Here is a 56,621-nt window from a genome sequence, read left to right on the forward strand (position 1 = left end):
TTAATATATATCCAATGACAGACCTATATTCATATGAGTGTGAGTAAATACATCCTTCAATTTAATAAAATCACTAGTATGTGTCTTAGAATTTTATATTTTGCACTACCTAATTTTATGTGTTTGAACCCTTAATTTATTCTCAAGTGAAAGTAAGCAACTACATCCTTTTATTTTAATAAAATGACAAATATTTTATATTTTGTACATCTAATTTTTACATGTTTAAACTCATTATCTCATTTTCATTCTTCTTATATCTTTATTTATGTATTTATTATTGTATGCATGATAATTTTTACTACCTTTGTTCCAATATATAAGAAACAAATGAAAATGTTTTTTTCTTAAATATAAGTAACATATTATCACCTTTACATGCATTAATTGTCATTTTTCTTCTATACTCTTATTTATTATAAAGATTACTAATAAGATAAATCATTGGTGAAAAAATTATCCCTTAAAAAATGAACAATGTCATTAAATGCAACCACCACCACTTAAACCATTTGATTCCATAAATATTTTTGGAATAACATTCAAATCTATGATATTATTAATTAAAGTTAACTAGATTAACTACTTATTGATCTCGATGAATTGTGTATTTGTTTCTTATATATAAGAATAGAGATAATAATTAAATTTATTTTTAAAATAAAATATTCTAGTGATGCATGATCCTAGATCTACCAATAAAGTTGATATAATTTGAATTGATTTAAATTTGAAAAATGTGAATCTGACATCCGAATCAATCAACATTATATTTCAATTGATTTGATTTAAGTCTAACTCAAATGACAAATTTTTTTTTGAACCAAACTAATTGATTTAATTTGAATTATAGGATTGATCCTAATCCACCCTAGTGAGTTATCAACTTGTTCTTCATTTGTGTTTTTATTATGTTGTTTCTTTATTGCTTCAAAATTTATCTTATAAGATTTTTGTTCTTTTTGCATGAAGAAATTCCTAAGAAGTCAAGAGAAAAATGAGAGTATGGATAAAGAAAAAAAAGCCATAGGGTTTGGTCGGAGTGTTGGTCCATGTTGTTAATTTCCAATTTTGCAGCTCTGCGCTCGTGTTTTTTCGTCCAAGAATTTTCAGCCTAGATATGTTTTGCTACTCTTCTCCCATTTTTGTTGTGGGGTTTCCGGAGTCATGGGAACTCGAGCCTCCGCCGTAGATGTGTTGACGGTGCGACTTTTCTATTTGAAAATTACGAATCTGATTTCCAAATCAACCAATATTAAATTTCAATTAATTTAATTTACGTCTAACTCAAATAATTTTTTTAAAACCAAAAATGATTTAATTTGAAGTATCGAAATTTGTTGGATTGATCCAAATCTTAATTAAGCAAGTGACTTTCAGTCACTCCAACTTTAGCAAGGTAGTTTTTACCTTGGTTTCTTCCTCATAATCAATAGTGACAATTCCTAACACCAATGCAAATGGTCCACCCCATATAATATCACCAGTAAATCATGCCTCGAAGATATCATAGGTCATTCCCTGATAGGTTATGCTATCTCAAGAGCTGGTTTTCGAGGACCAGAGCCACCAGACAAGAGAAGAAAAAGAGAAAGCTCAGGTAAAGGAATATTTTCATTGATCTTGCTTGCTTATTTACATAACTATTTGTAGTGTTCCTAGTAACAAAATTATTATCTTTTTGTACTCAAGGAATATTACAAAAACATAATTTGTTAGACTTGTCCCTGCTAGCAGACAAGCATCAACCAAGCAAGATTCCAGCTGCTAATTTCTCACCTGAGGTAAGATGGTTTCGAAATTGCCCTCTTGGGCTTTCCTTCTCTTTGCACCCCTGTTTTTGGCTTTGTGACTGCTGCTCCTATTTCTGTGTTGCCTGCTTCTAGTTCCTTATCATTCCCAACATCATTTTCCAAGTGAAGTATGCCACGCATTTGAATATATGGATTATTCAACAAAATTTCATTGTTACTCTACATTGCAAATACAATAAGTAATACTAACAAGCTAATATTAAATCACAGACAATATCTTCGAGGCATGCATCTACAGATTTCAAACAACGAAAATAAATTTTATTTAAAGAGAACATGAAAATGAAGTGCATAAAGTCATTGGAGATATATATTCTTGTTTGCCCAAATTACCATACAAGATGCTGAGAATAGTAAAAGATAAAATTTAAATAGTTTATGACATTTAATTTTAAGGTCGAACGGTAATGGGAATCAAGCATAGGTCTTTTGCTCTTCTTGCTGTAGCCCCATATGACTCAGTCATGTCAAGTTCTTCATTCTTCATATTGTTGGGAAGCTTCCAATCAAAATGGTAAAGCAAATGAGCAAGTGGCAGCTCAATGTTAGGTGTAGCAAATGAAATGCCTGGGCAGATTCTCCTTCCAGCACCAAATGGGATAAATTCATAGTTTGTGCCCTTAAAATCAATAGAGCTATTAAGAAACCTCTCAGGTTTGAAACTTTCAGCTTCAGTCCAATACTTGGGATCCCTTCCAATTGCCCAAGCATTGATAAAGACCCTGGTCTTAGCTGGTATCTCATATCCATTGATTTTGCACCTCTCTCTATTTACTCTAGGAATTAACAATGGCACAGGTGGATGTAACCTCATAGCTTCTCTGATGATGCACTTTAAGTATGTCAATTGGTGCAACTCTGCCTCATTCACATATCCTTTGCTATCAAACACCTTTCTTACCTCAGCTTGTGCTTTTTCCATCGCCCAAGGGTTCCTTACCATTTCTGACATTGACCATTCCACAGTGGAAGATGATGTTTCACCACCACCAATAAACATGTCCTGCAAAGGGATTAAAATTATTTATCTGGAGTGGTTTGCATTTTCTTCTACACAACCAATTAAGTCATAAATTCTTTGATCTTCTTTATATTCAAATAGTTAGAAGCCGAACAATTTCTTGCCTTGTTTTTTTAATAACTTTATAAATGTTTATATCTTTACATTTATATATTCAATTAGGTTGCCTGAGTTATTGTAAATTTGTGGTACATGCATATGTTACTAACCTGGATGACGGCTTTAAGGTTGTCATCAGTCAGGGGATATTGCAATTCATTTTCCGACCGAAACTTGAGAAGGACATCAACCAGATCTTCCACTGCTTCACGGTCGGTGCTTTTCCTGTTCTTGTGTTGGTCGATGATGTCTTGCAACACCCTATCAACCTCTCTGTGGACTTTTTCAACTTTGGCCTTGGCCATGATTTGGAGTAGTCCAATAGAAGGGTAGAGATCAGCAAGAGAGAACCCTCCTATGAGACTCAACTGTTCCTTAATCAACGATATGAACATTTCTTGGTATTTACTCTTCTTACCAAAAGAAGCTCGTGCCGCAATCGCATAAGTCATAGGGTAAATGTGCTGAGAGAGATTGAAAACGGACCCTTCTTCACTTGCACCTGCACGTATTTTCTGAACAAGCTCAGACACCTCGTCTTCTCTTATGGACCGAAAAGATTGCACTCTCTTTGATGTTAATAGCTCCACTGTGCACAACTTTCGCAGTTGCCTCCAATAGTCTCCATGTGGGGCGAAGGAAATGCTGGTGGCGTTGTAGGAAACTATTTTTGTGGATACAAGGTTTGGTCTATCTGCAAAGTTGAGATCCTGAGTTCTCATAATCTCTTGTGCCAATTCTTTTGAAGTGACTATGATGTTGGATACCTCTCCCAGTTTTAGGTGCATTAGAGGACCATACTTGTCTGCCAATTTTTTAAAGCAGTGATGACTCTTTGAACCAACAAGCTGGTGTAGGTTCCCTATGAGAGGTAGTGTCTTTGGTCCTGGAGGTAATTTGCTGGTGTTGTTGGAACTCGATTTCTTAACTAATTTGAATAACAGGAACAAGAGAAACAAAAAGAAGGTAATCAAGTGAATAGAGAAAGGGTTGTTCTGGCTTTGAAGCTCCATCACCATGACTGTAGATCTCTACCTAGGTAGGTGTGCAAGGAGAAATGGATATGGATATATAGATATCAATTGGATAAATATATCTTCACACTCAAATCCTGTATTTATTTTAAGAATCAGAATTTAATGTATATTATTAAAGCATATTAATATATATATATATATATATATATATATATATATATATATATATATATAATTTTAAACCCCTGTATTTTTTCACTACTTAAAGCATTTATTCTTGCTGTTCGAAGTATTATTTAAAATATCTTAAAGACGAAAAATAAAATTAACATATGTTGAAAAAATGAAAACCAAAAAAAAAATTAGAAAGAAAAAAAATAAAATAAAACACTGAATTATAATAACAAAAATGTATTTAAGTCAATTAATTAACATAATTTTATATTGAATGATTAAATTAATGAGATTGAAAATTTTAATGTTAAAATCTATTAGACTTAATAATTATTATTGTTATTTAATGATGAATGTTATATATATATATCAAAATTCATACATTTAATGAATATATTAAAATTCATATTAAAAGTTATATTATTGTATATAATAAAGTCATACATTTAATGAATATATTAATTTTTTAAAATGCAGTATTATATTATATAGTATGCAATATTTGATATATACATGCATTTCAATGTGTTATGAAATAAAAAATATATTCCCCCTAAAAAAATATTCATGCATTATCTTTATATATAGATTCTTATAAAACAAAGTCACATATATATATTTAATAAATATATATTAATTACATAATAATATCATTAATGTTAAGTATTCATTATAAAAATTTGTAATAAATCTTCATCGAAGACCTAAAGTACCCACAAGGTGGGACATTTATCTACATAATTTATTTCATACTTAAAATTAGGATTCAAATAATATATCACTTCTTTAAGGGATATTATAGAGAATCATTTTATTCTGCAATCATTTCTCTCATATATATATATATATATATATATATATATATATATATAATATTTTTTTCTTATTTAATCATTTTTTACTTTTGGGGTGTATAATTATTTTCTAAAAAAATTTTGTGACTCCTACATGCTTTTTTTTCGGAAAAAATATTTTTAATTCATTAGAGTGAAAAATATACATTGTACAGTGAGCTTGGTCAAGGGATTTTTTTTTGCCATCATATGGTATCAATGGGTGAATAGTATTCACTATTTTTTTTTTTTGAGCCAGAGGGTGTTGCGATTTTTTTGTATTGATTTTTTTAAAAATAATTAATTCTTTTTGTTTTGTATTGTGATTTTTAATTATTTTTTTTGGCGAACCAATAAAAAAGAAACATCTTTTCTTCTTCAAAAAATCATGATTTACTATATTTACCAAATTATTAATTAAATGAAGGTGAGGAATTAATAAGACATCTATTTTCATGGGAGTAATTAATGAGATATAGAAAATCAATTTAATCCTAGTAAAAAAATTAAATCAATCTAATCCCAGTAAAAAAAAGAAAATAATCAATTTAATGTAGTCAAAAAAAGAAAATCAATTTACATAGTATAAATAAATTATCTTACAATAATTCAAATGATAGTCTATAATTGAATGATGGTATAAAATTACTAAAATATCCTAGTAGGGAGAGGTAGCACTAAACGGAGTCAGTACCTAAATGTTAACTTCTTTTTTTAAGGATTTATGGACAAAATTAAACAAGTATCGTTGTCAACAGTATTTCTGATGCTTCCAAGAGAATATAGACCAACTTGTGAAATTAACGCAACATACATGATACCTATATTTTGTCAATAGAGGAACACATAAATAAGTGAAGCATTTGAGGTCCAAGTAAGAAACTAAACAGATTTAATTTTAGATCCCATTTCTTTCAATCCTGTTACCATTTTAGTAGGACCATAAAGTTAACACACTATGATTAAGTAAAGGTGCTAAGAAGATGAGAACTTGGTTTCCTTCAAAATGCTCAAAACTCATTTTATATATTGCTTTGCTTGTACATTTTTTGGCAAGTCACCCCCCAATCTTCTAAGTTCGTATTTCTTAAATTTAAACTACTTTATTACTTTTTCTCTTTTTGTCCTTAACTTCTTACATTCAACTTCAACTACACAAAAGTATCCAATCAATCCTGCTAAGTTAATGTTTGCTACTTAAAATTTGTACTATCAATTTCCTGTTTTAACGTAAGGTTACCTAGGCACTTAATTTATCGATTTTCAAATTCCAATAGATCTTTAATCACTAAGATGAGTCTAAGGTAAACAAAGATATGAAATTTATTGGGAACGTGACGATCGATATTTGAATGCACAGTTTCTTGCAGAGTATTAAAACGCCTATCACTGTTTTTCTCCTAACCCCACAAAGTGGAAATTAAGATTTCCAGGTTCAAATCTTTCAAGTACCACCAGTTTCAACACTAATCTGTCAAAATTATTCGAAGTTAAACCCAGTAGAAGTTTATAATAATTATGAAAGTATGGAAATTTCTCTACATATGTCGTTATGCATCCATACATAATTGAACAAATGTAGTAGTAGATAGCACAGAAATTATCAGTTAAATAAAGTGCATTTAATAAATACAAACGTACTGTGACTACCATATGTGCAATATAACATGTATATATCAAAGAGGTCTAGTTCGGTTAGTTTGTTAAACATGTGTGTGAGTATTATAAATTCTTTGGTACCATGTTTGATTCCTATGGATAAAAAAAAAAAATATTAACATGTGTATACTTTTAAAACTAAGAAGTAATCTAAACTTCTGCATTTAATATTGACTGAGATCCTCCTGCTCTAGATTTTGGGAGTGAGGAAGAAACTGGACAAATAAAAGACTAAGTTAGTTGTTTTCAATATAACCAAACAAAAGGATATATGGCTACTAAAGGATATTTAACATAGCTCATTGCTCCATGTACCTTGGCAAAGAGTTTAATCCAGAACTATCCAGCGCAGTTTTTCTTCTCTTAGGGGGATTACTTCCGTCAAACTCAAATGAATCATCAGAAGAAGATGAGGAAGTAGAACTCTGCATATCATATAAACATTTTCTTTTGATTGCTTCAATCCTTTGTGCTTCTGTAAAAATGCTTTTGTGCCTGATTGCATCCGATGAACATGGATGTTCATTTTCTGCAATAGTTTGAGAAATGGCTTTCTTTCCATGCAATGCTTTTGATGTACACCCAGCATCATCATCATCTAGGTTTATGATCTTATTTTCCAATTCCAATTTGAACCCTGCGGGCACAAAAGAGATATGTTAAACTTACATAATGTTAGAGCTTGGAGTTCGAGGACCAAGCAGCCTCCAGAAGAAGAACAAGAAGAAGAGAAGAAGAGAAGAAGAAGAAAGCTAAGGGGACAAGGCCTACGCAAAAGCACACAAAAGCAGAAATATCACTAACACCAAAATCCCTTTATTCCACTAGCATCTTCTAGAAGACTCTATATTAACCTATAGTATTGCGATATTCCTTATTCACGTGCATGCTTGCATGAACCTGGTTACACATTCAGCACTTAGTCTTAATTTGTCTTTTGGGCCTTGCTATTTGTAGCTCCTAATTACTGTTCCTATCCTCTAAAGGCACGATCTGGTGCTGTGCACTACCTTCACGTACTATGCCAGCTGCATGGGCCTTTGTGCTATTCGTAACACATAAAATTATTTTTGTTAACATGATTCTGTAATACAATTTAAAAAATTGGTTGTTGCCTCAGCATTTGATGAAAAATCCAGCCTCAAGCTCTTCAATTAATTAAGAATGGACACTTTTATCAAATTCAGATAATATGTATAGTATGGTAACATGTAATCTTGTTTGCATGGGAGAAACAAAATGAGTTATCTTGCCTGCTTTTGTTTGTTCTCATCGAAAGAAAATATTACCAGGGGGGAAAAGAAAAAATCACAAGACATGGTTTGCAGTTTTCCAAGGGAACAAAAATATAATAGAACATAAAGCAGCAGAAAACCTCAAGGTTACAGCTTAAAATTAGGACCCTCAAATCTCAAAGAACAACCAGTAGTAGGACTTGCCAAATCAAACCATGAGTCGAGCATCAAAGGGAGACAACAGGAACAATATTGTTTTTGACTTGAGATAACAAAGGAAAATTGACCTTAGGCTTCTTTTCACAAGTAGACCCTTTAGGCTGAAAACAGGGGTAATTTGGTGCTATAAATCTCCCACTGTGTGGGGGTCCAAGGAAGTGTCTGACCTACTGTGTGAATCAATTGTAGGCAGCCTTAGGCTATTCTCCAAATTAATAATTCACTGTGTAAACATGGTAAATCAAACTTGAAACTTGTGGTGAACTGTGACATTTTCACTTCAAAATGGATGCTGTGAGGAGTATATGTTCTTAAATTGTGTATAATTATAGATGCAAACTGTGATGAGTTTTAAAGTATTTTAATGTGATCTGGTTCAGTCACCTATTCATCCAATTTGAGCAAGAATTAGTGTCTCGACCAGTTCAATTAAGTTACTAAAACATGGCTCTCGGCCACAGCCATTACCAATTTCATGCTAGTTCTCAAATCTTTTGTTACATACCAAGTTGTATCCAACACTTTATTGGTAAAGAAATGATATAAGTTTTTTCTGTAAAAAAAGAAAAACAATTATATAAATTACTAACCTACTTAGCATATAATTAATTATTATTTTTCTCATTGTATTTTTTAAAGTCTATTATATATTTATAATAGACAACAATGAATAATAACTAAATGGTTGTAATAAATAAGTAGAAATTATAAATAATTATTAATAGGAAAGTTTAAAAATATATATTTAAAATGCATTTTTTATATTTAAACAGAAAAATATAAATGGTGATATAGATAATTGAGACTTGTTAGTTCGATTAAGAAATTGATGTAGTCAACAATCAAATGAAATCATGCATCATTCACAAAAAACATAAAAAAGAAATCCACGGCAGTAAAATGTTTGAGAGCAGCCTCATTTTAATAACACAATAGTTATGGCCTTATGTTGTAGCTGTTTGGTAAGTGATAGGAATCAACTGCAAATCCTGTTTTCTTTTGACTCACAAGCCAAAGGATTCAGTCATATCAAGTTCCTCAGGCCCATTCCCTTGAGCCATTTTCCAGTCAAAATGGAAAAGCAAATTTGCAAGTGAGAATTCAACATTAACAATGCCAAAATTGATGCCAGGGCATATCCTCCTTCCAGCTCCATATGGAATAAACTGAAACTCACCACCTTCGTAATCAATTGAGCAATCAATGAACCTCTCAGGACTAAATTTCTCAGCCTCAATCCAATATTTAGGATCCCTCCCAATTGCCCATGCATTAACTATGACTTTGCTTTTGATTTGTATCTCATACCCATTAATCTCACATCTCTTACTGCATTCCCTTGAAAGCATCAATGGAGAAGGTGGATGTAAACGCAGAGTTTCTTTGATAACTGATCTCAAGTATTTTAGTTCATGAATACTTGTTTCATCCACGTATCCTTTTCCATTAAAGACCCTTCTTACCTCAATTTGCACTTTCTCCATCACCCTTGGGTTCTTCACTGAAAATGTCCTGAAAGAAATGTTAGGGTGTTAGTATTATTACATTTCTAACGAGTTTAAGTAATAATCACCAGAATTTATCAGTTTAATTTAATGTAAGTCATAGTTTAAGTGTGAATAATTTAAATCCGGCACTTCAGTTCAAAACATTAGATCAGTATTCAGTACATTACTCCATATAAATTAAAATATGAAGTGCACCCAGGGCTCTTGATGACTGATGAGGCAGTCTACTAAATGACTCGGATTTGGAAATCTTGCAAGGTTTTCTATATGTAAAATATCAAACAAGATGATTGCTTTGATACACACTGTTGTGAACCCTTTTCTAGTAAGGGAAAACTCCAAAGAAGATTACGAGGGGAAATAGAAAACTAAAACTGAATTCATTCTTCTCTCCCCTCGTAGAGCAATACAATGATATATATAACTGCATATCTTAACAAACTCCACTCTAGAACCTACCTCATATTATCTATTATTTAATAACAATCCTCTTAATACTTCAATTGGGTCTATCATTATAACTTGGTCCGTAACACGCACCGTCTAACAAATTCATTGTAACAAGTTTGTATCCTCTCCAGCCTGTTCAGCAACAAGCAGCCTTTTAACTTACTTTCTATTAGTGGTTAAAAGTTGTTCAAAATTATAAGATCATATATAAGACTACTTAAATAAGAAGTATGATCTATAAATATAAATATGTGAATTTTAATAAATTTTAGTTAATAATAATGTATTGGAGAATTTGTTATTGGCAAGTCTCTTGTAAAAGATGTCCAAGCTCAATTTTCAATCTCACATTGATTGAATCAAATAATCATCAATTGAGGAAAAAAAAATGATATCAAAAAATATTTGATTTGATATAATTATGTTTGCATTTTTGCATAGATTTTTAACAAACATGCTAACCAAAATGGTTGCTTTGACAACACACTGTCAGACAGGGAAGCCTTAAAAGAACATCAACTAGATATTCCCCATTTTCTTCACCAATAGCCTGTGTGTCCAAAGTTTTGTTTCTGTGATCCCTAACAATGTTCTCGAGTATCGTATCCATTCCTCGTTGGATCTTCTCAACTCTAGTCTTAATCCCAGTAAGAACTTGAAGAAGTCCAATGGAAGGATACAGATCAGCAAGAGAAAACCCTTCAATTGTCTCAACGACACCCTTCATATGCACCATATAAGCCTCTTGGTCTTTGGATTTTTTACCGAAAACAATCCGTGATAGTGTAACCCATATGCCAATGAAGTAATCTTCTCACTGAGATTAATAGGTGACCCTTCAATCAAAGATATCTCTGACAAAAAATGATAACTCTCGTTCCCTGATTGATCTGAAGGACTCGACACGCTTTGGTGCTAGCAATTCCATGGTGCAAATCTTTCTCATCTGCCTCCAATAAGTTCCTTGCGGGCTGAAGGTCATGCCCTTAGAGCCAAAAGTGATAACATCAGCAGCATGGCACATAAGGCCTATTTGCAAAGATGATATCATGTGTGTTCATCACTTCTTTCGCCATTTGGGGCGAAGATACCACTATACAGCAAAGCTCACCAAGCTGCATATGCATGAGAGGACCATATTGACTTGCCAATCTTGCTAGGGACCTATGGGGCAAAGTTCCAAGGTGCTGTATACTCCCTATGAAGGGTAGCTTTCTTGGTCCTTGTGGCAACTTGGAGTTTGAATTCTTTGTTTTTGATCTCCAAAGTGTGTTGATTATCGTGAACACTAAGAAGAAGAAAGGAAGGATTGTAGATAAGGAAATTATGTGAAGTTCCAACATAGTTTTAATGCATAAAATCAATTATAAAAATATAATAACTATAAAAAAAATGTTTATTTGAGTTTAATTGTTATGTTAGCACAATATAAAATAATTTTACATTATTAATTAATTAGAAATTATGATTATTATATTTTTTAATATAGTTATTATAAAAGTTAATAAATTTATTATACATATATAAAAATTTATATTTAAATAACATTATAAAATTATTTTATATTACATCACCTATTTTTTCTTTTTATTTTTAAAACCAGTTACATATTCATAACAAGTTATATAACCGATTATGATTATATAACCAATTACATAATCAGTTTTTTTAAAATCAGTATCCGGTTAAACCAAACCATTACTAGTTATATAAATTTGGGTATGATTATAATAATCACTTATGATGTCTTTTAAAAAAAATCACTTATAATCTGATTATTTAGTAGTTATGGTTGTGGGTTGTTTAATAACCAAACCATGAACAATCTTACCTCCATCTTATTCTAGTCTCTATATTTTTCAGTAAATTCTCCTGTGTACTCCTCATTTGATTATTAATTAAATGATATAAACTTATTTCTCTAAAAAAATTCTATATAAATATTTATATTCTTTTTTAAAGGAAATATTTATATTATTTTTCATTTGCAAATTAATCCGTGCAAATCAATGTTATATTGATATATCAAACTTCCATTACAAATCAAAAGTGAAAATCAATACATAGTCAACTTTAATCTACTTTAATCTGTATGTATGAAAAAAAGAAGTGCTAGTTTTAGGGTACAAAGTCTTTTTTAAGAAAACATGCTAAATTACACGTCTAATTATTTATCTTATTTTATTAATTAGATTCAATTAGTCTCTTATGTTTTAAAAATAATAATTTAATCCTTTATATTTTAAATTTAAGTGAATTGATCTTTTCATAAGTTTAAAATTAGTTAATAATTTTACCATGATCACAGTTGACATAAAATAATACTAAATGACTTAAACATGATTCCACACACATAATATAGTGATTCTCTGTACGGTCTCATGAATCTTAAAAGTAATTAAACTCATGTTCTAATTTCTGGAGTTATGGCTGTGAATTACAGAAAATAAATTTAAAGGACTTACTCTAGGATACAAGCCAAATTTTAAAAGAGAGAAAGAAGGATGACACATTAGCTATTGGCCACACGTGGCCAATGCCTGATAGGAACTGCACACAACAGTTATGGCCTTAGCTTGGAGAAATTATGTGGTCCTAGATTGCATGTCCATGGTCCTAAGTCCAAACAAATTTTCTCCATCATATAACTAACTGAGATTTTCAATTTATGATAAAGAGTTAATGACACTCAATTATGCAGCTGTGTGGTAAGTGATAGGAATCAACTGCAAATCCTGTTTTCTTTTTAGTGACAAGCCAAAGGATTCAGTCATATCAAGTTCTTGGGGACTATTCCCTGGAGCCATCTTCCAATCGAAATGGAAAAGCAAATTTGCAAGTGAGAATTCAACATTAACAATGCCAAGATTGATGCCAGGGCATATCCTCCTTCCAGCTCCAAATGGAATAAACTGAAACTCACCACCTTTGTAATCAATTGAGCAATCAATGAACCTTTCAGGACTAAACTTCTCAGCTTCAATCCAATAGTTAGGATCCCTCCCAATTGCCCATGCATTAACTATGACTTTGCTCTTGGCTGGTATCTCATACCCATTAATCTCACATCTCTCACTGCATTCCCTTGGAAGCAGCAATGGAACAGGTGTATGCAAACGCAAAGTTTCCTTGATAACTGATCTCAAGTATTTCAGTTCATGAATACTTGTTTCATCCACGTATCCTTTTGGATCAAAGACTCTTCTTACCTCAATTTGTGCTTTCTCCATCATCCTTGGGTTCTTCACAAGTTCTGACATTGCCCACTCCATCGTTGTTGAAGTCGTCTCGCTTCCAGCACTGAATATGTCCTGACAGAAAGAAATGTTGGGGCATTTCAGTAGTGCATAGTTAAATAAAATCACCAAGAGTTCATCACAGAATCAAACTTAGTGCATGTTTGGATTACCATTTCAAACCTTTAAAAGTACGTTCAGAATAAAAGATACAAATGATATCCTTCACCAAAAGTAATTTCAGCACTCTCTAATAAGGGAAAAGTAAAAGCATTCTAAACATAGCGTTATCAGTTATTTCGTTTAGCTTAATGTAAATCATAGTCTAAAGTGTTAATAACTTAAAACCAGAACTTCAGTTCAAAACATTAGATTAAATGAGTAGATAACTACATATAAATTAAAATAGGACAGCTCTTGATGATTGTCATAGGAGGAAGTCTACTATTGACCCGGATTTGGAAATTCTGATGGGTTTATCTATTGGTAAAATATTAAACAAGTTGACAATATCGTAAAAGATGTTCAAGACCAATATTATCAATCCTACTTCTACTACTGCATCAAACAATCATCAATTGAGAAAAATAAAATCATATCTACAAAATATAGTTATCTTAGCAAATTTGCATAGATTTTTAACAGAGACATACTATGATACTAACCATAATGGTTGCTTTGACAACAGTGTCAGATAAGGGGTGTTGGAGGTTACCATTCTTCTGAAGCCTTAAAAGAACATCAACTAGATCTTCCCCATTTTCTTCACCAACAACAGGCTGTGTGTCCGAATTTTTGTCTCTGTGATCCCTAACAATGTTATCAATTATCCTATCCATTCCTCGACGGATTTTCTCAACTCTAGGCCTAATCCCAGTAAGAACTTGAAGAAGTCCAATGGAAGGATACAGATCAGCAAGAGAGAACCCTGAAACTGTATCAGTGACACCCTTCATAAATTCTATATAAGCCTCTTGGTCTTTGGATTTTTTACCAAAAGCAATCCGTGATATTAGCCCATATGCCAATGAACTAATCTTCTCACTGAGATTGATAGGTGACCCTTCACTCAAAGACATCTCTTTGACAAAAATTGACAACTCTTGTTCCCTGATTGATCTGAAGGAGTCAACACGCTTTGGTGCTAGCAGTTCCATGGTGCAAATCTTTCTCATCTGCCTCCAATAAGTTCCTTGCGGGCTGAAGGTCATGCCCTTAGAGCCATAAGTGATAACATCAGCAGCAAGCACATAAGGCCTATTTGCAAAGATGATATCATGTGTCTTCATCACTTCTTTCGCCATTTCGGGGGAAGATACCATTATGCAGGATAGCTCACCAAGCTGCATATGCATGAGAGGACCATATTGATTTGCCAATCTTGCTAGGGATCTATGAGGCAGAGTTCCAAGGTGGTGTATGTTTCCGATGAGAGGTAGCTTCCTTGGTCCTGGTGGCAACTTGGAGTTTGAATTCTTGGTTTTTGATCTCCAAACTATGTTGATTATTAGCATGAACACTAAGATGAAGAAAGGAAGGATTGTAGATAAGGAAATGTGAAGCTCCATCTCCATGCTAGTGAGTTTGCTCAAGTTAGTCAACTAGTGGCTTTTTAAAGCAAGATTATAATCTCAAAAGCTAGGAATAAGTGACTAATTTTTGTTAAAGAATTTGGTTGATCCACCTTTAGTAAGATCTCTCATTTTGATCATGTTTTTTTTCATGCACAAAATTTAAATCCAAGATCTTATTTAAGGAAATCAAGAAATCAGTAACATCATGCCAACAACTTGTTAGCTTAGAATAAGTATTGTTTGCCTAATGAACTTATGAACCCCATGTTGAATTTTTCAACGCTGAGGTTAATTAAAATGAAAATGAAATGAACAGATATTCACGAACATAGAATATAATCAAACAAGTTAGTTACACATGAGAATTAATTAAGATTGAGTAATCAATCAAGGTGTGGTTTGTCAAAAGAACATGGAGGAAATACTACTATAATATTTGGCCACTTGGTTCGTGTTGCTTCGTACACGTTAAGTATTTTCCTTAGATTAGTCCTATGAAATAAACATATATGCACGAACAGAGATTATAATCTTATGATATATTGTGAAAGTAGTTAATATAAAATTATATTTAAGATGAATGATAATCTGTAATAAAATAGTTTAAAATATAAACTTTGGAAAGAGATTCATTTACTTCATGAATGAGTATCACTGAACTTATTTGGTTGAATAATTTTTTAAGATATTAAATTTTGGGCTAATTTGTTTTAAAGTTAGATAGGATGATTTTAATTAAATTAATTATAATTTTTAACCAGATAAACATAATTAATATGTGTATTTAAATTGATCTTAATTATAAATCTATATTAAAACACAAGTTTTTTTATTTATTAAAATTAGAAGAAAAAAAACATTTTTAAATGCTAAGATAAATAGGAGCTTCATCGATTCAATCATCCTTGATAAATAAATTAATCTTTGATTCATAACCCATATAAATATTTGATTCATAAAATTATAGATATAATACCTTTTTCCCGAGCACGAGGATCAACTTATTTAATAATATTTTATTTAAGTGTAAATTTTATTTAATAATGTTGCATAGATTTATTTTAATTAAAATAATTGTTTGAAAATTTTCAATCATATGATGTAATTATTGAATGATGATTCGAGAGTAAAACATATTTTATTTTATATAGAATGATATTATCATGCAATAATACTTGGAAAATACAGTCATGACTCACTTAAAGAAAAGAAGAAAAACCAATTTACTATTATCTAAAATGTATTATGCAGGAATTTCAAGTTCAATATTAAAATTATAAAACAAAGCCATGCATATTTATTCAAAAGAGATTAAATTTTTTAAAGAATGTCACATGTCATTCTTTAGAGAAAAGCTCATTAAGTTTTTTCTAATTTAATATACAAAAAATACTTAAAAAATAATTTGAAAGTATAAACTATTAAGATTTAGTAAATAAATTGAAAGTGATTGTTTTAAAATTATAAATAGCTAAAGTTTGAAAAAAAAGAAGAAATGTTAACAAAAAAAAAATCAACAAGTCTTGAAAGAGAAAAAAAAAAAGACAATAAGAGATTATTTCACTCTTAGGACGCGGAAATAATCAATCAATTAAAAGCTCGCATGGTCTTTCGGCGACGCTGGATCCCAAAACTAAGGCCGCTCCTCCGCTCACTTCTCCATATCCCTCTCCCTTGTTCTCAGTAGTGTTGTCACTTGTTAATTATATTTATCACTTTTTTTTTTTTTTCTGTTTCTATGTTCTTTCCACCTCTATACACCCCATTTTGAGGCATAAGAAATAGGGTGTATGTATATTAGTACTCACCACTAAATAATATTACATTTCGTACCCATCGAAATAAATTGTTAAAAAAACAAAACCAGAAGCATCATATGATGCCAAAATCATTACATTCCAATAACATTATGTGATTTAAATACACTTTCCTTAAGTTTCAATTACTTTCAAGAAAATTTAAAGAGTGTGAAATGAATTATTCAAAAGCAGCTGACAAATGATAAAGAGCCTGGACAAAAATTGGCCCCTAACTTAGAATTATCTCACGGTATAGAGAGAAGCTGAAGACAGTCCATTGCCAATCAAATTTGAGTGAACATTCTCCAAGAATGGGAAAAAAATACAAGGAAGGATATCGATTGGGATCTTGCCCCCTGCAACAAAATTTATAAAAACATTAAGAATATACTTTAAAATAAATCATGATTACGTTTTCAAAATAAATAATGATGAAGGCCCAGAATCCACTATTTCGTAGAATCCATGCTGGTAATGATGTTAATTTAACTGTATTTGTGTAGTTTAGAACATTTATACCCATGCCTCAAACAAGCATAACAAGGATCAAGACAATTAAGTTACGAAGGTGATTTGAGAATATGAACATAGCATATCGACCACTGCATGGTTATTATCTTGTTTTTAACCATAATATATATTGCCTTGACATCTAGTAATAATTTACACAATATGCAATATTACAATCTGCCAAAGAAATTAAAAAATGTGGCACCCAAGTAAACACACAAATGAAAGTTATATGTACATTCTTTCTCAGGAAAACCATCAAGCATTTAAAAAATCCTTGTGAAACAGAAATCCATACTAAATCATGGTTAGAGTTAGAACGAAGTCAAGTATATCATTAAATTAAACCTGCAAAACTCATTTACATGAAGCATTAAGATACTCTGGAACATGAATAACTATTGTAATTAGTAAGAATTACCTTTGAGGCTAGGACCATATTAACCTTATGGCCCTTATAAAGAACTGGGGACATTGGAAATTCCACGTTTTGTCTGAGTTTGACTGATCAGTGGGAACCGGTATTGAGGTAAGCACTTTCAGAGAATACCACCACTTAATTTGGTCTAGAAGCCAGACAGACTTCTATTCCGGTACCAATACAATATGTACATCCTGTTCTCAAGACAATCTTGTAGCATGTTGAGACTTTGCCATTTCCCTTAAGACAGCACCAACAATCGCTGCCTGCTCAAGGCAGTCTGCCTTATGCAACGCATCTAAAAGAACAACACATGTTTTGCTATATATACGACAACCTTTAAGTCGAGTTTCCTCAAAAAGTATATATGCATCCATTGCCTTATTGGCATTGCTTAATCCTTCTATCATAGCATTATAACATGCGGAATCAGGTATGCCACCACTTGACTTAAATCTCTCAAAGAGGTCTTTTGCCTCTAGAACGTTTCCAACCCTTGCAAGTCCTGAAATCATGGTGGTGTATGTGATAGTATTGGGTTTTAACCCTTGTTTCTGCATTTCTTGCCAAAACACAAAGGCCTTATTAAATTTTCTAACCTTACAAAGACCATTTACCATAATGCTGTAAGTTACTTCGTTCGGAGGGCATTTCAAGTTTTTCATGTTCTGGAAGCAGACAAGAGCTTCATCAATTTCCTCAGCTTTCACTAATGCATCTAGTAAGCAATTCCATGTGTATGTATTTGGAGTCAGACCTTTCTGCATCAACTCCTCCAAAATTAAATATGCTTCATCAATCCTTCCCACCTTCCCAAACCCATCAATAAGACTACTATAGACCACAACATTCAAATCAACAGCTTTTGATTTTGCTTCTTCAAATAACATATATGCTTCATCCAGCCTGTCAATTTTAGCAAGTCCATCAATGACAGAACCATAAGTTACAACAGTAGGCTGGAGACCCTTTGTCTTCATTTCCTCCAGCAGTTGGTAAGCTTTGTTGACCTTACCAGACTTGCAGAACCCATCAATAACTATGTTGTAAGCACGGGTGTCCAAATGCAGTCCTTGTTCCTTCATTTCATAAAACAACTTGTATGTGTCTTTTGAGAAACCTCCTTTCACAAGACCATGAATTAAAATTGAATAACTCCGAACATCAGGAGTTAAACCCTGAGCCTTTATTTCTTCAAACAAAGCCCTACCTTTCTCAATTTCACCAGCTTTGAAAACACAATCCATGTAATTATTAAGGAGCATCAGATCAGGAGAACAGCCCCTATGCATCATCTCTTTATAGATTTTGTGACCATCTTCCTTCCTACCACACTTGAAAAAGTTCCTAATAAGGGATGTATACACCACTGCATTTGGAGTCTGACCAGAATCTAACATCTTTTCATAAAGCATATAGGCATCATTCACCTTGCCGTGTCTGCCCAAGCCATCAATGAGTGAACAAAATGTTACTGAGTCAGGGGTGCAAACTTTATGATCCAATCCTAAAAATATGGAGCAAGCTTCATCAAGTCTTTGAGCTTTACACAGTCGATCGATCATAATATTTACGGTAATGATATTAGGGAATAAGCCAGCCTCTTTCATGGAGTCCTGAACTTTCAGAGCAGCTTCAAGTTCTCCTGCCTTACAAAGCATGTCAATTAAAATATTGTAGGATGTAAGATTGGGAGCTGCATCCATTTTCATTGCTTCAAGGATTCTCAATGCTTCCTCAACTTTTCCCTTTCTTCCAAGGCAAGTCAGGATGCAATTATATGCAATTACACTGGGTATACATCCCTTTCTCTTTTGCCTCTCAAGTAAGCTGTATGCTTCATTAAATTTCCCAACTGAACCATAACCCATTATCATGGTATTATAAGCGTAAACACAAGGAACACTCTTGTTGCTGTCAAGTTCTTCAAACAACTCTACAGCTTCATCCACCCTCTCAGCCTTGCAAAGAACCCCTATCATGCTAGTAAATGTCACGTCGTCAGGTACCAACCCTTGTGATTTCAATTCATGAAAGAATTTCCAGGCCATATCCACCTTACCAACTTTTCCAAAACAGTCTATGCATACATTATAGAGGACAAGGTCAGCATTAAATGAGTTACTCTTCATCTCATCCAGCAAGGATAGAGCGGCATCAACACGGCCTTCCCTTGCAAACACACAAATAAGTGTGGTAAACAAATGTACGGTTACTTCATAACCTATTTCCTGCATTTGACGCAAGAGAGTCAGCATGGGATCAGCTTCGTGAGCTGCAGAGAGAGCACCAATCAGCGTTGTATAAGCCGAATAAGCAGGGCGAAACTTGAACTTCCTCATTGTTTCAATAACACCGAAAGCTTCTCTTAGCTTCCGTGACTTGACAAAACTAGCAACCATTTCGATACAAGTATTATTAGAGGGTCCAAATCCAGCCATACTCATTTCTTCAAGAATCTGTTCCAAGTACTCCAAATTTCTGGTCCTCGCCATAAGCATGAGAAGTGCATTGTAGGCTTCAGGGCTATGCAGTTGTTTAGTTTTCCTCTCTACCCACCTAAAATAATGCAATGCCACCCTCACATCCTTCAACCTCCTGATCACTCCAACAACCAACTCTGGTTGAGGCATTTCATCAAACGTGTTGAGGGCATCCTCAAGGGCAGCTCCCCAAGGATAAGTGTCCAACACCCGGCATACATCGTGCACCGTCTTTCTCATGCCCTCCGATTTCAATGCATTGTCTTGGGAATGGGAGGCATCATCCACAAAGGAATTAACTTTAACTTTTCCATACATTTCGGGCGGAGACCCATTTGAAAAAGACGACGAAAACTTGCAGGACGAAGGGTCTATTTTCCCACATTTGAGAAGAGACCGAAACTTCAGAGCTGCAACCAAAATTAAAAAGATGAAAATCAGATTACAAATTACAACCGTGAAGCGGGTATATGATTATAAGAATAATTTATTATTTTAAGGAGGAAAAACAAAAAAGAAGACCTTGAGCCCTTGAGAGAATCTTCATGTGCTCACAACACACACGCTATAGAATGATTAACAAAAGAAGTGAAGAGAAACAGAGTAAAGCAAGAGGGGAAGCTCGTCTACTTTTAAGTGAAACAAACGAGTTCTACAAACGATTCCAGTGTTGGTGTTGTTGTTTGTAAGGTGGTTTTTCTTTTTCTTTTTTTCCTTTTTCTCTCAGGGTAGAAATTAATTCATTCCGAGATATAAAAATTAAAAAATATTAAAATGAGATTTTTTTTTAATCTTTATAAAGCATTTTTTATACTGTCACGTTTAGTATTTGTTATAATGTGGTGTTTAATTTTAGAAAAATAGCTCTTACATCCTTCAATTTTTTACCATTTTAATTATACTATTCGAATTTATGAGTTATACAATTTAAATTTAAGATACCGATTAAATTTTAAAAAAACTATAAATTCGAATTTTATATACTAATTAACTTTAAATTAGGTTAAATTATTTTTTAAAATACTAAATTTTGGTCCCAAAAAGGATTTAATTATTTTAGCAATATTTAAAGTTTCTTATATTAATTTTGAAATGTTAATGTTTTGTGTCTAATACTCACATGCATATGTCAAATGATAAATTATTTTTGAATTTTAAAAAAATAAATAAATAAATGTTGAATGACCAAACTGTTAAGATAGTTTTGGTACATGACACGAGTGATAATGTTAAGATTATTATAATTTATAATTCAAACTAAAATTAAGTTTTACTTTAATTAAATATTCGATTGAAATATATTTTATTTTAATTTATTTATACAATACTCATTTTTTGTAAAATAGTTTCAGAATATCTATAAGTTAGCATTAAAATAATGTTATTAATTGAAAGTAATTATCTACAAAAACAATAACATAAGTTCTAATTGTAATTACACTTTTTTTTTAAAACATAATGGTGTTACAATCTAAATCTCGCTCAAGAATTATACACATAACAATCTTATTATTCTTGTACCAAATCCATTATGTGGTGTAAATGTCTGTCCATACTTTGTAAAGTCATTGGTTTAAGCATGAGAATTAACATTTTTTTATCAGAGCTTTTGGGCACAGCGATACAAAACTAACTGTCAACACACAGAATGTGGCATAGTATTCCAACTGTACATAAAAGTGATAAAATCCCCTCCCCATATACAGATTGATTCCTTACGTTGTCAGCTAGCTAGCAAGTACTCCTATCGAGGTTGTTAGTTTATTAACAAAGTTCATCTCATTAGAGACCAATTTATATTTGTATATAAAAAGGCTTGAAGAATAAAAAAACAAAACAAGTAACATCTTTCATCAATCAAATTGTATATATTTGGTGTTTTGTTAAGCATTTTCTAGCCAAAATCCAACCAAATGAAGAAATTTGAGGAACAATTTGCAATGATCTAATTGAATTCAAATAAATTTTGGTAATAAAAGCCAAAGTTGTGAAAGTACAAAATCAAATATCACAGCCATTGCACTAATCAAGTTTCATACTCATACACCAATTTTTTTTGGAATGATTGTTACTCTTCCATAGCATCTCCTTCAATCACTTCCACCTTCTCCTTCAACGGTGTAATCTTTGTTAAGAGGACCTCTGCAATGGAGAATATATATTAGTAGAGTATGTAAATTAATTTCCAAAGGAATATTTCCATACTGTTTAATCAACTAGAATTAGAAAAAAGGAAACAGAATAAGGAAATACGGGCAGACACAGAGGGGGGAGGTCATTCAATGTTTAATTATTTTCTCAAACCCTCAATAGGAATTCTGCTTTTTTTTTAAATGTCATGGATGTATATTATCTAGGAAAAATTATTCAAAGACTCCTCAACTTAGGATTATGTGCAATTTGTCTCCCTGTGCTTCCAGTTGAAGCAATCAACCCCCTAAATTGTAAGACTGCATAAGTACACCCTTAATAACCTATTATACTTTAAACAGTCAACAGAATTGTGCATAGTACTGTGCATACAGCCTCTACTATATGTAGCCTTGTGTATTGTGTAACATTGCATTAACAACAAAAATAAGTGGAGTAGATTTGTTATAGGAACTTCAAAAGGAAAGAGATAATCATATTTGTGTTTCATGTGAGTCGAATTCACAACTATGTCAAGTGTCAATTATTTAAACATATAGCAACAAAAGATGCAATTTACACAATGTTAACTCATCAGTTCAGGAAGATGATTGTTTAAATTGGAATTACAAGGAGGCAACAAGTTGAAAGGGACTTATATAACTTGAGCTATTATCTAAGTCTGATACTTCAATACACCATATTCCCAAGACTATCATTGTTTTCACAAGGTGAGATACTATGGCATGCTAGACTGCAAACTATTGACGGTTGACACACAATACTAAGCAAAACAATATAGTTTTATTGCAGTCTCAAGTTCAAGTATATTAAATTAGCAAAATTCGCAACTAACCTGTCTTTTTGGGGAAATCAAAGCCTTTTGGATTGACATAGGTACGAGGATTTGGTAGAAGGTGGTTCCTGAGATATTCCTTATGTCCCTGTGAAGCATTAATGAAGAAATTGTGAAGAAATTAGAGTTAGATGACTCTCATCAAAGAATAACCTGTACAATTGGGCATCAAAGCACTCACCTTGGTTATCACACAAACATCAACATTACTTCCACTTCCTAGGTCATTAAATATACCAGCACATATCGCCTCAACAACTAGCTTAATGCCTTCATCCCTCTACACCACAATTAAATGTTTATATCAAATTAAAATCTCTATCAAATTGCAGCATTTCAACATGATAAAAAGTTACAAACACCACCAGTATCAATTATAACAAATATAATGCACAATTACATTTAGATTTGAAATTGACATATTTACTTCATATTATTCCATTGAGATGATTATAAATTGAACAAATTTTGACAGACTATTATCAAATCAGTGTTCTCAATGCCGAAAGGCCAATATTCCACCATATAAACATGCCATTGTGGTCTATGGCGCTGCCATAGCAGGCCTCCCTTCACAAATTGCCTATGGTAGGCAGCTGGCAAAAAACCCGTCACGCCATGGCACCTCCATTTAACAACAATGTATCAAATGCACTCCTCTAAGGCTGTGAGCCTTGTATGCTTACTTACACTCAAACTTTCCTTGTACTTAGACTCAAATACAGACATTGCAGCAAGTGAACCTGATCCCATTGTAGCAAATGGGAGGGTGTCAGTTGACCCATGAGGATAAATCTGCAAAAAAAGTCGTGAGAAATTGAGTTATAGGCATTCAAAACAAGTTAACTTGAGCATAAAAGAAAAGTGTTAAGCAATGAACTAACAGTATGCAAATGAGGTCCAGTGATATCAACCCCACCAAGAACTAAAGCAGCTGAGACATGCCCTTGATAACTGCACAATAGTTTAAGAGAGTCAGATTCAGTGGTTGATACAGAGAGAAAAGTCACTTGATGTGCAAGTTCTGAAACTCAACTTGAACAGGTGTTTCTTAAGAAGAGTCAGTGCCGTAACAACTCTTGATTCCCGACCAGTATGGTAGCGATGTAGTTGCAGCTGTGAGCTAACCATGTCTACAGTAAATAACAAATTTCTCATTTACAACAGTTTTACTATATTAATAATAAAAATAGTAAAAGCTAAAGATGTGATCCATATGCAACTATCCATAAGGCATAATGTAAAAATGTGTAACAAGAAAAATGCATTTTAAATGAATACCTGTTACAGCCTCTGTATCAGCAGCTGTGCCTGCTCCACAGCAATATATGTTGGGTGCCATATAATGAATTTTCTCACAGTTTTTATCAGCCACTATAGGTCCTTCAGTTGCCCTAGTATCAGCCCCAAGAATGACACCATCCTGAGGCAAATTTATTAAGTGGGAAACTTCAGCTTTAGAATATACAAATTAAACTTCAGTCACGAAGATTTTCAAAACATAAAAATCAAGATATTCAGAGCCAGTCTAGGCTTCCCATACTCTCTCCTCCCTATAAAACAATGTACAATTTCAGAACCAACTATTGCCCTAACATAAATAAAATCAACATTCGACACAACCTAAGCGAATGCTCCCAACCACTAACACCCAATTCAACCAAACTTATCAAATTTACATATAAGCTAAATTTCCTTCACCCGCACAGCGAAACCTCATAACGCCAGACTTCACATCCTGTGTCTGGATCCATTATTCCATGGGAACACAGTAACAATTTCGGTAAAAAAAAAAAAAACACAATAAAGAAGCAATGAAAAAAGAGTGAAGACAAACACTTAGAAAAACAAATAAAACACAGCGATGTATACATATATGATAGATAAAAATTAGGTCATATAGATATGACAAGAGCGAGGGAATGATTGAAACCTGGAAAACTAAACCGACAATAGTGGTGCCAGTTTTGAGAAAGGTTGGGGCTTTGAGGCCCTTGTTTTGAAGCATTGCGTTTCTTCGGCATAGATCAAAACTGAAGCCACCCTTGGGGGGAAGATCCAACGACGGAGACATAATGAATGGAGCCTGCAAAGCAAGTGAACCTGCAGAATGAGAAGTTTGACGGTGGGATCGGAAAGAAAGAAAGGGAGCTCCAAAAACCTAGCTAGGGTTTTGAATAAAAACATATCGAGAATAGAGGAAAAAAAAACAATAATAGTTAAACGATACGATACTCACAGAGAAGGGATGTTGAGGCGTGCGTAGAGAGAGTGCGAGCTAGGAACCAAAGAGAAAGCAATTTTCTTCAGATTTGGTCAGTAGAGATGATTATCATTTGTGAATCCTCAATTGCTTGAAGAATGGGTCACGTGGCAAGTTTATACAAATTGCAAACCACTCCCTATATATTGCAACAAAATATCTCAACCAGTAATTATTTTTAAAACTGCTAAATTGATAAATAAATAAATAATGAAAACTTATCAAATCGAAAATTGTTAAATTCATCTGCGGGTCTCATATTTTTACTATTTTTTTTATTAGGTCTCGGAACCTTCTTTTTAATTAGGTCCGGATCAATTAGTAAATACCTTATTTTTTACTAATAATTAATAAAAAAAATAAACGTTATTTTTAATAGTTTATCATTACTTCATAAAAAAATTTATTTTACGTTGTATCAAATTGTTCTGTAAAAAAATGTTTTGTTAATTGTCTAATTAAAAATATTTGTTAAAGTCTAACATAAAATAAATTAAAAAAAATAGAGAAAAAACATAAACAAGTTACCAATAGATTAGTTTTATTTGGTTGAAATTGGATATTACATTCAAATCAAATTAAAGCACTTTGTTATTTTATTTTTAGTTCAAATACCATGCACTTGCATACGTCAAATCCTTTTACCAAAAACATAGTGAAAGCTAAAATTGCACCACGAAGGGACTAACTCAAAATTGTGTTACTGCAAAAAAATTGAAAAAAATTCTATATCCGTTTCAGTGTTGTTCATATATCATCCTTTTAATTTTGGATACCTAGCGATTTATGGCCGGATATAAAAGTTATAAATAACTTCCCCACAAGAACTTCAGCTTAAAAATTTGAACAAAATGAAATAAGCTTGTGCATTGTCTATCAGTCTATGCTTTTAATTTGAAGAACTTCAGCTCTTGCTTAAGAGGACATGTTAGATACAAAAACTATTCATAAACCTACGCATAAAAGTATAAGTTTTTGAAAGAGTAATTCCTCTGCTCCACCTCTGAAAATACCTCAGACCACTATAACTAGAAATAAAAAAACAACTTACCAGGTATAATAAGAATTTGAAGTTGCCTAAGCTCTTTCAAACATTGTTGATGTTGATGATTGAAAGAACTGGCTTTTCTTACTCTTAATACACCCAATTTTTGGCCTACAATCTACATTAATTTTACTAAACTACAGCTCAGTGAGATTACCACTGACACATTAATCTCCAAAAGGGATAAGCAACAAGAAGAATAGATAATGAAAGCACTAAAAGCGAAATTCATACATAGCACCTTACAGCAACACAATCATACATACACAAATACATCATCATGTAATCAAGGGGTCCTGTTAGGCCGTTACTTTCATTTTGGCTTTTATTATTGTCAGCAGGAGAACATGAATTATGTCTTACTTACAAACAAGAACAGCCCTTTTAGCCACCAGAGTCGGCCTAGTGGTTAAGGGATTTGAGTAGTCTACGTGAAGTCCTAGGTTCAAATCCCATTGTTGCAATTGTACAAGCACAAATGAAAAAAAACAGCCCCAATCAAAAATCAAAATCACTTCACCTAAAATGCTAAACACAAAATTCCAAAGCATGCTTGAGGATTATTACATTACACTACACTCTAAAGTCTAAACACAATAATCATAAAAGTCAGCAATATGTGAAGTATGGTCCATGGTGAAGCTAGGAATCTTATCCAACTTAACAGGGTTGTTCTTCCCTCCTACCAACTTAGCCGGGTTCCCCACAACAGTAGTCCTTGGAGGAACATCCTTAATAACCACAGAACCAGCACCAATCTTAGCCCCATCACCAACCTTAATATTCCCCAAGATACAAGTTCCAGCACCTATCAGCACCCCATCACCAATCTTTGGGTGCCTATCCCCAGAAACCTTACCAGTCCCTCCCAAAGTGACACTATGCAGAATTGACACATTGTTCCCTATGACAGCAGTCTCTCCCACCACAATCCCAGTTGCATGATCCAGCAAAATCCCACTTCCAATCCTAGCCCCTGGATGAACATCCACCGCGAAAATCTCCGAAACCCGGTTCTGAATCATCACAGCAAGAATCTTCCTTCCCTGAAGCCACAGCTTGTGAGCCACCCTGTGAGCCTGGCACGCCAGAAAGCCTTTGAAATTCAAGAAGCAGTGCACGTGGCTTATGCAAGCAGGGTCTCTCTCCTTCACCGCTCTCAGGTCACACTTCACAGCATCCATGATGGCTTGGTCGGTCTCCAAAACCGTCACAAAAAGATCAGAAAGTGTGCTGCTTGGAAGGCTTGTGCTGCTGAGGTTGATTGCAAGGTGATTGGCCAACGCGGTTTCAAGTGTCTTGTGAGAGAGAATGGAAGTGTTGTAGTAATTAGACAAAATGGGTTCCTCGGTGACATCGAGTTTAGCTTCTTCCTGCATCTTCGTCCACACATCGACTTCAACCTCACCCGTTTCAACTTGTTCTTCGGTGGAACCAGTGTGCAAGGTGTTGAACCTGATCCTACTGTGATTGAAACTGGGTTTGATGGTTTTGGGGTGGCCCCACCACTGATTATGGTTTTGTGGGTCTTGTTTGGGTGATGGAGTCAGAAGGGTGTGAGTGTGAGGATGAATTGTTGTTGGGTTGCTTTTGTGGCCAACAAAGAAGAGGGACACTTGTTTTGGTGATGCAGTCACAAGGGAGTGCCTTCTCATCATGGTTTTGTTTTCAGGGGATCGGAAGAACAAGCTTGAAGGCTATGCAGACCGAAGGAACCAGATTCCAATTATTTTTAAAGAGAAAAATGCATCTGCACCCCCATTCTATCATCCATGGATTGTCAAAGATACATTTTGGTGCTGTTGAGCACAATATCCTTTCCAAGATAATATCTTTTCTCCTTTTTTTTAAAGCAATATATCCTTTCTCATTTGTCCCTACAAATAATATCTTTGTATTCACCATGTGTTAAAATACTTTATATCTTCTAAATTTAATAAATAGATATTCTTAAATATATATATATATATATATATATATATATATATATATATATATATATATATATATATAATTTACATTTACAATAAACAATTTAATTTATGACATTTTTTTAAATGTTGATAAATAAATTAATTGTTTAAAATTAATTTAAACATAACATAAAGATAAAAAAAACCTAAAAAGATGAAATATTGAAATACACGCGAAAAGCTAAAACAAAAAAAAAAGTAATCTGAGGTAGTTGGAAGAAATTTTTATTATTATCTGAGTAATGCATTGAATGCACGTCTAAAAGACAAAGAAAGCAAACATTAAAAAAATTAATTAATTTGTAAAAAATAATAATTAAGAAAGTATGAGTGAGTAAAAGTCCTACCCGTAAACTGTTTTATAATTTATTTACAATATTATAATAGATTTATCTAGTAACTATTATTTTGTTTTAATTATATATATATATATATATATATATAATTAAATTCTTAATGTATTATTCTATGAAGAATTATAAATTTTATTCTTATTTTAAATTTAAATGCTTTTAAATTAGCTATGCATATTACCATTACAGTTTTAAGTTTTTTTTAATTGATATTCGTTAGGTAGTAGAGAGGAATATAGTACACAACAAAGTAATTAATTTTTAGAATATAGGTAGTAGAAAGTAAGAAATAAAAATGAAATCTTAACATAAAATAAAATTAAAAAATATATTAATTTGACGTATGAAAAAGGCGAAATTACATAAACTAAACTGATTAGTTTAATTATTATTTTTAAAGTCTAAAATGATTTTAATAATAAAATTACATGCGTTAAGAATAAAAATAACATGATAAATTTATTTCACTCTGAGAAATTATTTTTATTTTATAAAGGCGAATTATTTAATTATACGTTTAAAGTCTTGGAGATTCTTAGAACCTGCAGGTTTTGTAAAAGGAAAAGTCCACCTTTGGTTTCATTGAGTCAAATTGTTTCAAATATACATTCCCTATACCACATTCCCAATCCAATTCCCATGTAACCCATGACATCACCATTATCATAGCTTCAACATATCCATGCTCCTTCCCCTAAAGAAAAAAAAAAACATATTCATGGGCTTAGCCACCTTGAACATACAAAGTAAAGAGTTTATAACATTTTATTATTTGATTGGCGGTGATTTTACATGAGAGAATGAATATTTTGTAATTAATACTATCTATCATTAAATGTACATAAAATGAAAGTTATAGATACTAACGAGTGGTAGATTTAAGTAGTATATCTTTCATTTTTAAGGTCTTGAAATCGAGTTTTATATATGAAAAAAATTGTTTAAAGAATCAGTCTGACCATAGTCTGGATATTTTTGGTTCATTAAGAATTATTTCCTATTGATTTTGTAGAAGATACCTGTACTATAGGGGGGAAAAAGTGAAAGATCACGAGACTTATGGCCAAACAGTAAAAAAATAAAATATCATAGGGCCATAGAATTTTGAATTGTGAATGTTATCCCTAAATAGAATATATTAACACTAAGCGTGAGTAACTGGGAAGAGAATTCTAAAATTCTCATATTTTACAGGCAAATTAGAATTCCATAGTTTTAGTCTGTGTAGATTTTTTTTTAAAAAAAAATTCAAATTTTAAATTCTACTTAAGATTAAATCCAAACGATGAATTGTAAATTAGAGAATTTAAGATCCCCTTCAAATTTTGTATCCAAACACACTATATAAAACATTTATATTTTTATCCATCACAAATAATTTCTCTTAATTATTTGAAAATACATCATATTAAAACTCTTATTTTTTTCAAAATAAATAAATAAATTTATATTATCATTCAATCACAAATCACCTTCTAAAATTATTTTATATTTTAACCGCATTACCATTAAACTCTTTGGAAAATTAAAAAATTAGATGCTAATGTAATTTGTTATAATATTAAATATGTAAAGATATATAGTAAAATATATATTTCACTCTTTATTATGTCCGGCAGTATCTGTTTTATACCATCTCTCTTGTCCCATGCGAGTCTTTATTCTATTTTTAAGTTGTTTTTGTATCATATGCCACAGATCAACTGTTTATGAAAAAAAGGGAATCTTTCGCGTATGGTGGATATCTTAGGTCTTCAAACATATTTTGGAACTTATGTATTTATTGGCATTGTAAAGTAAAAGGACCTAAAAAAATAATATTTCTTTTGGACCAAACTTGGCAGTCAAGACATACTTGTCTTGTTCCTAGGCGGCTGTTTTATATAAAAGTTTGATTGCACTTTTATTTCTCATATTTTTAATTTACTTGAGACTTTAACTTTTAGCTGTAATTATTTGTGTTTAGTTTATTTTTAGTTGTTAAAATGAAGTTCTTCACCCCATATTCTGTTTAATAATTAAAAAGCATAACATAATTGTGACATTAGGTAGCATTTAAAAAAAAAGCATTACAAACTATTAAAATAAGTTATTTACCAAACATGTTTTGGAACAATTCAATTATTCAACAACAGTCTATTATAATGAGTAGAGAATTAAAACCAACAATAAGCAACAGAAACCGTGAGGCAACAAAGTAAAGGACGAACGATGATCGCGAGCACACTCCTCGGTCGTCCACCGACAGTAGAATCACCTGAGAAGAAGGGTAGAGTGAGAGAAAGGAATAATGGAGAGAAGAATCACACTCTCAGAGAAGAAAAAGAAGAGAAATAGAGAAATGAGTCACCTCCGAATAATTCCTAAAACGTGTAATCCTCCAGCCTTATGTTCTCCCTCCTTAACCTTGTGCTACGCCTATCTCCCTTACTTTGCGGATCGTGAGCCACGTGTCCCTCCCTTCTAATAGAATTTCGCGCCAACTCTTCTTCCTTCTTTATGCATGTTGCATTACCTTTTCCATCAAAAACAACCTTGTCCTCAAGGTTAAATTGAGGATAAGATTCACATATACCCCGCAAGTCTTCCCAAGTAACATCATTAACTTCAGTTGCTTCCCATTGAATCAACAATTGTGACACCGTAGCTTCTAATGTTTGACAACTTAAACATCCAACACCTTCCATGGGCAAAGCGTTGGTCCCAGTTCACTAGAAGTTAATGGAAAAGGAAGATATGGTGGAGGACTTTTGCCATGAAATGGTTTCTGAAGAGCAACATGAAATACAGGATGTATTTTAGCAGACTCAGACAACTTTACTTTATATGCTACTGTACCAATTCTTTTAATCACTCGAAATGGACCAAAATAGCGCATGCCTAGCTTCTGATGCTTCCTCAAAGCCACTGAATGTTGCCTATAGGGTTGTAGCTTAACTAAAACCAAATCACCAACCTTAAATTGCAAATCTCTTCTTTTCTTATCAGCTTGCATCTTCATATATTGTTGAGCCTTTAGTAAATTAACTTTAAGCTTGCTTAAAATTTGATCACGTAGTTATAATAAATCCTTGAGTGGATCAGGATCTTTAGGATCAACCTCATAGTGCATCACCGATGGTGGAGGTCTACCAAAAACTTCTTAAAATGGTGTCATACCCAAGCTTTGGTGGAAAGAAGTGTTATACCAAAATTAAGCTCAAGGTAGCATAGTAACCCAACTCTTAGGATGTTCAAATACAAAGCACTTTAGATACATCTCAAAGATCTCATTAAGATTCTCAATCTGGCCATCAAGTTGAGGGTGATATGAAGAGCTCATGGCCAATATTGTGCCTTGAGCTTTGAATAATATATATATATATATATATATATATATATCTTAAAAGTTGAATTCTTATTATCCTAATTTCTACAAAGAAGACATAAGGAAAACGCTTCAAGGCTTGAACTTCATCCTCAAACCCGTTTGGACTATTTAAACTAATAGACAACTTTAACACACACACACGCAAGTTTTTTATAAGTGCGGGGCTTTTTGGGTTCTGAGCTTCAAGTTGTTACCAAAGAGAGAGTAGAATGAATGACGCCAAGTTTGAGCTGGAAGAGAGGAAGTGAAGTAGTGGCATAACCCGCCATTTGTTTCAAGCTTTCAATGGCTTACACTCTTTCATTCTGTTTCTCCCTTTTTTTTTTATCCATTTTTTCAATTACCTTTTATGGGCCTAGCTTACAATGTCAGGCCCAGATACGGCTGATCCAGGTCCAAACCAATAGTGCCTAATTCAGCATTTACATGCTGTAAATATATATTAAAATAATAACATTTTAGGTAATACAATTTTGGACTTATTTTGTTTTTATTTTATTTTATTTCAGATGAGTTCTTCAAGTTTAAAAAAAAATAAAAATTAGTCCCATAAAATTAGGGAGGATACTTAGACCTTACGAATACTTGTAATGAGTAAAGTAGATACTTATTTAATAGGGATAGATCCACAGTCACAGATTTATTTATAAAGTTTAATGGAGATGAATGTAAGTATAAGAACAAATATCTAATATCAAAATAAATTATCAAGAATGTTAAGAGACTAAAGTAATAAAGTTTATACTTAGATGAAATTGGAAAAAAAATTATGACAAAAATGAATTTTAGTGTACAAATTTCCATTCACGTACTGCCAAACAAGGCAAAGTATGACTTTAATAAAATAGTGGTCGTATGGGAGGTAGATAGATGGTAGTGAAAGAAGGTGGAGTTTATTGATTGTTTTGGTCAATAATGGGCACTGCCACTGAGTGTTACTTACTATGTCAATAAAGAATTGAAATGAGTATTAACTAACCATTATAGTCTGAAGGCACTGAGATTTTAATTGTCACACTCAAAAAGAACGGCTTATTTATTCTTTTCATTTTCACCCCAGGCATGAGTTAATTAAGCACTACCTTTTGCTGTGTACAACTTAACTTTGACTTTTCTGTAGCCACAAACACATACAACGAGCTTAACTTGAAATTGTCAATTGAGCAACAGGTTAATTTTCGCCTAATCACGCAACAGTGTCCACCGCAAGCACTAGCAGGACCAATTTTGACCAAATCAACTTGGAATTTCCCTCTTATGAGTTGTCAATCTACCCAATTTCTTAATTCGTTTACAGTTGAGAAAGCCAAACTTCCACGACATCTACGATCTATATACAAATAAATTTATTTATTGAATATAATATATATAATCAGTTTAAGTAATATAATTAAATGTTATATTCATTAAACGTAATTTACTGGTTTATTTAAGCTTATTTGTTAAAAAATATTTATTTTAATAAAATAAACATTTTTTTGTTTTCTTAGTATTTATTTAAACAATTTTTGCTTAAAATAATATTTTTTTTTATTTTAAGCAGTAAATAATATATGTATTAAAAAATTATCATTTTTTATTTTAAAATTACTTTTTTAAGTTTAAATAACTGACCCAATATATTTATTAGATATTTGTTGAATGTAATGCATATTTACTAACTTAAAAGTATGGCCCTTTTTATATATAAAATTTATAAGATAAAATTACTATTAAATAAAATATAATTATTATAAAATTAATACTATTATTATTTAACTGTGCATATAAATTAAACTCTTAAAAATATAGAAATTTATATAACATGAATACCCGTATAATTTTTCCAATAAACATTATTTGTAATAAATATATATCTCTAAACTACCTAAGTGGGCTTTCTTATTACCACATGGTACTTGCAATATTACAACCACTATTCCGTTCTTTTTGAGGAACTACTATTCCGATCTTAAACACTATTGTATATAGGGATCAGATTTTGTTTCCTAGCTAACTAAGTAATAGAAATAATTTCATCCAATGCCTTCGCACAGCCCATGAAATTACAACCGCTCTTCTTGTTGTTGAGTTCCGTATAAACTTAAACGACATAAAACTCACTCCTTTAAGATTCTCTTCATTGAACTTATAATCCAACTCCTTCATTAAACCCAATATTCATCTCTTATTCCCCAATATTGTCTTAGATTCTCGATCATTCTATTCACTCCGTGTCTTCAATATCTTCTTACATTCCTTTACCACACATTACAAAGTTCAAGTGTGTTATTTCCTAGCTAGGATGAGGTTATTATCAGCTTTGGTTTCTTTGGTTTTGTTGTTGATGAAGTGTGTTCAGGTGCAAGGTGACACTGATAGTGATCATGCTAGAAACTTCATTACGTGGGAAGACTTCATGGTTGATGAACAAGGTATAACATCCAATGTTGGTGGTCGAATTATTGTGGTCGACCAAACTGGTAACGGAGATTCAACGACTGTTCAAGGGGCTGTAGATATGGTTCCCCAAAACAACACAGAAAGGGTCAAGATATACATTTATCCTGGAATTTATAGGTTTGCAATGGCAATTTAGTTCATTTTCATCAAATAATTAGGATTTTATATAAAATTTCTCTTAGCTTTTACATCCTAATTATAGTTGCAAGCAGTTATTTTTCTTTGCTAGTTCTTCCGTTTCCAGATGAACAAGTTAAACGATTATTTTTTAAAAGGAAAAGTGATATATGCATGGTGCGAATTATATGTGCTACAGATGTGATATATATGCAAAGTATACTATATATACTTCCCGATAGTTTAAACGATTTAATAAATCTTCCATATATATATATATATATATATATATATATATATATATATTAATCTTTGATATATCTAGTTTCTTCTTTTCTCTCCTTTTGAATTAAATACTATATGAAATAATTTGAATGTTTTTGTCCATTTAAATGTTAGATTTCTAGCGATATACCTTTCATCTATTTACAATTTGTAATTTCACTAGTTTGAATATATACTGTTAACTTTGGGATTTTATTTTAAAATATAAAACAAAACTTGAAATCGCCAAGTTAATATAGTAGGTGAATTTAAAATTTTATTTCATCTCTTAATGAGATATATACAATTAATTGTCAAAAAAAGTAATAAGAGTCACAAATAAGCGAAATGCTCTTTAAATTAGTTCGTGGGAAGTGATATAATACATCTTAAATTATTAATTGAATAGGAAAGGGTCACTTTGGTTTTGGTATGGGTTGCTAGTGAAATTTTGTGTATTTGTCTTTAATTATATGAGATATAGCATATGCATCTATCTATCTATCTCATCAATCACATGCACGATTTAAATGTCAATATTTTGTAATTAATAATTGAGATATGCAATAATGTGTTGCTTATGCAGAGAAAGAGTGCATGTGCCGAAAAGCAAGCCGTTTATTTCATTTATAGGTAAACCTAATATAACAATGAATGCGAGAGGGGCAAATATAACGGCGAACGCGAAAGCACTAAAGAATAATATAACGGCGAATGCGAACGCACTAAATATAACGGAGATAGCGAATGCCATACCCATCATCACAAATAGTACTAAGGCATCAGACAAAGGCTCAGATGGCCAAGAAATGGGCACGGTTAGTACAGCAACTGTATGGGTAGAATCTGATTTCTTCTGCGCAACTGCTCTTACAATTGAGGTAATTAACAACTAACTTATTGCTACCTACCTTTTTCTTTTTTTAGAGGGAGGGTTACTAAATACTACTACCATTCAACTACACAATCTTAAGAATGCACCAATTACTCAATTAGACAATCTTAGGAATGCCCCTGCACCCTGTTTAAATAAGTTTTTTTTTAGTGTGAAGTATGTCGATAATCTTAATAAGAGAACCTATCATATCACTTATAGTAAAAAAAATATATTTCTAACCACATAAAATAAGTTAAAATCAACTCATCCATAAAATAAAATAAAAACTCAAACCAGCATTTTTAGATAAGATAAAATCATTTAATTTCTGTAAAAAGTTAACTTTAACTTATGTATAAATTAATTTTAATTTATTAGAGAAGTTAATTTTATTTTTTTCTTTTAATTTTTTTATAAAAAAATATAGCCAAACAGACCCTATGATAGCTTTGATGCATTATTGCTTTCAGAAAAAATAATATGTGCTGACTGAAGCCTAAGTAATACAAAAAGAAACATGCATGTCTATATTTGTTTTTCAGAATTTGGTAGATAAAGATGCAGATAAACGTCAAGCAGTAGCATTGCGTGTAGACGGTGATAAAGCTGTATTTTATCGAGTTAAGCTTGTGGGGGAGCAGGACACTCTCTTGGATAGCACAGGAATCCATTATTTCTACCGAAGTTACATTCAAGGATCCGTTGATTTTATATGTGGCAACGCAAAATCATTGTTCCATGTAAATAAATTGTCACTTTGGTTGTTTTTTAATGTTTACTTCTTTTGGAACAAACTTGTACACATAACTCACATAGTTTATGCAAAATCATTTGTCACTTTTACTTCTAAGCTGCCTTCTAACACTTTGAATTGGCGTTGATCGATTTGTTGCACCAGGAGTGTGTACTAGACTCTGTAGCTGAGTTTTGGGGAGCAATTGCAGCTCATCACAGGGATTCAGAAGATGAAGATACAGGGTTTTCGTTTGTTAATTGCACAATCAAAGGAAGTGGTAGTGTTTTTCTTGGTAGAGCATGGGGCAAGTATGCAACAACAACATATTCCTACTGTCACATGGATGATGTTATTTTTCCTTTGGGATGGAGCGATTGGGGTGATCCATCTAGACAAGGGTATCATACCAATTACCAACTCTCACTTAAATGATATCAAATGTTATTTAATCAGAAAATCGTTGCAAATGTTTTTTTTTGCTGAATGTAACACGGGAATGTTTCATAAAATCACTCATCTTAGTATCTTAGTACGACTCTCGTTACAAATGTCTAATAACTAATCATTATAAGATTTTTTTTTTGAAAAATAGAAATAATAAAAAGCAATTTTTTTTCTTTTCTGGTTATGACAGGACTGCGATGTTTGGGGAGTATGAATGCTCAGGAAAAGGATCAAATAGAACTGAGAGAGTGGAATGGTCAAAAGCTTTAAGCAGTGAGGAAGCTATGCCTTTCCTGAGCAGAGACTATATATATGGAGATGGATGGCTTAGACTATAATAGCCAATTTACCTACTGTATGATATACATATGCTTGCTTCTCTATATATTCATCTCTTTATTTATTTATTTACATAGCACCACGAAAAAATGTGTGCTAACTAGCTTAGATTTCAAGAGACAGAAACAAGTTGTCATAGAATCCTAATTATGGATAATTGTAAACAATTTTGTGTTCAGTTCAAAAGTTTTTTCTGCTCTCTACCAAGTGCTAATTAAATTATATTAATAATTAGGACCTTCTCTAGCACATGGAAGAAGTACGCGAAGGGAAGCTTCAATAACTCTTACAATAATTAGAAATAATAACTGACGTACACCAAGTAATAAGTTCAGTCTCTTACAATAAATTGTTTAGGTAAGTAATAATAATTGACACTAAGTAATAATCACAATACAAAAAAAGTTTTAACGTCTAATAAGATATTTTTTATATATATAATAATTATTAACAACTAATTGAGTTAAATCCTCTTATAAAAATCACATAAATTAAACTTATGCGTCAAAGGTTCCATGAAATTAATTACTTAAAGCACTTGGTTATATAGAATTACAAAAATTTATTAGCACCACAAATGATCGATAGGCCATGATCAAGTTAAGAAACATAAAATGAATTAACCATACATTTTGGTTGGAGTTCTAGCGTGTTCTCAGACCAAGCCAAAGGCAAATTTCTTCTCATACAACACCAAACCAATAAGTTCATTTTTTTTAATAAGAAACAAATACCAGTATTTTTAATAGTTTTTTATTTATAAAAAAGACTAAAAATAGTAAATTGATTCACTCGCTGTGTGTTAAACAAGCAGCGTGTGACTATAGCATAAGTAAGATTTTACATAAGTAGGCTCATCATTCATATTTACTTTGAACGCACGAACGCGCACACATTCTCTGATATAAATATAAAAAATATCATCAAGGTGTATTTATGAAATGCATAAAATGTTAAAAAAATATTGATAGATTCAATTATATATATATAATTTTTTTAATACCGTCATGAATATTTGTCAATATATTTTTATATAAAGTTATTAAATATAGAGTCAAAGTATTCTTTTATACTAAATATATTAATTAATTGTATTTAAATTAACTTTTAATATAAAAATTCAATTTCTTGCAGGGGAAAATCTCGTCCAAAACAAAAAATACAAGTCAACGTGTGAATGATTTCTCTTCCATTGAGCCCTGTTGTTGATACTTTTTGATGACAATTTGTTTACTGGATTCCTTGCACAAAAACCCCCAGTCTGTAACATCCAGTTGGAAAATATTTACTTAAACTTGTGGCTAAGAAGGTTGTTCTCTTATTATATAGTAGTAGATATATATTGAAAATGAAAATTAAGAGTGATGATAAATGAACATCTTCACATATTATACACTTTAGTAATACTCTATTTCTTTGTATCATATCACAATATTTATTATATATACATACCAGCATCCTTTTTCTCTTCTCTTTTACTATATAGGTGTTAAGTAAAGATAGGAAAACACTAATCTTTTTCCTATAACAACAATAGATGAAATTGCAGGAGTTGGATATGGGGTGAGTCCAAGGAAGTCTCCATTGTGCTTATTACATGGGTTCTAATCTAAATAAGAACAGTGCTTATTTGGGAGCAACTATTAGACACAAAGCTTGTTAAGCATCACTGCTTAACACCGTTAGTGCAATATGGATCTTCTCCTGCCTCTGCATCAAAATCTTCTCTTCAGTTAAAATCAAAACCATTCACTATATTCTCTCTCATTTAACTGTTTTACAATGGTCAATGAAGGGCTGAGATGCTGCAATATATTGGTAGTGGGGAATTTGGCCCAGAGAGAATATAGAATTCTCTACTCTGCTAGTGGAGAAATTATTATGTGATCAAAGAGTATCACTTATCTGTTATTTATGATTCAGACTAATTTTTATATGTCACGTGTTTAAGTTTTTAAATTTATATATGAAAAAAATTAATAACATTTGATTACATGTTATATAAAAAATAAATTAAGTGATGTTCTGAGATCACTTAGTAATTTCTCATTGTTAGTGGGTACAACAAACAACTTTTAATAATAACTAATAATTATATAATAAAAATTAAAAATAAGAGTTATTTTGGAATCCACTTAATAAAATATTATGATATATTTGATTAAGAGAAGAAAGTGAAAGGAAAGGAAAACAAAGAAAGAGAATGGGATGAAATTAAAGTAAAATAATTTTTAATTAAAATATTAAGTGATAATTATTGATTGTTGACAAAAATATATATAGACTATGAAACTATATTTGAGTCATAAAAATTACAAGATATATGTTCAAGGCTTTTTTAAAATAGTAATTTTACATTTATATGCTTGATGTGAGACCATTCACTCGATCAATTTATTGAGGGTTTTTTTTTTTTTTTTTACCTTCAAATCTAATTCTATGACCAAATATACCTTTCTTGCGTTATTAACATGAATTTTATTTTCACTAGATATGTTCCCATATGTGCACGCACAATTCCAAGAATCTTCACCACCGGAACCAAATAAAACAGAACTTCCCATTCCTTGATATTTACTGTCTCTCATTTCCGATACCTTTATCCATAACCTTTTACACTTCCTTTATTTTTCTTATGTAAATGAAGCAAATTCATATATGTGAATGTATGAGCCTAACCAATCCTTGCCTATAGCGGGAGATGGAAGCGTGTGTGAGAGAATTATGATTCATGACACCATCAACTCGTTACTCATGAGTGAAGCTTATTTATTGTTTTTACCTTAAATGGCCAAGGACTGTAATGAAGGGAGAATTTGAAATGATTTGCTATTGTAAAAATTGAGGTAAAATTCACTTTCGTCACTCTTCGGCGCACTAATTTTTTTTATATTGTAACCGTTGTATACTCTATGATTATGCAATAGCTGCATTTACTGTCCTCTCACCACCACCTTAAAAGAAGTGGCTTGACGCTATTAGAATTAATCTATCTTCTTTCTTTATGTGCAATCCAACCCAATTATTGATTAAATGTTAACTGGGAATTATATGATGTGAACATAATGTAATTAATAATGAATGGACTGATAAACTTTTAAATAACTCAAAATACGTTAATTACCACGCAAAAATCAAATAAGTGTACACTCCCCGAAGAGGAGAGTTACTCAACATATGTTAATTTAAAATGGTTTCCAATCAATTAAGCCAAGCCACGACCATAAATATCTATTAATTGTTACGTAGATTAAACAATTTCACTTGCATTTTACGTAATTGATCTCATCGTCTCATCTAATAGGTATAGGTATATATACAAAACAAATGCAATAATATTAAGTGTCACTTTGTCCCAGCCCATTAGCCCACACAAAAAAGTTTAGGAGGGACCAAATTCTTAATTCATTAAAATCATAATCAACTGATCATTTCTCTTGCAGGAAACACTTGAGTATTCATATTCCTAGAAGTAGCTGAACAATAATAACTTGAAAAATCCATCTCATACTGCATCTATTACCAGATGAAAATCAAACATTCAACATTGTCCAAAATCTCATCATTCATAACATTATTAATTCAAAATGTCAAAATATTGTTTTGCTAAACGAAAATTAAAATTGAACAAGTAGTGACAGTTAAAATATAGTAGTTTATGATTTTATATATAAAAGGAGGGAAAAAAAACATTTGGAAAGATCCAAGACCAGTTCACCAAATCAAAGAAAGAGCATAGTGGGGGAAGTTGCACCCAATATCCGCACCCCATGAATCTGTTAACTTGTTGAAAAGTGTATCAAACCCAATTTAAAAACAAAAGATAAGAATTTTAAAGAAAGATATTAGATAAGATAAAAATTTAAAGATAAAAATAGAAGATAAAAAATAAAAGATTTAAAAATAAATATAGAAGTTAAGAAAAGTAAAAGATAAGAGAAAATAAAAGATTAAGAAAAAGATAAGATAAGATAAGAAAAATAAAAGATAAAAATAAAATAAAATTTGAATTTGATACCAATGCATGCATAAAATCAGAATCTACACCCGCTCTTCTTCTTCTATAAAAATAAATACACTCTCAGTTACTCAACACTCTTTCTGTTCCTACTGATGCATTTGGCAAGTCTCATAATTTATTCAACGTTTCTTCTAAAACAAAAAGGTTTCTTTATGTGTTGCTTCTATTATACTAAAAAACAAAGCCACGTTTACTTTCATAGTCTCTCTCCTTCTTTATATTTCATAACAACATCAGCATATGCATGCCTAGCTAATATATCAGGATTGGAACAGACGTATATATATTATCACCATAACGCTCTTATATTTATTGCAGTCAGCAAATCCACGCTTCAACTCTAAAACCGTTACTCCACTATTTCATCAGTAACACAAGCTTTTTGTACCTTCTCATTTTGGAGATTCTTTTTCCCACTTTGCTCCTATAATAATAACTCATCAACAGTTTTTAACACACACAAACCTTCATGCTGAGTTTCTTATTTTGTTGTGTGGCCACGAAATGATGATGGGGTTGGTGTCTTCCAGAGTTGTGTTCTTGTTTGTTGTTTCGGTTTTGGTGATTTGGGCTCAGGTGGATTTAGCAGAAGGTGGTGGTGTTAGGAATTACATTAGTTGGGAAGATTTGCAGGTGGATGAACAAAGGTTGGCCGTGAATTCCCATAACAATGTTCGAGTTATTATTGTTAACCAGAATGGTGGGGGACATTCAAAAACTGTTCAAGGTGCTGTCAATATGGTTCCTGATAATAATACTCAAAGGGTCAAAATTTACATTTATCCAGGAATTTACAGGTCAGCAATTTAATTGCATACTTTTCATACTACTTTTACTGTTATTCTCTTATAAGAATTAGAGTTTCATTTTGATTAACTGTGTGTTTGGATACGCGGCACGGTGAAGCAAAATCAATTTTCTTTTCCACTGTCACACTGAAGCAACCCTTTGTTGCTTCTGATTTTTCAAGGTCACGCCATGATTTTAGCTGTCAAAAATCAATTCTGAAGGTTATCCAAACACGCACTAAATTGTCAACTTGAATTATTGAATTGAAACTCTAATTCTGGTTGAAGAATAATATCAAAATCTGAGTTTTGTCTTTTTTTCAATTAGATTTTGTCTTTGACTTTCACAACCTCTGTCATTATTATTCAGTTCCAATCAAAAGTAGTTGTTATATTCTTTGCCTTAATTTGGAAACATATTTTTTTTTTGTTTTTAGGGTAACGCAGGTTGGTTTGGTTCGTGTTTTTGATCCAACAGTTACATTTATTTGGTTTCCTAAAATTTCATGTGTCATAAGGGCCTTGTCCTTGCGGGTATTTTTTTTATCATAAAAAACTCGACTTATGTTTGCTTACCCTTTGTTTATATGCAATTTGTGCAGAGAAAAAGTGTATGTGCCTGTCACCAAGCCTTATGTATCATTTATAGGGAAAACAAATCAAACAGCAAGTCCTGTTATTACTTGGAACAGCAAGTCATCTGACATAGGCCCAAATGGCACAGCATTGGGCACCTATGCTTCAGCAACAGTAGGAGTGGACTCAAATTATTTCTGTGCAACCGGGGTCACTTTTGAGGTTAGGACACAATTTTTGGTAACCTGGATTTCCCTGCATTCACTTTTCAACACATTTAACAATTCAGAACTATTGGATGAAGATTAAGCGACAGAGGTTCCAAGTTAGTCCCTAGATTCAAATAAATTTTAAAATAAGTTTCTGAAAGTAGCTTTTGTGATTCACATAATTTGTTAGTTTCATATAGGTCCTGCATGTTATCATTAAAATGCAAAGTCCCTGCATATAAGGGCTAAATTGCTTTTTAATGAGAACATTTGAAACCAACAAATTATCTAGATGTAAAAGGCTATTTTCAGGGATGTTTTTAATTTATTTGAATTCGGAGACTAGTTTAGAACCATTATACACTTTGAGATACCAAAGTGATCATACATCCTTAAAGGACTCATATTTCCTCTCAGTCAATCAACTTAAAACACATTTAAAATCTTAGTCCAATTTTCTTCAATGGTTATAAATGTACTAAATCCATGAATGTGTGGAAAAGTCTGCATTAAATCCAGCTCCGACACAAGACAAGTGCATTTTGAACTATTTCAAATGCCAATTTTTGTGTGCATGGTTGCAGAACTCAGTGATTACATCGGCTGGTGGAAAAGGGATGCAAGGAGTGGCACTGAGGGTAAGCAGTCCAAAAGCAATGTTCTATCGAGTGAGGATTAAGGGGTCACAGGACACTCTCTTGGACAACATAGGAAATCATTACTTCTTTAAGTGTCACATCATAGGAAAAGTTGATTTTATCTGTGGCAGAGCAAAATCACTCTATGAGGTAATATAAGATGATCCTTTTCTATGTTACTAAAACAAGACTAGTGACCAAGTTTATTTAATTTAATTCTGACCCTCGAGAACTATGGAGCAGAAGTGTCGTCTTCAGTCTATAGCTGAGAACTATGGAGCAATAGCAGCACATCATAGGGATTCACCAACAGAAGACACAGGTTTTTCTTTTGTAGGGTGCAGTATTAGAGGATCTGGCAGTGTGTACCTTGGCAGAGCATGGGGGAACTACTCAAGAATTATATACTCCAAATGTAATATGGATGGCATTATTAATCCTCAAGGGTGGTCAGACTGGAATCGTTCACATAGAAAGAAGTATGATATTATTTGTTATTGGAGAAGTATTGGCAACACCACTTCTAATATGTTTTTTAACAAACTCTATTATTTGGTTAAAATTCATTAGAAACTACAAATTGTGATTTCTAAAAATATAAAGAGTGCGCGTTAAAGAGTGTGTTGCTAGTTTTTCTCTTTGTTTTAAATATGACATTATTATTCCATTCTAGAATTCATAGAATCATAGTGCAGAATATGTCTAAGAATATATGGTATTTCAGGACTGCAGTGTTTGCTGAGTATCAATGCAAGGGAAGAGGAGCAGAGAGAAGACATAGGGTGCCTTGGTCAAAATCATTCAGCTATCATGAAGCAAGTCCTTTCCTTTACAAGAGCTTCATAGATGGAGACCAGTGGCTCAGACTGTAGCATCACGATGCACCAATTACATGACAATTATTCAATATTAATTTATATGCTAGTTTATTATGTTACATATCCCCCAAATGATCAATTTTGATGCTTGCTCTTTATCTTGTAAAGGATGTTTTTTATATGTATGTACGGGGTCACAGATGCTTTATCTGGATCTTAATCATAAATCATAATGACTCCTGACGTGCTCTTACTCTTGTTAATACTTGAAGCAACACTAAATATGAAAGCACTATCATTGTCATGTTATTTGTAAAGGAAATGCCTTTCTTATAGAGGTGAGGTTAACCATTATCTTTATCAACAATTTTTTTATATTTTTCAAACAAAAGGCGAGGTTGTCTTTTTATAAAATTAAAATGTCACAAAGTCACTTTATAATTTTATTTAATTTATTTTAAAAGTTATATACAAAACAGAATAATAAGCTTAAAAAAAATTAGTATTAAAAGTTAAATTTCAATCTCATTTTCATCTAATATCAATTCATAAAGAATTTTATATTAATAATTCATGTAAGCACTTTCATTTATGTCATGTGATACATGATCAGGGATGGGGATGGGAACGGCATGGGCCTAGTCCTCCCCACTCCCTCAACACTTTCTTTATATATGTAAGGAAAAAAATTATATGTAGTAGATCTTGTGTCTAATTTTATACTAATTAATAGTAATTTCTTTCTGAGAAGTTTATTATTTATTAAACAATAATTTATTAAAAATTATATTTAAATAACTATGTAAAAAAAATTCAACCTTCCTTTAATGCATTTCTAAATTGGTCCTACTCGTGATGTACCCACTATATAACAAGGAAGGCTCAAAATCAATATTTTATACATAGATCAAAGTGTCAGAACCATTGGTATGAGAATCTTATGATTCACAATTCAAATCTTACAATTCAATATAATTCAATTACCTATCCATAGGGATCCTAAGATGAATCTTAAAAGACTTTGTATCTTACCATACAAGAATGAATCATGTGAGCCTTACAATTCACAAGATTCAGATATTCATTATTTCTTTAGTTTTCACCCATTCTCATGAAAAAATTGAGAAGTCATACAAGCCTAAATTATTAAATGAAAAGGAATTGAAACAACACTGAATTTATCCTATTTGATTACTCCACTACTTTATTTGTTGCTCACTCATTTAATGCACGTACTATATTTAGTTATTTAATTGCTTCATTTCCATTCTACAAAAATAAAGGCTTCACAAAGTCAGATTTAACAGAGCTCATACATCTCATGCTCTTAGAGTTACGTTTTTCACTTATTTATTATGAATATGTGCTTTAATATGTTTTTGTTAGTTGCATATGCTATGCTGTTTTATTGATCAAGAACAATATATAATTTGATTCACGATTTAGAAAATGAGCCTTTCGATTCTTTATTTAAATCCCGATTCAACTACCATGGTCAGAACAGAAAGTTCCAACAAAATAAACAACAGAATCAAGTAAAATATTTTATTGTGTCAATTCAGTTTATGGTCAAATTCATCCATAACCACTTCTGCGCAGCGATGTACTCAAGGTTAAATCACCTTGCAAGAAACATCTAGCATTAAGAACTCCATCCCCGAAATTAATAAGTGCTTTCCAGCAACAGAATTACAATAGGCAAAAAAGAAAAAAATGTTTCAAGACATGAGTTGCAAGGTTTGCGTAAAACAAAATCTACATTTTCTCTATTTCATGTAATCACTTGTCAACTTGCAGTGACTTCAAAATCTTTGGTGAACTGATCGATCAACTTGTAATTAAACTGACAATCTCATTTTCTTGCCTCAACAAAGAACATTTCTTTTCAACTTGCAATGAAACTGAATCTCATTTCCAGAAGCGACCACGATTCTTTTGTTCTTGCATTCTCCTGCACCATTTGGAAACACCCAGAGTAAAAATGTTGGTTGAACACAACACAGGACAAATCATTAGTGTAACATCAACTATATACACAAAAGAAACCTTCAACACAGGATTAAATCATACCTTTGATGCTCTTTGGAACGCCTGATGAACTCACTTGGAATATCACATCCTTGGTAAGAGGCTAGCACTGGTCTTATATCAGGTGGACTACTACGGGCAACAACTGCAAATAGATAACAAAGGTAATGCAACTTTTACAAGCATAAAAAGACACCACAGTAACTTCAAACATGAATTCATTTATAAACACATCTTAAGGGAATGGACTTACACTCAAGGAGTGATGTGAAAATGAAAACAATAATTCAAACATGAACTCATTCTTCAATATATCTTAAGGAATGCTTACACTCAAGAAATGGTATAAAATCCAAAAGAGCTGTGTCATCTATATCTTGCTGCTGCCAAGCCTTAATAGGGAGACAGTTCTCAGGTTGTAGGCAACTTTCCAAAGCATGGCCACTTAAATAAAGAACTTTTCCTGGATTTCTGTTTAGTTTTGAGAGGTCCTGCCAAGCAAAGGATGAAAAAAAGGAAAGAACACTCATTATAAGAATATCCAGAGCACCACTAGTACACTATGCCTGTGATGTATCAAGTATCATAATAAAACTGTAGGTCATTTATTTTATATTCTTCAGGTGTAAGCAAGATTACTTTGTTATTATCTTATAGATATAAAAATAATATTTCCAAGTCACTTGTTCTTACTATTAGCCATGATTGGTTCTACTCCTTCCACAGGTATTTACGTGTATAATTAATTTTGAAAGAGAATAATGTAAGAACATAAGCACATACTCTGAAGTGTTTCCCATCCTGATACTTAGTAGCCGGCCTTGATAGCCTGTATCTAATGCAATGCTTAGTATCCAGCCTTTCTATAACAGGGTCTACAAACTGCACAAATCAACAAATGTAAGAATATATGAATACCTATACGAGCAAGTATCCATTCAGAATATAGAGAAGAATCAGATTACCATATTTTGTTCATCTGTGTAAACCACTATTTCATAGAACTGAGCTAAATGTTCCAAGAAGGCATCAACTCCAGGTCTTTTAAAAGTCTGCCAACCTGTATCTCGCTTTACATACCATAAAAGCAAAATTCAATATTGTAGCCATACCTCTATAATATGTAAGGACCTCCAGCGAGAAGCAAGGCAATAAGAGATCCAATGCATTTTTTATGTGACATAAAGTACATAAAGGGAAGTGGAATGTAAGCAACACACTGTTCACTGATGGTTGAAATTCAAGAGTCTCACTCCCTATTGAGTGGCTCCTACTACTGATTTAGTGCACCCCGCATGAATTTTCACCAATAATGAAGAGTTTATCATATTTTCTACCAACAAAAAAGGCTGAATTTGCAGTAGACGTCTTACCGTCCATATATAGTGAATCAATGTCTCATTGAGATCAAGAACAAGTGTAAACACATGTTGCTCCTGAGGAAGCAAATCAGGAAGGAGCTTGTCTGTGTATGGTTCAGTATAACTCTAAAAAGAATCAAAGGTACAGTATTAAAACAGTGGAAATATAATTTTTTTAAAATGAAAAAGTCAAAACCAAAATCAGCATACTAAAAAACAACCACGTACCTTAACTTGTTCTTCAATTACCCTTCTTGCATCCAAATAAAGCTCTACTGCTTTAGCAGGAACTGGGGTGTCACATGCAAAAGAATCAGCATGCTGTTAATAACAGAGGTCAAAGGCATACAAATATATAACTAATTGTGAGTTGAATACCCCAACCCCCCAAAAGTGCATACAATGTTAATTTGTCTGTGCACTGATCTTGCTCAACAATATAACAAGTTCTTGCCACTGCTCACTTGCCTTTTCTACCCCCTACCCTCCAAAGCTGGTGGCAAGAAACATGCTTACATCCCACATTCTCATCCATTTGCAAAAATTTTCTGCAGCAAAAATACAGGCATATAATGGCTATAATTGGGCAGACCATAGGTTTATCTGAAAATGTCCATCAATTTTATCATTTGTTGCACTTAATACTCATGTGAACAGTGTTGAGTGTTTTCTCCATGGGACCTTTACATACTACTTTCAGTTTAATAAAATTAAAAAGAAGTTCATGCTTATCCATAACAAGGAGCACTTCACAAAATTGCAAAACAAGAAATATAGAACCATCTTAATGATGAGCTTAAGTTTTCCCATTCATATAACAGCAACACTTCAGGGGAACAAAAGTTCACGAGAAGAAACAAGAGCACAATTTATTTATTTAAGGGAACAGAATAACAGTAACACAGGATAAGTGTACATAATAAAGCTCGGGGAACACACCTGTCATTGCAGTTGAGTATAGCAAACCTTGAAATTTCTGCACAAAATATGGACTAGAACATGTCACCTTACCATAAATTAAACTTTAGAAACTTATCATTATCATATCAAAACCAGGCCGAATCCAAAATTAAGTAACAGTAAGGTCCACTGAGGACATTTCCACGAAGCAAAATAATAGGATTTAATCCGATATCACTGAAGTGTTTTACGAAATCAATAATAAAAAAAAAAACTTCTTTTTTATATTTTGATGTAGAGCAACGAAACAGCCAGCTAAACAATACAAACAATGAAATGGAGCCAGAAGTAAATTTGTCGCACAAATGTAAACTTTAAAAATTCATAGCATGTCATATAACAAGAAACAACGTTCCAATGGCCAGCTCATCAATCCAATTCAGCCAATATGATTCTAACAATCCAGCCAATGAGATCAAAACACAGAATTAACAAAGAAGATTGAAAGCGAAGAAAGCCTAAGAAGTAGTCAATACTGACATCAAGAGCAGTGACTCCATCACCAGCAGTGTACTTGGCCGATTCACGGAGCGACCTCGTTTTCTGTTCTATTTCGTCCAAGCTGTAAGCTGCATATTTCATTCCAACAACAAAAAAAAGTCTTCAACTAACACCAATTCCAGATCAAAATGATTCGATAACAACCCCAACATATAAATTCCAGGTCACTTGATTTTATCGATCAACCCTAAATGGAAATGAATAATAAAATGGAAAGAAAGGAAAACGAACCGTAAGAGGCGTAACCGGCAAAGACAGTGCCTCCGGTGAGAGCGCCGACGAGGGCGTATTTGAGGAAGCTCCAGCGGCTGGGAGAGGCGGCGGAAGGAGGAGGGGGAAGAGGAGGGGAAGCGGAAGCGGCATTGGTGCAGAGGAATCGCTTCGATGCCAATGAAATCGCTCGGGATCGAAGAATTCCCAAGGACATAGTTGTGATGTTTGTGAGCAGTGACCTGAGAGAGAGAAAGGGTTCAAGTAGGGTTTTGCTCTTGTGCTTTGCAGAAACAAGTAGAACCACCCATCAACTTCGGCTATGACCTGTTTGGCTACCGGTTATTCCATTATTTCTTATTTCCTAAGCTAAGTCGTGCTTTGGACTTTGGATCTTTTTTTGTTCTCTCTCTTTGTTGTGCTTAGCCCTTAGGGTGTTGTTTCTTGTTTTTGGGCATTGCTACGTGTAGTAAAATTGCTGCTACATCCGGCAATTGTAAGATTTTTCCATTTTATCCTTTCTTATGGGACTTATAGATTAACCCATTCTTAAATTTTGAGTCGAATTCATAATTTTCACGTTATTAACATAGTATTATAATCAATTGAACTAATAGATTAATTATATTATAAAATAAATAATGTTATTATATATAATACTAAAATTTTTAATATATATTTAATGTGCATGTAAATTTAAAATAAATTTTATGATAATTAATTGTGATATAACTCATACAGATTAGGTAATTCGTATATTTTTTTATAAATAAAAAACATTTATTATTAAAAAAACATACAAATTAACTAATTGTATCAATTATATCAAAATTAATTGTCACAAAATTTATTATTTAAATTTATATGTACATTAAATATACATTAGAAATTTAAGTGTTATATATAATAATATTATTTATTTTAACACTTAAGAGTATTTTTGGAATTTTATTTTAATATTGGGTGCACAAGCAATATGCCTGATGCACTTAGCAGCACCCCTTGTTTTTGTATGAACGAATCAACTGATAAAAAGGCCAGCCCAATAAGAATAAAAAACAAGTGCAGGCCTACAAACAAAACAGCCCTTCCACTGTACACGAGAAAATCTAAATAAATGCAGTTGTGTTGTGTTATTTTTCAGTTAAAAATTTCACAAAAGTGCATATAATTGGGTTATATTTTTGCAATAATTCATCAAGATAATGCATTAAAACATAAAAATGATTGTATTAACTAATATATGTTGTAAATTGTAATCAAGTTATAAAAGAGAAACTTCTCTCCGAATCATTTGAGAATTAAAATTAAAATAACCTCAAATCAGTTAATAATTTGGTTTAAGTTTTGACATTTGTGATTCACGTTTAACTTGAAACATCTATTTAAACTTTTGATGCGGAAATGAGGAGAAACAGGTATGGAGCATTGAGCTGTTAATTTTGAAGGAGGATCTAGATATGAATTGTCTTCCTAAGTTTCCTTCTCTCTCTATCTGGCCCCTACTTTGAAGTCAATTTCACTTGACTTGTAATACTAAACCTCAAACAGGTGAGCCTATCACAATAATTTTCCATCTAAGGGCATTTTTGGAAACCCCAAAAAAATAATAGAATCACTCACCCCACCATTCTATATAAGGAGGCCTCCTCATACACCACACACCACACCATCTCATAAAAACCTGTCTCCAACCCTCATTTCATTTCCTTTCCTTTCTTCAGCACTATGGATTATCAGTTTAAAAACCAAAATATAGCAACCAATATGACTCACAACCTAAAAGCTCATTACTATCTTGTTAAGCTTACTCAATTACTCGTTTCAGTGTCCGTGTGTTCCTTCATCTTCTCTCCTTCTTCCTTGCTTGTTTTCCTACATTACTTCAAATTCTATTTCTCTACATTCCCTTTCCAACTCTATACACACAACATAGACAAGAACTCCATGTTTCTACTTTGCAATGGTATCCTTGTTTTTGTTGGTATAACTAAATCTCTCTCCGGCTCTAGTTGTTGTGATGATAATAAGCCTTCTACGTATGTTAAAGATGATGGTTCACAATCTCGGTTTTCGGTTATTGAAGCCAACGAGCTAATGTTGGAGATAGTAGAAACTGAAGAACAAACTAGTGATCCTGATGAACAGAACACTGTAGTTGAGCAAGTAATAGAAATAGAAAATTGTGCTGAAGAAGAAGTACAAGAAAACATTGAAAAGATCATTTTGGTAGATGAAGGAGAAGAAAAAGGAAGTAGCTTGGTTTTGAAGGAAGAGAAGAAGGAGGAGCTAGATGAAGAAACTGAGCTATTGGATGTAGGTGATGAAGAGGAAGATAAAGGGTCAGAAACTGATTACATTCTGATTGAAGAAAGAATAGAAGAGGAAGAAGAAAGCTGTATGTTGAGCACAGAGGAGTTGAACAAAAAGTTTGAAGATTTCATTAGAAAGATGAAGGAAGATCTAAGAATTGAAGCTCAAAGGCAATTAGTCATGGTTTGATTTAGTAACAATCATGGTCTTCTTTTTTTCTTTCTTAGGGAGGCCTAGTTATTTGTTAGGTCTTTCTCTTTTTCTTTTCTCCTGCTCCACTTTTCTTGTACTTTAGTTGTATGAAATTTTGCAAAACTATTTCTCTGCTTTTCTTCTATGGTTGATAGCAACAAAGAGCAGGTTCTAGATATGAATTTTTTTGTTTAAATTGAAGCCATAAACCAAGCACATGATCACAACCTTAATGAAATAAAATCGCATATATGACACAGTTTGAGGATATAATCAAAACTGTCCCCTTCCACTATACTCATTTAATCTATGCGATACACTGTTAGGATTTAATATCATGATGTCATGGATTGAAATAGAAATAAATTTGGATACTGTTATTCTTAAATTATAAGAATACAATATGATCTTAATAGGGTGAAAAGGAAACAATTTTTATTATGTAAAAACTCACATGAATTTTTTTATCCGTACAGGAGAATTTATAATAACTAACCTACTTTACTCAATCAGCTAAACTCCCTCAAAACTCACTTAATTGATGACAGGGTCAATTATTTTTGTATTTTTTAAAAAAGTAATTATATCATTTCAGCCGAAATTTTATCTCTGGCAACAGTATTTTGCCGTAGTTTGACATGCAAGAGAGAAATTAATATTAAGAGTAGATGTGATAGTTCCTATTGTCATATTAAAGAAAAATTAGTAATCTGAATGCAAACAAACAAGAGACTTAAGAACAGAGATTGATATTTAAGAAGAATGTCAGTACTATGTTTATAGCAACATGTTCAATAAGTTGTTGACAGCAGATGAGACCACAAATACAAACCACCTGTCTGGTTATTAGAATTTATATTATTGTCTGGCCAACAAGTGGTATCTAGAAAAAAAACCTGTTCAACTGTGGTTGAATTTTAAACAGTTTTTTCTGTATGATTCAACACTATTACGAATAATAGAAAAGGATTTGCGATTTTATTAGCCAGAGCAAATGGTACACGATCACAAATCTGATTCATACAGGTCAGCCAATCAGTTAGTTACTCGCTTATAGCTAAGAAAGATAATGAATATATTTTCCTATTCCTATCAACTTGCAAAGTACAAAATAGTAAGATTTTATTATTTTTATTTACCTATTTGTTATTAGAGGCCTTTTTTTCATAAAATTTAGTTATTTTCTTGGTAATTTAATTTAAATTCATTCTTTTGTGAGAGCTACTATATGTCTATATATAATTTCAGTTAGTGATAAGTGGTATATATGAAGGTGTATTCATGAAAACTACAATTTACTATCGTTGTTAATGTCTGTCAAAAACCCACCTTTTACACCCTCCAATAATATTAAACCATTATCATATCTGTATCAATTTCGTAAGAACCTTTTAATACCACATAGTAGCTATGGGAAAAAAATATATATTATAGGGTATGATACCTGCATACTATGCAAAAAACCAGGTCTTTCGTAAATACTTGCATCTCTAACGAATGGTTATTTATCTATAACGAATGTTACTGTCTCAACAAACTGTCCTTTTGTTATTATTCTTTTTACTTCCATCAAACTCGGAAAATTCACATTTTATGCTTTAGAAAAATTGAAGTACGTACGGATAAGTCTCACAAAGTGGCTAGGAGCAAATGCGAAGTCAATGATTGCATGCACCCAACATAAGATGACCTTGTGAAAGTGAAGTTTCACAAATATCAAATCGGAAGATGGCCCAGGAATATATCAATAATTGACACAAAGATGACAGTTCTTTCAGGTTCAAAGAATTGATACAGAAATTTTTAACGGCCGAAAAATTAGGACTTTCCTTATGTGGGAAATCTTTCTTTATTTAATAAACAAAAAACTTCCCACAAATCTTAATTTTTTTTTAATCCAAGATATTCAATTCTCTACTCTTGAAAGTCATAAACTAATTCTTCAAGGTAAGAAAGGTTTGTTTTAAAAGCTAATATATGTTCTTTCATACATTTTAGATTGAATGTACCATCATATATAATTATCTTTTTTGGACACCCAACTTTTCCAAACATCTCATTAACGCTCACCATTTCTGTTTATCTTTCTTATTATCACATATCACTTATTAGCATATTCTATTTTTCTCTCTTTTATCTCTCTTAATTATTAGGCGTTAAATAGGCTTTTTGTCTCCAAAAATTAATTTTGTAAACAATTATAGCCTCTAACAGACACTGTTGTGAAATTTCTGAGTGGTAATTATACCTAGTAAGTGATATTAATGCCTATATTTTCACATGCATCCGCAGGGAACAGAATCGATCAATCAAACTTAGCACGCAGTAACTTTTTCCTTTGCAGCCACTTTAAACAAAAATGAAACTAGATATATAAACCGCATGATTTATATATAGTTTCACTTTTGCATGACACTTTAAACAAAAATGAAACTTGATGTGACATCTTCATTCCCACACATAAAATGTAACTTCACCCGAAAGTACTTAACTCAGCACTACCATTTTGGGGGATATTCCTTGCTGTCCATCCCATATTGATATTTGTGCCAGGACCAGGAGAAATATGGTCCTAGACGGCCTGAAACCTAAGAGTTTACTCTTTCCTGAATCAAGTTTCTGATATATATTCATATGTATAAAGAACAAGGACATCGCATGATATATGGGAATAGTACAACTTAGAGGCTTGAAACAACTACACTAAGTTAGTATAACAACATAAGAATAGAGAGTTTTGTTTTTATTTCTGAAAGAAACACAAGGGTTTGTCAATTATTACATGGTAAGGTACATATGGCCAAGAATTCATAAATGCCATTACACTGATAAGGCAGAAAACTATGGGCCTTTCATTTTCACTGTCTTAAATGGATTTTGATGATCAAATGAAGCTAGGTCCCAATTGGATCCTCCCTACCAAAGTGAAGTCAGTCTCGAAAGTGAAAGGTTTTTGTTTGATATTTCTCTTCTGTAGAGCGGATATCAAAGGTGGGTGAGGTCTGGAAAGTGGAAAGACGCTGCCAAACTTGGTGGGACTAACTCTCACGAGACAAAAACTACATAATAGTAGTAAAGTCTAACTAAAGATATCTTCTTTCTAGATAAAAACTACTATCATTGTGTCCTACAAAAGTACCGATTCATGCATGCATGCATAAATAAGGCAATAATTAATACAATACAAACAAAGCAAATTCATGATGAAGAATAAGGAAAAGTGTATATATATTGTTACATAAAAAAAATAAAAGGGAAGATGAGCGTACACGTGAGCGCTAATATATCATGTGGCAAGGGTGCTTCTCACAGATAAAATTATTGGTTTAGTTGGCTTAGAAGAAGTCGCTTTTGATGTGTAAAACTAAGCCGATTTACATGTTGTATGCATAAATCACATTGATGATGACAGTCGATACGATTGTCCCTTAAATACCAATTAATAATGCATTTTCTATATTCAAAATAATGAAGTGGGGTCTTTTAACTCGGTGGCTTAGCCTCTTGAAAATAGAGTTAGTTTCATGTAGAGAATGAGAAATGGGAGGTGCATGTATGCTTGCAATTGATTTACATCACAGATTTTATGTCAATAATGCGCTTGAAAGCTATGAATAGAAATCTAAGTGGAGTGCACGCATGGTGTACACGACATCTTTTGGGGGACTCTTGACTCTTGAGTCTTGACAGTAACTATAAGTGTTCTCTGAGATTTTCTAAATACGCATCCGTATGTAGACTCTGCATATGTGATTCTTTTTTTTTTTTGAGTGATGCATGTGTGTTAAGTCTTACAAATTAAGCATGTTAAAAGGCCAATATAATATTATTATTATCATCTAGAAAACTGATTAGGATTTTTTTTTTCTAACTTGTGCTGCACACTTACGTGCATCCACAACTTTTGTATTTTAATAAGAGTGATATTATTTGTATAGCATTTTTTGTACGCTTTTTTTTCTCCCTCTATTTCTATTATATTAATTATCTTATTCCACACTTCTCTTTATATTTTTCTCTTTGTTATACACAAAATTGTATAAATTTATTATATAAAAAATGAAAGAAAGTTATTAATAAGTTTATAGATAATATTATGAGCAACCCGTAAGAAAAAGATAAGATTATGAGTGAATATTTTTTTTTTCTAAAAAATACGCCACTTATCTTATTACGATTCCTATTTTTTAATGCATTGCCATTCCTAATTAATAACCACTTTATTTATCTTTTTCAATAACTTCTGGTCTCGTATTAATCTAATTTAAAATGCATATACTTCATATTTTTTAATATTGTAAGCGTTCAATTAAAATAAACTTACCAAAGTGTTGATCATAAAAAATAATTATTTAGAAGGCTCAAGTGGAGTTTGGAGGAGATGCTAGCTCGTGTTCACAAGATGGAACAAGTCTGGACCTGAGCTGAGAACGTTGATGATAGAATTAGCAAGAAGGGAGCGTGTGTTGGTCCCTCCCACTCTTTCATTTGGTGTCCGCCTTTAGGGAAGACGGTGGCCTTAAGACAGATAATGAAGGGGAATTCCGGAGTGGTTTCTCTTGTAACTCGGGGATTGTTCAGTTTTACAAGCTGAGTTATGGGGCATTTTTCATTGAGTCCAAACTGACTCTAGAGATGTAATGGAGTTAGTGAAAGATGGATGTGATGATATGAATGAGTGTCTTCCTATTGTGCACGCGATCAGCGAAGCTATTGGTCAACCATTGCAAGTGACGCTTAACGGTTTAAGCATGTTCTAAGGGAAAGTAATTCTGCAGCTGATGC

At 32.3% G+C, this 56,621-nt stretch overlaps 9 protein-coding genes and 1 pseudogene across 10 annotated transcripts; 3 read left to right on the forward strand and 7 right to left on the reverse strand.

Annotated features, from left to right (window-relative positions):
* Nucleotides 1-2,097: 2,097 nt before the first annotated feature.
* On the reverse strand, nt 2,098-3,996 carry LOC102670080 (cytochrome P450 71D10). The gene is made up of 2 exons (XM_006575645.4): nt 3,045-3,996; nt 2,098-2,817 (listed from the first exon to the last, which is right to left on the reverse strand). The coding sequence occupies exons 1-2, from the start codon at nt 3,951-3,953 to the stop codon at nt 2,206-2,208; spliced, it is 1,521 nt and encodes a 506-aa protein (XP_006575708.1). The 5' UTR covers nt 3,954-3,996; the 3' UTR covers nt 2,098-2,205.
* A 4,979-nt stretch (nt 3,997-8,975) lies between these two features.
* LOC100811768 (cytochrome P450 71D9-like) lies at nt 8,976-11,302 on the reverse strand (annotated as a pseudogene).
* A 1,046-nt stretch (nt 11,303-12,348) lies between these two features.
* On the reverse strand, nt 12,349-15,104 carry LOC100819247 (cytochrome P450 71D10). The gene is made up of 2 exons (XM_003519575.5): nt 13,891-15,104; nt 12,349-13,300 (listed from the first exon to the last, which is right to left on the reverse strand). The coding sequence occupies exons 1-2, from the start codon at nt 14,797-14,799 to the stop codon at nt 12,683-12,685; spliced, it is 1,527 nt and encodes a 508-aa protein (XP_003519623.3). The 5' UTR covers nt 14,800-15,104; the 3' UTR covers nt 12,349-12,682.
* Nucleotides 15,105-16,676: 1,572 nt separating this feature from the next.
* Nucleotides 16,677-21,010, reverse strand: LOC100812307 (pentatricopeptide repeat-containing protein At3g06920). Its single transcript, XM_003518497.5, has 3 exons — nt 20,535-21,010; nt 17,530-20,422; nt 16,677-16,954 (listed from the first exon to the last, which is right to left on the reverse strand). The coding sequence occupies exons 1-2, from the start codon at nt 20,557-20,559 to the stop codon at nt 17,730-17,732; spliced, it is 2,718 nt and encodes a 905-aa protein (XP_003518545.1). The 5' UTR covers nt 20,560-21,010; the 3' UTR covers nt 16,677-16,954; nt 17,530-17,729.
* A 951-nt stretch (nt 21,011-21,961) lies between these two features.
* LOC100819784 (proteasome subunit beta type-7-B) lies at nt 21,962-25,394 on the reverse strand. 2 transcript variants are annotated; one of them, XM_003519576.4, is made up of 9 exons: nt 25,238-25,394; nt 24,932-25,084; nt 24,280-24,421; nt 24,035-24,131; nt 23,883-23,952; nt 23,689-23,793; nt 23,180-23,278; nt 22,999-23,086; nt 21,962-22,154 (listed from the first exon to the last, which is right to left on the reverse strand). In XM_003519576.4, exons 2-9 carry the CDS (start codon nt 25,070-25,072, stop codon nt 22,081-22,083), a joined length of 816 nt encoding a protein of 271 aa, XP_003519624.1. In that variant the 5' UTR covers nt 25,073-25,084; nt 25,238-25,394; the 3' UTR covers nt 21,962-22,080. The 2 variants fall into 2 exon arrangements, with proteins under 2 accessions (XP_003519624.1, XP_006575709.1); XM_006575646.4 differs by having other exon boundaries at nt 24,932-25,101; nt 25,238-25,381.
* Nucleotides 25,395-26,592: 1,198 nt separating this feature from the next.
* On the reverse strand, nt 26,593-28,123 carry LOC100820316 (serine acetyltransferase 1, chloroplastic). Its single transcript, NM_001317527.2, has one exon. The coding sequence runs from the start codon at nt 27,962-27,964 to the stop codon at nt 26,894-26,896; it is 1,071 nt and encodes a 356-aa protein (NP_001304456.2). The 5' UTR covers nt 27,965-28,123; the 3' UTR covers nt 26,593-26,893.
* A 5,922-nt stretch (nt 28,124-34,045) lies between these two features.
* Nucleotides 34,046-37,408, forward strand: LOC100812850 (pectinesterase QRT1). Its single transcript, XM_006576065.4, has 5 exons — nt 34,046-34,561; nt 35,412-35,706; nt 36,245-36,442; nt 36,601-36,836; nt 37,073-37,408. Exons 1-5 carry the CDS (start codon nt 34,287-34,289, stop codon nt 37,218-37,220), a joined length of 1,152 nt encoding a protein of 383 aa, XP_006576128.1. The 5' UTR covers nt 34,046-34,286; the 3' UTR covers nt 37,221-37,408.
* Nucleotides 37,409-40,491: 3,083 nt separating this feature from the next.
* LOC100813382 (pectinesterase QRT1) lies at nt 40,492-44,534 on the forward strand. The gene is made up of 5 exons (XM_003518499.5): nt 40,492-42,039; nt 42,633-42,828; nt 43,400-43,603; nt 43,697-43,932; nt 44,178-44,534. The coding sequence occupies exons 1-5, from the start codon at nt 41,747-41,749 to the stop codon at nt 44,323-44,325; spliced, it is 1,077 nt and encodes a 358-aa protein (XP_003518547.2). The 5' UTR covers nt 40,492-41,746; the 3' UTR covers nt 44,326-44,534.
* A 1,268-nt stretch (nt 44,535-45,802) lies between these two features.
* LOC100775411 (mitochondrial import inner membrane translocase subunit TIM50-like) lies at nt 45,803-49,639 on the reverse strand. The gene is made up of 10 exons (NM_001255918.3): nt 49,353-49,639; nt 49,101-49,189; nt 48,600-48,636; nt 47,889-47,950; nt 47,673-47,786; nt 47,265-47,369; nt 47,083-47,181; nt 46,631-46,790; nt 46,342-46,444; nt 45,803-46,222 (listed from the first exon to the last, which is right to left on the reverse strand). The coding sequence occupies exons 1-10, from the start codon at nt 49,546-49,548 to the stop codon at nt 46,180-46,182; spliced, it is 1,008 nt and encodes a 335-aa protein (NP_001242847.2). The 5' UTR covers nt 49,549-49,639; the 3' UTR covers nt 45,803-46,179.
* A 1,358-nt stretch (nt 49,640-50,997) lies between these two features.
* Nucleotides 50,998-52,011, forward strand: LOC100776851 (uncharacterized). Its single transcript, NM_001317581.2, has one exon. It carries the CDS (start codon nt 51,060-51,062, stop codon nt 51,831-51,833), a length of 774 nt encoding a protein of 257 aa, NP_001304510.2. The 5' UTR covers nt 50,998-51,059; the 3' UTR covers nt 51,834-52,011.
* The last annotated feature ends 4,610 nt before the right edge of the window (nt 52,012-56,621 follow it).

This window comes from Glycine max, chromosome 2 (genome assembly GCF_000004515.6).
Source record: "Glycine max cultivar Williams 82 chromosome 2, Glycine_max_v4.0, whole genome shotgun sequence".
Classification (NCBI taxonomy): domain Eukaryota; kingdom Viridiplantae; phylum Streptophyta; class Magnoliopsida; order Fabales; family Fabaceae; genus Glycine; species Glycine max.

Excerpts from the sequence above, each read along its gene's own strand:
- LOC102670080 (XM_006575645.4), bottom strand. The coding sequence starts at position 3,953 with ATGGTGATGGAGCTTCAAAGCCAGAACAACCCTTTCTCTATTCACTTG. Across the intron at positions 2,818-3,044 it reads ACCTTAAAGCCGTCATCCAG|GACATGTTTATTGGTGGTGG; the intron begins GTTAGTAACATA and ends ATCCCTTTGCAG.
- LOC100819247 (XM_003519575.5), bottom strand. The coding sequence starts at position 14,799 with ATGGAGATGGAGCTTCACATTTCCTTATCTACAATCCTTCCTTTCTTC. Across the intron at positions 13,301-13,890 it reads TTGTCAAAGCAACCATTATG|GACATATTCAGTGCTGGAAG; the intron begins GTTAGTATCATA and ends TCTTTCTGTCAG.
- LOC100812307 (XM_003518497.5), bottom strand. The coding sequence starts at position 20,559 with ATGAAGATTCTCTCAAGGGCTCAAG. Across the intron at positions 20,423-20,534 it reads GATTCTCTCAAGGGCTCAAG|CTCTGAAGTTTCGGTCTCTT; the intron begins GTCTTCTTTTTT and ends TTTTGGTTGCAG.
- LOC100819784 (XM_003519576.4), bottom strand. The coding sequence starts at position 25,072 with ATGTCTCCGTCGTTGGATCTTCCCCCCAAGGGTGGCTTCAGTTTTGAT. Across the intron at positions 24,422-24,931 it reads TTGTCGGTTTAGTTTTCCAG|GATGGTGTCATTCTTGGGGC; the intron begins GTTTCAATCATT and ends AATTTGCCTCAG. Across the intron at positions 23,953-24,034 it reads CTTAAGAAACACCTGTTCAA|TTATCAAGGGCATGTCTCAG; the intron begins GTTGAGTTTCAG and ends ACTATTGTGCAG.
- LOC100820316 (NM_001317527.2), bottom strand. The coding sequence starts at position 27,964 with ATGATGAGAAGGCACTCCCTTGTGACTGCATCACCAAAACAAGTGTCC.
- LOC100812850 (XM_006576065.4), top strand. The coding sequence starts at position 34,287 with ATGAGGTTATTATCAGCTTTGGTTTCTTTGGTTTTGTTGTTGATGAAG. Across the intron at positions 35,707-36,244 it reads CAACTGCTCTTACAATTGAG|AATTTGGTAGATAAAGATGC; the intron begins GTAATTAACAAC and ends TTTGTTTTTCAG. Across the intron at positions 36,837-37,072 it reads GGTGATCCATCTAGACAAGG|GACTGCGATGTTTGGGGAGT; the intron begins GTATCATACCAA and ends TGGTTATGACAG.
- LOC100813382 (XM_003518499.5), top strand. The coding sequence starts at position 41,747 with ATGATGATGGGGTTGGTGTCTTCCAGAGTTGTGTTCTTGTTTGTTGTT. Across the intron at positions 42,829-43,399 it reads CAACCGGGGTCACTTTTGAG|AACTCAGTGATTACATCGGC; the intron begins GTTAGGACACAA and ends GCATGGTTGCAG. Across the intron at positions 43,604-43,696 it reads GAGCAAAATCACTCTATGAG|AAGTGTCGTCTTCAGTCTAT; the intron begins GTAATATAAGAT and ends ACTATGGAGCAG.
- LOC100775411 (NM_001255918.3), bottom strand. The coding sequence starts at position 49,548 with ATGTCCTTGGGAATTCTTCGATCCCGAGCGATTTCATTGGCATCGAAG. Across the intron at positions 49,190-49,352 it reads TGCCGGTTACGCCTCTTACG|CTTACAGCTTGGACGAAATA; the intron begins GTTCGTTTTCCT and ends TGAAATATGCAG. Across the intron at positions 47,787-47,888 it reads TAATTGAAGAACAAGTTAAG|AGTTATACTGAACCATACAC; the intron begins GTACGTGGTTGT and ends GATTCTTTTTAG.
- LOC100776851 (NM_001317581.2), top strand. The coding sequence starts at position 51,060 with ATGGATTATCAGTTTAAAAACCAAAATATAGCAACCAATATGACTCAC.